Raw genomic sequence first — 72,089 nt, forward strand, 5'->3', positions numbered from 1 at the left:
GGTGAAGGAAGGATGGGAGTTACCTCTCAAAAAGCCTAAGCAAGACATAGTGGACTATGTACTTGGTCTCCGCTCCAGGATGGCTGAGTATATGGAGAAGGCATCCAAAAACCTTGAGGCAAGCCAGGCCTTACAGAAAGCTTGGCATGACCAAAAGGCTGTCTTGGTTGAGTTTCAGCCAGGACAGAAGGTATGGGTGTTGGAGCCAGTGGCCCCAGCAGCACTCCAAGACAAATGGTCTGGACCCCATACAATCCTGGAAAAGAAGGGAGAGGTCACCTACTTGGTGGACCTAGGAACTCCCAGGAGTCCCCACAGGGTACTCCATGTTAACAGGCTTAAAGCATATGTTGACAGGGCAGACATGGGCTTGCTCATGGCTACAGATGAGGGACAGGAGGAAGAGAGTGACCCTCTCCCAGACCTGTTGTCTCAGAACCCTGAAGATGGCTCAGTTGAAGGAGTGACCCTTGGAGGCAACCTCACTGCCCATCAGCAGACTGAATGTAGACAGGTTCTACAATCATTTTCACATATGTTTTCCTTGATACCTAGTCAAACTGACTGGTGTACCCATGTGGTGGACACTGGTGACAGTCTGCCTGTAAAGAACAAGCTTTACAGACAACCTGACCACGTCAGGGACTGTATAAAGGCTGAGGTACATAAAATGCTGGAATTAGGTGTCATTGAACCCTCAGAGAGCCCCTGGGCTAGCCCAGTGGTTCTGGTCCCCAAACCTCACACCAAAGATGGCAAGAGAGAGATGAGGTTCTGTGTGGATTACAGAGGACTCAATGCTGTCACCAGGACAGATGCACACCCTATTCCAAGGGCAGATGAGCTCATAGACAAACTAGCTTCTGCAAAGTTTTTGAGCACATTTGACTTAACAGCTGGCTATTGGCAAATCAGATTAGCTGAGGAGTCTAAGGCCAAAACAGCATTCTCAACCCCAGGTGGGCACTACCAGTTTGTGGTGATGCCCTTTGGTCTGAAGAATGCACCTGCCACCTTCCAAAGGCTGGTGAACCAAGTCCTTACTGGGTTGGATGACTTTTGCGCAGCATATCTTGATGACATTGCTGTCCTTAGCTCCACCTGGGAGGATCACCTGATCCACCTGAAGAAGGCTCTTGAGGCTCTGCAAAGGGCAGGCCTCACTATCAAGGCTACTAAGTGCCAGATAGGGCAGAGTAAGGTTGTATATTTGGGCCACCTTGTAGGTGGAGGCCAAGTTCAACCACTGGAGAGTAAGATACAATCCATCAAGGACTGGTCTCCTCCAACCACCCAGACTCAAGTTCGAGCTTTCTTGGGCTTGACTGGGTACTACAGGAAGTTTGTTAAGAACTATGGGTCCATTGTGACTCCTCTTAATGATCTGACATCCAAGAAGATGCCCAAAAAGGTTCAGTGGACAGTAAGCTGTCAAAAGGCATTTGATGACCTGAAGGAGGCCATGTGCTCTGCACCTATCCTGAAAAGTCCTGACTACTCCAAAGAGTTTATTGTCCAAACAGATGCTTCTGAGTTGGGTGTGGGAGCTGTGCTGTCACAACTTAATATAGATGGTCAAGACCAACCCATTGCTTTTATTGGCAGAAGGTTGACCCCCAGAGAGAAGAATTGGTCAGCTATTGAGAGGGAGGCCTTTGCTGTGGTGTGGGCCCTGAAGAAGCTGAGGCCATACTTGTTTGGCACTCACTTCAAGATTCAGACCGACCATAAGCCCCTCTTGTGGCTAAATCAGATGAAGGGTGAAAAACCCAAACTGCTTAGGTGGTCCATTTCCCTACAGGGGATGGACTTTACAGTGGAGCACCGGCCAGGTACTGACCATGGGAATGCAGATGGTCTCTCCAGGTACTTCCACTTAGGACATGAAGACGAGACTGGTCAAGGCTAGTTTAATGTCCCAGCGTTTGGGGGGGGGGTTGTGTAGGAGAGTAGGGTCTGCTATCCTATGGTCACCCCAAATGTTTGCTTTTTGCTTCACTGGTTTTTGACATATTGAGGCTGTGGGCCTGCCAATCAGACCCCCAGCCTGCTGTTCTCTCTACTAAATTTAAACTATGCACCCTAGGTGCATAACCAATTGGAAGTGGATCACCCTGTCAGCCCCTGTACCAGTGTACACTAGGTACCCAGGGCATTTGTGTACCCAAGGCCTGCCAGGGGCTGAAGCATGTATTATGCCACCCCAGGCTTGGCCTAACAATTTGACACAACTGGCTGATCACTCAGCTGGGGTAAGTTGGTGTAATCACCTCTTACTTAGGTGTAGTATACCTATACCTAACCTTAAATGGGACACCTGGTAACCTATAAGTCACTCCTATGGCAGGCCTTAACAATCCTGAAGGCAGAGTGCTTGGTTCCATGTGAGATGGTGCTCTGGCATGAGCTGAGCCTGTCTGCAGTGGTCGGAACAACTTCCTTCTACTGTTTCCAGATATCGTCATACCATATACTCTTAAGTGCATTATGAACCTCGCGGTTAAATGCTATCTTTGGTTTGGCTTTATCAAAACATGTCGAGTAAGGTGTCATACGAATTGGAATACTAACCCCTCGCCAATTCTGGCGACGGGGTTAGCATTCCACCCTTCTAGAGGGACACGACATGTACAGTACCTGAAACCCGGGTAAAATCAGACATAGCCTCAGCTCCACAAAATGGATGCTGCCACCACAGACACAAGTCTGCCCTCCTGCTGCTGGGAGTCCTTTCAGCTTGGGAGGTGTGGACAAAGGGTTTCCTGCCAGGGGAGGTGCATGCACCACCCCAGACAGGATTTTGTGTATTGGTCAGGTAGGGCTTGAAAGAAACCAGACATGCCTGTGGCTCACAAGGAGCCTCGGTGCATATGCCAGTTCAAACCGGTCCTGGGGCACACCAGTCCCGGGCCTGGGGCGAGCTGGACAAAGGATTGGGGGTGTAACCACCCCCCTTCCTGGTCCCACCCATAGGGAGGGACCTAGCAGGTAGTCCGGCCCCTAGAATCCGCTTAAAGGTAGGAGCTGTGTCCTAAGACTTCAGACATCCTGGAATCAACTTGAAACTAAGAAGAAGACGGGAACTTCGACATTCTGCTGCACAGAAGACTGAAGGAAATCTCCCCTGTGGTCAGGGAGTGACCACCTTGCTAACGCAAGCACCATCCAGCGAATTAACGTCTGCTTTGCCGCCGCCTCCCGCCGGAGCCCAAGCCCAGAGACTGACAAGACCTGGACCTCCAGACCTCTCACCGCCCGATCCACAGTCCCTGAAAAGAGGAGACCTGTGGAGGCACCGAGACACGTGGAGCCAGCCATCTTGGAACGACGACGACAAGCTGCAAGCGCAAGAACCGAGGCTCCCTCCAAGTTGTGCTTTGGGATCTGAGAAGCCCAACCCTCGAGCAGCATCTGCACTAAAGGTGAGCCCCCCCAGCATCTCCACGATCTGCGTGGGGCCCTTCTGCATTTTGCCACTCGACGCGCCTAACCGGTTGCTGGCCCGCTGGCTAGTAGCCATCTTGGCGACGAACTTTACGAAATACACCGCTGGTCTGGTTGCTCCAGACTGGCCCTTGCTCCCCTCCAAAGGAGCAGTCCCTCTGACCTTGCTGGTCAGAACCATCAGCTTATTTCATCTCCTACAACAATTGCTTTTGCCAAGGCTTGTTTGCTTCGATCAAGTCGCCGACAGCGAGAGCCTGCGTGGGACAGCTCGTGAACCGACTCCTGGACGTCGTCGACCTCCAGGGACCACGTGGCTGCAGAGACAAGCTACACCTTTCTTCCTGTTTGCACCCGACATTGCCTGGTACCCACCTGGTGCCACGCTGGTCACTGGCTAGTGACTGTGAACACTGTCCCCTCTGCTTACAGGTCTTCAACATCTCCGATCCACTCTTGGATCCACCGCATCTCTCCCGGACCGACCGCCTGCAGCATCTTTGTCTTCAGGCTCCATGGAACAGATAGAAGAAACCCGACGCACTTCGAGGCCTATGCACCCGCTTCCTGTGGGTGAGGTAAAGCTGGCACTCCTGTGCCCAAGTGTAGTATTACATCTCTAGTGCCTGTGTTCCAAATCTTGAGTTCCTAGTCCATCCGGAAGATCCTCTTTGCAGTAACTTTGTACTTTTTACGCACCCATTGAAACCTATGGGAGCACGCGTGTGACTATTTGCTCTGCACACGCCACCCGTGGACCTCCTGGTCACTAACTGAAGTTAGCTCCTTGTAGGCCCAGTGATTCTAGAGGCCCTAGGCCTTTTCCCTTTTCTGTTCGTGGTACTTATACCACTATTTTAGTATATGGTTCGAGCGGCCACCAGGGCCTATCCATATAAAGTGCAACTTCTGTGTATTCTACTGTAATCTTGTTTGACGATTTGTGCTCCTGTGCTCATAAAGAGACTAGGGGTTACTTTGAGAAATAAATACATATATATTTTGAATATATATCTGTGTGGTGTCCTTTCATTGGTATAAAAGGGGGTTGCATTTGGTAAAACAGCTGGCTTAACACGCTTCACGAGTTTAGCCTCAAAGACTGCTTAGCCTACGCTACCACTAGGGCAGCTAGTCCGAAAAGGTTGACTTACAACCACACCATAAGGGTTGCTTGGCATGGTACAAGGTGATCACTTTAACTAGTGAGCATCATATACCAGGCCAACTTCTCACAGATACATTGGAGAAAAGAGAAAAGCAGTGAAGAGATAATCAAAGAAAACGTTGATAAGGAAGTTTTTGATGGAAAACAGAGAGAAATTACACCTGAAATAACAAAAGTAGATGGACAGGTCCCAGATACAGAAAGTGAGGGAAAGATTCTTGCGGAAGACCCCCGAGGAGTTGTAGGGAATTCGAACACCCAGTTAGAAGAAGGGATAGTTAGTCAGCAAGAAGATTGTGTGCAAGAACCACGAGGAGGGACAGAAGTAGGGAAAATTAAAGTGGTGGAAAAGAAAACAGCTGAAAGCAAAAAGCAAGTTGTAACAGAATCAGAGGATAGTGATGAAGAAGTACCAGAAGGTTGAGTCTTAAGAAAAAGAGCATGGAGAGCTAAAAAGAATAATAAAGGAAATCATTCGAAAAGATCAGCAAAAGATGAAATTTGGCCAAACAAAATAAAGAGACTGGGATACCGACTGAATTCACCAAGAGCAGAACAAGTGAATGAAGTATCTAGTCAAGAAAAATCGAAAAATGAGGAAATAACTGCAGTGGAGGAAAACAAAAGAACGAGAAAACCTAACCAGAAGTATAAGTCGCCGGAATGGTCGTATGTGGCCCTGCCTGAATTTAAAGAAGAGGCAGACAGCCAAGAAAACCCAGAGGTGACTGTACTAGAAGTGGTTGAGGAAGACGAAGAATCGGAAATCCTGAGAGATATCTTGTCCGATATTGGGGAAGAAACGGATATTCAGGGAGTTCTGTATCAAGATTATGAGAGAAAAGTGAAAGACGATCAAATGCCAAACTGAATAAGACAAAAAAAAATGCTGTTAATGGAAAAACTATAAAATACGGAGAAAGACATAACTGATAGAACCAAGTAGGTGCTTAGAGCCTTGGGTTAGACAAAACTAGTTGTGAAGTAGAAGAGGCTAAGTCAAAAGACACAGATCATTTTACGAAAATGGCAAACACAGAAAATAGAAAAGCTAAATGTACGTTTCTTAGAAGGTGGTTTAAAATGTGTTGTTGTTGTACAGGATTACTGATGCTTTTATGGAGTGTATTAGCGTTGATGATCTCATTTAAAGTTACACTAGAAACAATAGAAGGATATAGTGAAAATAAAATTAATATAGAAAAGATTCAAAAGGCATAACTGACAAAGATAGATAGAAACTATCTTCATAAAGACAGGTCTATAAATGATTTCCCTAACAATGTATTTTCGAAACTATTGTATGAATATGTAAAAACCATGGATGTGAGGGATTGTTATGTCTGTATGCAGTTACCTGCATCTGTATCGGAGGGAGTGACTTACCATCACCTCCCAGTAACGTATGGAATAACATGTAGTGTAATAGCAAGTTTGTTTTATAAAATAGGGAAATTAGAATATTATTTTTCAGATGTAGATAACATATTTTCACAAGTGCCTGTAATTAACAAATTGAATAAAGTAAAACCTGCAAAGGTATTAGGTGAATTTTTCTTAGAAACCAAAGAATTAACATTAGAATCTATATTTAGGAATAATCTAACTTGTAGTTTAAAGAAGGAGGAGAAAGTGTTCTTGGATATGGTTGAAGAAAGGAGATTAAAACTGCAAAAGAAAATACCTGAGGAAAGAGAGGAAAAGACAGTATGGGATGTTGAAAAGGAGAAGCATTTGAGAGAAGAAGCTAGTCCAACAATGGCTTTAGATTCGCCTCAAAAAGGAAAATTGTGTATTAGAAGGAATCAAACTGCATATGATAATTACTTTGTAGGTAACAGTGATTGCCATGATACATATCGAATCATGGGTGGATGGGGATTTAAAGGCGGAAATGATCCAGTTTTTCCTGGATTACATTTTATCTGCCAGAACAAGGCATATTATCGGTTGCCAGATCATTGGTATGGCACATGTTATGTAGGTTTGGTTTTTCCAAAGATATTCCACATGGGAAGAGGAGAAGATGGTGTACATAAGTTAGGAAGTCTACTAACGCGTAGAAAAAGAGAATCTTGGTCAGAAATTGTAGGAGACATTTTTGGAGCATTGATACCAGCAGTGGGAATATCTCTGAATGCACGCAAAATTTGAAAATTATCAACAGTAGTGGATCGCTTGTCAACAAGCACCGCTGGAGGATTCTTATTGGTAAATACTGAAATGGTTGCCATGCGTGCCTTGGTAATGCAAAATCGACTTGCCCTTGATATAATATTGGCAAAAGAGGGTAGAGTCTGTGGAATGCTGAAAGTTCAACATTGTTGCACTTACATTCCGGACGAAAGTAAAGATCTGAAGATCTACATCAAAAATATAACTGAATTGCATGAGGAAATTGCAAAACTGGAGGTTGAAAGTGTTTGGGAAAAGATTAGAAAGAAACTTTCTTCCATTAAAGATTTCTTATTTAATTTAGGTGGTTCTTTTATAGGTAGGATTCTTATTTCCATTAACATGTGTGATTTTTCTAGTATTAATTTTAAGACTAGGATGTTTATGTTATAAAAGAAAGAAAATACAGAAAAAGTTAAAAAGAGAAAATTTGAAAAGAAGACAAAATAAGAGAAAGGGAGGGAATATGAAGAAGTAGAATTAGAAGAAATGAAAGATATGTTTAAAACAGCAAGAAGAGAAGAAATTGGGGAAACAGAAATGTGAACTAAACTAAAGAATTCATTTCGCCTTTATGACAAATTGATACAAAATTTTATGGTGTGGTGATAAAATCACCAAAGGGGGTATTGATTGAGCGGGTAGTACAACATTTTGTATACCTCCCCTATTCTGCATGAAAATACTAATTGGATAATCTATTAACTATAATATTATTAAACGAGTTTGCATGTTTATTAATCAACATTATTAATATTCAAATTACACGTGGGATTTGCATGGCTAAAATAACCTTTATGACTAAAATCTGTACGCATATTAACAGTAGTGTATGTGGTAATTAGAAACTGCATGATATATGTTGCTTTTGTGTGTTGCCCAAGAGGAGGACCGGAAAGGTGAATATAATGGCTTTCAATGTTGCTATATGCTAGATAAATACAAGCACATAAAGGGATTAGTAAGGGGTTAACATAAGATTTATTTTTTTGTTATATTAATTACTCTTTTGTGTTTGTTTCACTTAAATTAGCATTTGTGCCTAAATCCAAGATGGCCGCTGACACCACGCGACGAAGTGGCCACTGTTCCACGAGGCGCGGAGTGAGCTGCGCAGGCGCAAAGAAATCTCCCAAACCTCGTAATAACCCTTGTACTGAATGTCCCTGGTCAAGGATGTAGCATGGGATAACTGCCAAAACAGAGAACAATCAACCTTACAATAATCCGGAACAAGCTGATTTTGGATTAACATATGACCTCACCCCTCGAACTGAACTAAAACTTTAAAACTGACATCGGACGATCTCAACCAGCCAATCACGACTGTCCTAAAATATTAAATTGTATCATCTTTGCTTCTTTTGCATTATAAAAAGAGGGTAATAGAATAGAGAGGAGACTCACGAACTTTTCTTCTATTTGTCGCATCGCCATTTTGCTTTCTATTTTGCGCTACGTTCCGGATGCTGCCTGATCATCTGATGACTGCAAACTTTTCCTAAATCTACGAGCGATGACAGATGCCTGCACATCTCTGGTCCTTTGCTGATCTTTGGGACTGTAACGTGCTGAGCAAAGAACTTTGAGCTTTGGCTTGCTTTCGGATGATCTATGACAAAGACTATGCAGAGCCAATGAATTAGAGGACTCCAAATAGTAAGATTAGGTAATATGAAGTTCTGCGATTTACTGAAATTTTGATATAAAACTTTCTAAATTTTGACGAAACAAATGCGTACTAAAATCCTTATGAAATTTAGATAAATAATTATTGATTAACGAGAATTCATGAGTTGTGAGTTTCATTTAAGAAATAGATTTGAGGTCTTAAAATTTATTTTAGCTGGTTCTAAAATCACCATCAACCAATCCAACTAAATTGGTCCATTGACTGAAGTGGGAGGAGTGCCTTGATGTTTTAAGATTAAGGATCTGTAGGCGAAAGGGCATTAATGTATATTTGTAAATGACTTTTCCTTCCCTATAGGTTATAAGGTGTTTTTCCCACATGTCCGGCGCTTGAATCACTCATCCCTCCTGTGTGTAGACTCTTGAATTGATTGTGTGAGTGTTGGTGTTCTGGGCCCCACCAATGAATGCATGTATGAATGAGTGTGCGTGACGACGGGTCTGTGACGCAGGGAGGATATCGGTCTATGTTGTTCCCCATTTCCTGGTCTCGCGCTGGAGCATTAGCTACCTCAGTGGTATTCATTTTATCGATCTCAGAAGGATAAAAGTCTGGTCGGGCCTGCTGGAATTCAAACATTTTACTTAAGGGACAATCATGGCTCCCTGCACGGAATGCATGAATCCACCCAACCTCACACAAGAATTCAATTGCAGCACACTTATAATACCACCTGCAAAACTTCCACTGACATAAATTGAAGCTGAGTAATAGTGATGCTGCCAAATAGTTTTTTATAGAAGGTATTACCATTTAATATTCTACAGATATCAATGTTATGGCTGTGATGCAAGTTTTGGCATTGATTTTGTGTTATTGTGGCACCTTGGGTCATCACACTTCAAGCTTAGTTCCTGGGTTTCCGGAATGTCTGCGATGTCAACATCTTTGCAAATTTGGGTTCCATTTCAGGTCTTCAGAGTGCCTAAACACCTCATAGAAAGATATTTGATGGCAACTGGAACTCAGGGGTACCATTTAGAATGATGGAAATACAGGTTCAACATTCTGGTGCCGATTACGATCCGGTAAAAAAATTCCCCGTACGACTCGTATCCGGTCTTTTTACTGTACGAATCGTACAAGTGCCGTACAAACTGCCAATTACGATTCGCATGGGAAAAAGTCCATACGAATCGCATTGGGAATTATTCCCCACACGTCCTCGGGTCGGAAAATGTGGCCGACACGTCCACGGACGATTCACCGTACAAATGTGAAAAGTGAAGTCCGACCACGGAATTACGATCCATCCCGTGCGTCCGATGTTACAACCGTATGGAAAAAACACCGTCCGCACCGAACACCCATAGCAACCATGGAGACATGTGCCCGCATACGCGCCGACCCCCCCAGCCCCCGTATGTATGCGCCGACCCCTCCCCAGCCCCCGTATGTATGCGCCGACCCCCCCAGCCCCCGTATGTACGCGCCGACCCCCCCCCAGCCCCCGTATGTACGTGTCGAACCCCCCGTGTATGAATACACCCGTGTACGTTCGAGTCGTACCCCCACCCGTGTATGTACACCCGTGTACGTGTCGTACCCCCCCGTGTATGTACACCCGTGTACGTTCGAGTCGTACCCCCACCCGTGTATGTACACCCGTGTACGTGTCATACCCCCGTGTATGTACACCCGTGTACGTGTCGTACCCCCACCTGTGTATGTACACCCGTCTACGTGTCGTACCCCCCGTGTATGTACACCCGTGTACGTTCGAGTCGTACCCCCACCCGTGTATGTACACCCGTGTACGTGTCGTACCCCCCGTGTATGTACACCCGTGTACGTGTGGTACCCCCGTGTATGTACACCCATGTACGTGTCGTACCCCCCCGTGTATGTACACCCGTGTACATTCGAGTCGTACCCCCACCTGTGTATGTACACCCGTGTACGTGTCGTACCCCCCGTGTATGTACACCCGTGTACGTGTCGTACCCCCCCCGTGTATGTACACCCGTGTACGTTCGAGTCGTACCCCCACCCGTGTATGTACACCCGTGTACGTGTCATACCCCGTGTATGTACACCCGTGTACGTGTCGTACCCCCCGTGTATGTACACCCGTGTACGTTCGAGTCGTACCCCCACCCGTGTATGTACACCAGTGTACGTGTCGTACCCCCGTGTATGTACACCCGTGTATGTGTCGTACCCCCACCCATGTATGTACACCCGTGTACGTGTCGTACCCCCCGTGTATGTACACCCGTGTACGTTCGAGTCGTACCCCCACCCGTGTATGTACACCCGTGTACGTGTCGTACCCCCCGTGTATGTACACCCGTGTATGTGTCGTACCCCCGTGTATGTACACCCGTGTATGTGTCGTACACGGGGGTACGACACGTACGCGGGTGTACATACACGGGTGGGGGTACGACTCGAACGTACACGGGAGTACATACACGGGGGGGTACGACTCGAACGTACACGGGTGTACATACACGGGGGGTACGACACGTACACGGGTGTACATACACGGGGGGGTACGACACGTACACGGGTGTATACATAGATGGGGGGTCGGCGCGTACATACGGGGGCTGGGGGGGGTCGGCGCGTACATACGGGGGCTGGGGGGGTCAGCACGTACATACGGGGGCTGGGGGGGGTCGGCGCGTACATACGGGGGCTGGGGGGGGTCGGCGCGTACATACGGGGGCTGGGGGGGGTACGGCGTGTACTGGGCCACCTACTCTGGTCGTTTCGCACCGTACTTCGCTTTTCCGGCACTTTTTGGGTGCCGTGAAAATATCGCCGTCCGGACTGCTGTTGGTTCGAATCGTACTTCCTGGGTCGTGAAACGCTGCCTGAAAGCGTCCCGACGTCACGTCGCAGTATTCCCGGATCACATTCGTATGTATATTTTCGTCGGTCGGTGTTTTTTACGATTCGTACGGAAATGGTGTTTCCGTGCGAATCGTAATTCCATGTTTGTAAAGTTTTCCAACCGGGTACGAGTCGGACGGAGAAAACTCTCCGACCGACGGTTCGTACCCGGTTTTTACCGGATCGTAATCGGCACCTCTGTGTGTTACAAACCTCGGGCAAGAGGAATTCTTCTCCTTGACTGCAAGAAAGTTGATTCATGTAGCAGGGGCCTGATTTAGAGTTTAGTGGTTCGGGTACTCTGTCGTAAATGTGACAGAGTACCCTCCCACCAAACCCTTGGTCGGCCTGCCTTATTTAAAAACAGGCGCACCTTAAGTATTCAGTCGACGGACCCTCCGTTTGCTGCATCAATGGAATACTTCCTCTGACGGCTCAGCAGAGTAGGACCCGAAATTCCACACCTTACCAGGTCTAATGGCTTAATATGTCACACAATAATAATAATGCTACTAAGATTTCTTTAAGGGAGACCCCTAAGCATTGTTAAGTTGTCTTATGTTGAGATATTGGCTGCATTTCTTTGAGAACAATGACACCCCATATCATGGTATCATGGTATTGTACTGGAAAAGTGAAGGGAGCCCCCACAAGTACTTTTGATTCAACTCTGAAAATGGCTCCACCCCTAATTTTTTAAGTGTTAGTCCCCCCCCTCCCACCGTCCCGAAGTTTGGGTCTGGTTGGGCCCCTTGGTCTCAGCCTTTCAACCATCTCAGATTGATTAAAATAATACAACCGTGTATGCTATTAACAGTATCTGCTGCTGGGCTTCAATAGATAATTTAATTTGTTCAGAATTTGCTATAAAGAGCTCACAGTGTGTAATCATTTCACGACCAGGAATACCAAGTAAATAAAGTGTCCTTAGTGCTCGTGGGGAGAAATGGATCAATTACAAGAAAATAAATTTTTAACTGTTAAATTTAGTGTCGGGCGCTACATGCTGATGTGTAGGCGCTACGGCTAGATATAGAGAATATAATATTATTATCGGCATAAGTGGTACTACTCTAGTATTACTGAGATACAGTGAGAAAGACTGGGCTTTGTACAAGGCTGCACAGCTGTTCCATTTGCAGCCAGGTGTTCGGAAATAGTCGGAAATGTCCTTTCTGTGTACTGTGCTTTGGGTATTACTTCCACCTCTATCTCCTCTCCCTATACTCACATGAAACCTGCATCATGCATTTCTTTATTGTAGGGAGGTGCATACATGAATGTCAATTCACCAAAATGTCTCGGGTAGAGGAAGGGACTTCACATGCCCCTTGACCTTCACTTTCACTCCAACATATATATGCTTATACATACACACGCATTCATACATAACACACACTCACACATACACACTGCCTACACACACATTCACACATACAAACACTCTCTCTTGCATAAACACACTCAAAACTGCAAGCACGCACACAACATACATACATTTAAAAGCATTTTTTTTACTTACCTCACCTGTCAGGGACATTCACCTTCCAGCTAATTGTACTCCATTTTTCAGTAAAGTAATAGCGAATAATGTAATATTATTCACTATTAGTATAGTAAAACATTGACAAGAAACTAGGTGACTAAAACCCCAACCGAGGTACATAAGAATGAGCTGCTTCTGTTCCTGCCACTGATTTTGCCAGTGCTGACACTAGAGGTCTCAAATGCAGTGCTAGGGGTCACAAGGGGCATTCCAGGGTTTGCATTAGAGTCCCCTGGCAACCCCTAAATGGCGTTCAAGGTGCATAGTGCTCAATAACAGAAGCATATTCAAAGATGAATGCCTTGTTTTTCAAGGTGCTTGTGATCTTCAGTCCTTCAGCGAGGCGCTATACCCATTTAATCGCCACCCCTGTGTTCCCATAGTGCCCAGACTGCCATAAGAAGGGAGGAAGGAGGAGTCATGCCTCCTCCTGATTTTATCACTTGTCTTTTATCCCTTGAATCCTGTTTTAGCTGTCAGTGGCCAGAACCAGGCCTCAGGCCATCCAGGGGTTTCTGGTCTCTGAAATCTCTCTGAGTGGGGGGCATTAGTCCCAGGTGCATAGCATCCTTGCTCCACTCTACCTCCCACAAATGCAGGGGTTCTACCCTGCCACTGATCCCCCAGCCCAAGGTCTGCATTCTTAGGCTGGACAGGGGTCAGGGGCAAGGTTCTCCTACCATGCCTTTTGGGGTTCCACACCCTCCTCCTAGGAGTGGTACCCCCAGAATCCAGAACTGTCAGGACTCTGGTGCCAGCCATCCTGCACACTTCTCCCACCAGCTCAGGGGTTCCACCCTGCAACTGGTCTCCCAACCCAGGGCCAGCACCCTCGAGTTGAAATGGGGTGAGTCCTTACTCCCCCTCTTCCAGAGTTCTGCGCCCTCCCACTCAGAGTAGTACCCCCACAAGGTAACACAGTAGGCCCCTCCCACCAGTTCAGGGGTGACACCCTGAATTCTGCCTCCCACCCAGGGACTGCACCCTGCGGCTGAGCATGTGCCTGCAAGCCAGGACTTCCTGGGGAGTACACCTACCTCCTCTACGTGTAACACATTCTTCATGTGTTGTGTGAGAATCTGCCTGGTACTGATCTCCCAATCTCTACCCATCTGATAGTGCACAAAGCCCCCCCCCCCCCAAGACCAAAAGTGGTGTCACCAGAGTCATTCCTATGGGGGCTGTAACCTCAGAGCTGACCCACTGGTTCACCCATTGGGGCTGCCTCCCCTCTCACCCCTCCATATGGCATTCCGCACCCTTCACTCAGAGGTGGTGCTCCCAGACAACAGAACTGGTGGGACACTTGTGATAGAACATGTGCACTCTGACAATCAGATTGAACAGCCCTTCAAAAAATGTGCTGTTCTCCCTTTCACCCATCCCTCCAGTGCTTTGCAACAATCCTCCACAAACTCTCCTCAAGACTGGTGAGACGATTGCCTACTCTCCCTGAACCTAAACCTATACTCTTTAGGGGTGACACCTTCCTCCTGGGAGCTAGGTACCACGCTCTTGGTTCAGTGAATGGAAGTTTCTACACTGGACACAATATTGCTGCTACCAGTGGACTCTATCTGCTCATAGGCCAACCTTTCCACAAGAGCTAGTTTCTCTTTGGCGAAGGCCCTTTCTGCCTCCACCATCCTCCCATTAACTTGCTTCTTGGCATGCTCCATTTTGAGCCTTTCCAACGCCAGCTGGGGCTCACTCTCTACTGACGTCCCTGCCCGGTCATTTTCTCCCTCCTCCTCATACTCTTTATGGCCACTGCCCTTTAAAGGGTCCCCCTCAGGGTCTCCCTTAGAATCACCACCGTCCTGGTTCTCTTTCAAGGCTGCTACCATGCAGTCCCTTTCAAAATAGTACAGGGTCCAGTCAGGCTTATCCCAGAGGCAATGTGTAAAGCGTTTGCTAAACACAAACACACACACACCAGTGACAGAATAAATACACCACAAAATAGACCTCACACAGTAGTATATAAAAAATATCTCATATATTGTATATAATGCAGAGGCCAAAATCTCATACACCAATAATCACTTTGCCAACCAGGCATTTGTCATACCATCACAGTTAGTGCAATAAGCTAAAAACGTTTATGTTGCACATGTCATAAAAAAACACCATCACTGTACATATTATGCAGGTCCTGAAATAACCATAGTTATCCTGTCAATGCCAGGCATAAAAGGACACATATCAGGGCATGAAAACGCAGCAGTTAGATGATAGAGAGAAAACATGAATTACAATACATCACTAGTAGCACCTAACGCCTAGAGTATCGGGCTAAACACATCTGTACAGTACGAGCACTCGGATCCCAGGACACCTACCCCTCCATTAGCAGGATATGGTACTTACTCTGGGCTCACTGACTAAATGTTCTGATAGTACAGAGTGGTGTGCTAAGGCATCTGTGCGCCTACTAGTGATAATGCAGTAATTTAAAGGGCTTCCCCATGACAACAGGTCACCGGGGCCTCCGTCGAGGATCTATCCCATCGAACAAGTGCCCTCAGAACAACAAGATTCAGAGCCACCCAGGTAGGCCCATGGGGATGGGGGGAGCCCACACAATGCGGACTTCCAGCGGGGAGACCTACCTTGGTCCCCTGGGTGCCAGTCAGGGACAGGCAGCTGCCCAAGAAGGAAGTGCGGGACAACCACACAACTCCTCCGAGGCTGTGTCAGTTGCCTTTGCCCAGTAAAGGACCAACGGGGTTACGGTGATCCTTCTCAGCCCTTCGGCTCGCAACTCCACACAGACGACTTTTCCTCTGATACATGTTGAGCTGCGCTGGGATTGGCTCATTACCCTCTGGCAAGTTACCAAGCCGCACTGAGCGGTCTTGGCAAGTAACAGCTGATCCTGGTACGCGGCGATCGGACACAGGATCCGTGCTGCTTTTCTATTGTTTTTAGTCGACACACTGCAGAATGGCGTTTCCTCCCCAGCGGCAGCCGATACTTGGCACCCCCAAACCCAGGACAAGTTATGGCACAGCTGATCGCAGTCTCTCTGCCTCCAAGCAGAGCGCTGGTCTGTAGAATCGGTAAACAGGTGACTCAGCGTGCTGTCTCTCGTCACTTGCAGACAGAGCGCTCAACAAAGGGGGGCCAGAGAGGGAGGTGAAGCACTCCCCAGGCACTATCCTTGTAGAGACCAGGAGCACAACCAGCACCCACCCCGCGCTGGACTTCCTGGGAGAACAACTGGGGCAAACATGCAGCGCTCACCACACAGTAGATCTGCCCACAAAGTAGAGCGCTCACCAGATGCTGGGTTTTCAAATAGCACATGGCAGACCACCAAGCCCTGGGAGATCACTGGGGCACACAGACAGGAATGCAGGGAGGACAGGCACATCCCTATTCAGGTGTCAGTGACAACTCCTTCCACCACTCTACCCCAGGAAGGCTGGGTGATGGGCCATCAGGACATGCAGGGCACATCTCAACTCCCTTTGTGTGTCTGTCTAGAGTGAATGCACAGACAGGCCCCTTCCAGTCTAAACCAGACTTTGATTGGAGTCAGGCTGCAAAGCACAAAGAGTAATGAGCACACATAAATGCCCACTTTCTAAATTTGGCATTTCTAAAATAGCAATGAAAAATCCACTTTCACCAATCAGCAGGATTTATCACCACCATTCCAAATATACCAAACATGGCAACACTACTCCTTTCATGTCAGACATTGCCACTGAACACCTATCAGGGAATTCCCAATGCAAACCTATGAGAGGAGCAGGCCTCACAGCAGTGAGAAACCAAATAGGCTGTTTGTCACTACCAGGGTATGCAACACAACAAAGGCACATGTCCTACCTTTTACCTACACAGCACCCTGCCCATAGGGCTACCAAGGGCCTACCTTAGGGTTTACATATATGTAGTAAAATGGGAGTTTCAGGCTTGGCAAGTAACTTTAGATGCCAAGTTACTGTGGCAGTAAACTGCACACGCAGGCTCGACAGTGGCAGAGGCCTGAGACTGGTTTGAAAGGCTACTTCTGTTGTTGGCATAAGCAGCGCTGCAGGCCCACTAGTAGCATTTCATTTATGCCCTGGGTATCTAGGATACCACTGTGCAAGGGACTTACAGGTAAATTAAATATGCCAAACAGGTGTGAATCAATCATACCAAGTTTAAAGGAGAGAGCACATGCGCTTTAGCACTGATCAGCAATGGGAAGGTACCCAAAGTCCTAAAGCCAACAAAAACAGGTCAGAATAAATACAGGAGGAAGGCTAAAAGTTTGGGGAGAACCCCGAAAAAGGACCAGGTCCAACATCCTGATTTTATCGCTTGACTCGTGCATCTGTCCTGCTATTGCTCCTGATTTCATCATTTCCGTCTAATGCTTGTCTAAGGTGGATGTTGTTTTCCATTCAAAGAAACCAAATTGGGGGTATTTTTCTATCGCTGGTGCACAGAACATGTTTGTACATTTTGGGTGGAAGTCACCAGTAGATAATGGATGGAGCTGGTGTATGTTGTCAGCAAAGGCTCTAGACATCCAGTCACGTTTTCTCCGCGCGAACACGTTGTGTGGTCTCAGGGAGTTTGCTTTCTAGTCCTGGTCCTAGTTCCTTTATGTACAAAATAGATATAGTAGGATATATTTAAGTGCTACATAAAAGGTAGACGTCAACCCCTGGGACTGGATTCGTATTATGAAGATCTTCTCTTGAACTGCAAAATATTTTTATTAAAAAACGAAACTTGATGCGTTCCCTTCGATATGCATGTAGGTCAGTCAATTAAGGGGTGGGTGGTGGTAAACTCCGTCACGTGGCCAGGGCCCGACTGGGAACCAAAAGCAGCCCTGGCAATTTTGGCAACCAGCCACCCGCTGCTTTTTTTTTTTTACTAGGGCCGATATAACAGCACCGCTGCAAAACTGGCCCCCAGTAACAAAAACGTCCCCCACCGCTGCAAAATTGGCTCCCACCGCTCCAGCGTCCCGGGGAAATGCCTGCTGCCCGCTACAGCAGTCCGGGCCTGCGCGTGGCGGTTGAGGAGCCGTGAACTCCGCCTGTGGAGTGGAGTTTGCAACACAAAATGGCAGACAGCACGGGTCGGCATGACCTCGTTCAGTACACAAAGCCCCTTTCTAGGCAGAGACCCCCAACCCCCTGAGCCTAACCTCTGTGCGAGCAAGCTCTCCCGCTGCAAGTCCAAGGCCTGCCTTTGATCCGTGGCGCCAAGGCTCACAGAGGAAAGAGCCAGCCTCAGCTATTTCTCATAATGCCCCATTGAGGTCCGATGATTATTCACCTCGCTGGGCTCCAACAACAATAGGCCGCAGAACAAAATAACACTCTCCCAGGCCGGCTCAGCGCCTCATTAAAATAGATTTCAGTATTGCTGTCTATAAGGTCTCTACAGGACGGCCCAGCGCTCGAGGGCAGCGTGTACACCAGGCCTGCACGGGATGCTTTAGAATTCTAAGCTGGCTTTCAATGGCGCTTTGTGGCATTGGCCTGGTTGCATCAGGGCTTGTGGTTTTGCTGGGAGGCGAAGAGGGTTTTAGATACAGTTGCAGGACTGAGCCAGGATGGACGCTTTGGACATTAACCAAATACCGAACAGTCTGTGCAGTGGCCTCCGAAAAAGCTGGTGGGGTTGGTATGAGTCAGTCACATGCTCCAGGGATGAAATGCAGCCTGACGTCACTTCAACGCTGTCGTCAATTGAAGTGACGTGAGGCTGCATTTCATCCCTGGAGCATGTGATTGGCCAATTAAGAAATACGCGTTGCCGTCAATTGAAGTGACGTCAGGCTGCATTTGACCCCTGAAGAAAACAAAGGGCTGACTGGTCTCAGCCTTCTCTCCTCACAGTCCTCTTACTTCAGGCATAGGGGGTATTGGAAGAGGGAAGCGTGGAAACAAAAGGCTGTTTGGAGCCAGAGGCATATCTGAAAATGGTGCTGCAGGTGCAAAGTGGTACCGGAGCCCAGAGTTGTAAAGAAGCCCACTACACCCCAGTTATGCATGTCTTTTACTGACTGGGTGCATGTTCCTATATTGCAAACGGCCCCGCGGCCTCCTTGCTATGCAAACGTGTGTGGCCCTGCTTGCTTTCAGTCCCTGCGGCTGTCATCATGCCCCTCACAGCAGGGCTCAAGCACACCGCTGGGGGTGCGAAAGGACTAAGAGCCGCTGAGTGACGTCAGTGAAGCACAGAGATTTTCATGCGGGCAAAGCTGTCGCTGGATTGAGGAGGTTCAAGTCCAGAGCTCAAGTATTGTGAGAGTCACCGGGAAGTAAATGGCAAATATTACTATGACTGGTTAAAACCCAAGTATGTTTGGCCAAAGTATTATACAGTACTGGAACGCCGTATTTAGAATAAAGAGTACTTTATTCACAGCGACAGCCGCGGTGCCACATAAGCTGGTCAGACAGGTCTCTCACACCCAGTCTCAACTGACATTCCAACTGTCAATAGAATGTTGGTAAATACCAAGTCACAGGAAGGGCAGGGGAGCAGGGTAAAAGGGAAATGGCAAATGCAAGGAAAGAGGCGGTAAGGTGATAGCATATGATGAAAGCCAAATTATAACATACTCCACAAAGCTGTCTCTTCTGTACCAAGGGCAGTACAAATGATTGTGCCTTTCTATAGTTAAACGTTTGTGGTTGCGATGCCGTAGTTTGGCATCATAAACAGTTTTCAGTCAGTGCCATGGTCAGTGGATGCATCAGCTCCTAACCTGTCCATAATATTAGAATGCTGGTCCAAATATAAACCGTAATCTGGGCAGTGCCTGAAGCAGGCACTGTTGGACAGTGTGATCAAGTGCTGTGGGGCACAATAAGTCACATAACAAGCGAGAGGTGTGGGGCGTTTGCCCTGGGGGTAGGGAGATGATGGGTGGGAAGTTTATGGCTCTGCCCAACAGGGAAGTAGGTTCAGGGGGTGTTTGGGGTGTTAGACACCCCGTAAAAAATTAATATTTTAATAAATAGTTGGATACAGGAGCTTTTAGTCGGGTATGGTAAGGTTTCTGTCGGATTTCACCTGGGATTTTTAAATCCTCACCCTGGCAAAAACAGATACACAAACTCGTCTCTGTTTTGAAGGTCTTAAAACACATTATTTTGTAAAATAACCATGTTTTAAGTACCCCTAACAACACACACTCCTTTCTCTTTCCACAGGCCGTTAGGCCCCCCTTATGTGTTGATTCTCAAATAATGATTAACATTATATGCCAGCGTGATTGTCAGAAAAATCTGAAGTTTACACCCCCCCCCCCCCCCATCCGTACAGACCAAGAGCTGGGCCCCTGATTACCACTGTGAGGAGCTGGCTCTGAGTGGGACCAGCAAGAGAAGAAAATCTCATAGAGAGTGTGAAGAAGAGGAACTGGGACAGTGTGAGGAACCACTGGTGGACAGTGTGCAGATCTGATCGTGAAGGGCGGTTAGTGGTAGCTCACATTGGTCGGCGGTGTCAGGAGATGGCACTGGTTGACTGTGAGGGGAGCTGCCTCTGATGAGCTGCAACAAGCTCATATTTGTAAACGTGTGAAGAGCATGAGCCGGTGGGCAGTGTAAGACATTGGCACTTGTAGCCAGATGTGGAGCTCGCACTGGTAGGCAGGGTGAGAGGCTCAATTTGGTGTCAACATGAGCAGCTGGCAGTGATGGGCAGTCGTTGTAACAAACACTATTGGATAGAGTGAGAATCTGGCATTGCTTGGCAGAAACGGGGCAGACACTGATGACCAATGTGAAGAGATAGGTGCTCACAATGATCTCCACTACTGACACTGGAGAACAGTGGGTGGAGCTTGCAGTGCCTGGCAGTGTCAGGAGCATGGATTATGGGCAATGTGAGAGGCAGCACTTGTTGGCATGGTCAGTGCTGGCACAGGTTGGCAGGGTGCGAAGAGGTCACTGTTGGGCAGTGTGAGATGTCAGCACCAGACGGCAGTAAATAGATGGATACTGGTTGACGGTATGAGTAAATGGGACTAATAGGTGTAAGAAATTAGATTATTATTTGGGCTGGGTGACTGCCCACCTCAAGGAATAATCACAACCATTGCCAGGGTGAAGCCTCAAAGTAACTACATTAAGCTGCGTTCAACCTCTGGGGGCAATGGCACAGAACACACAGATTAACTTAGAGCAATGTGTAAAGTATTTATGCAATGCCAAAACAGCAATAAAGTTGAAACGCAAAACAATAAAAATCCCAAACATAATTAGAAAAATAGAAACAATAGAAATAAAATTATAAACTAAATGACACCAAAAATGACAGAAATCCAGTAAGGGGAACTTAACATTTTTAAATAGGAATAGCGCCAAGAAACATAAAGTGCCAATGATTGTCAATGGCCACAATAGCTCCAAACCTAGGTGCAATTAGACCCTGACTGCGATAGAGGGTTAGTCGCATACACCAACCAGGTTCAGTGTGTTAAAAGATTTTACCTTCTGACTTTACTTCTATAAGCCCCAATAAACCACAGGATTACACATTCAAAGCCCCAAGGACCTGCAGGGGGGGCACTAAAACTCACAAGGTACCAGGCAAATATCAAATAGAAGTGTCCAGTCGAGGTCTAGTTGCCAATAATCAGCTGATTACTTGCAGAAAAGACCTCTTGTAACTTGTGCCCCTATAGCTTTAACAAGAGATCGGCCTTATGACCTTTGCAGTCCACTTCTTTGGCCTGGGTACACGAGGGAGCAGGTCCAACTCTGTAGGGCTCCTCTCAGGTAACAGACAAGAGGTCCAGTCCTCTTTTGTTCTTTCCTTCCTCAGGTCCAGGAGTGTTCTGCAGGGGTTCCCTGAGTTCCAACATGTATGCCTGGCACAAGCTAGTTGGTTAGAATGGCATCTGGGCACTTCAAAACCAATTGAATAAAAGTTCCCAGGGTCAATCCTATCCATTTTGGGCATTTTCAAGATTGTGAAAGTCGTCTGCCACAATAAACCTTGCATCTGAGTTCTGGGGTAGGGTACTGTGGTAATCCCAGTATCCTCCCCTTCTATATCTGACACTAAAATGCAGTTTGGGACAGACACTGTAGAACAAAAGTAAGGTGTTCCAGCAACCAGACACTGGATACACCAGAATTGGCATAATTTGTCTCTTTCTTTCAAGTGTGCCCCCCTGGCTTATATGTAAAACCCAGAGACAGAAGTCTGGTAGAACAAAAGTAGAGTTTTTTAGCAAACAGACTGTGGATAGACAAAAAGTGCATTGGCATCCTGTTTCCCTTCCTTTTAAGTGCGCCCTAAAGTGTTATATGTAACCCAGTTGGCGTGTCAAGATGCATTTGACATCGAAGCAGGATTTGACACTGTAATGTCAAAAAGGATGCTCATAGCCCCACCCTGCATATTCTGTCGGGTTCAGAGGAGTCATCTTTGGCCATTCAAATTAGCCTATTGTTTGCTCCACAAAAGTGTTTCATTGCTTTTTCACACCTATTCAAATTCTAATTACTGGCTGGCCGAAGAGCTAGAGCCAAAGAAAATGTACCCTCCACGAACTTCAGGCAGGGAAAAGGTGACTTTCTAGAAGTTACTTTTTCTAAATATTTCTTAAAAGTCCAACTTTGCCATTGATTGGATTTTTAATAACTATAAAACATAATTGTTTGAGTTTCTTCTAGCTAGTCCCGTTCCCAGGGTGGAGTATTAGGATTCTAAACTGTACTCTTGTTTTCTGCTTAGGACAGCTAGGCCTGCCACAGTGAATAACAGCTTTTGGGTGCTAGTCACTGGAAGGACATTTTTATATTCAATTTCAACATATTCTACTTGTAAATAACATGCACCCTGCCTTGTGGGCAACAAGGCCTACACAGGAGTAAATTATTAATATTGAAAAGGGAGGTTTTGACCTCTTAGAAGTGTTTATTTTAACAGGTTGGTTCACAGTTCTTACACTGCTGTCGCCAGGCCACACAGGGTGCCCTGAAACCATGTGTGCACTGCCACTGTTGTGGCTGGCACAATATGTTCTGCCATCCACTAGTGACATTTACCTATAGTATCTAGGTACATTTTGGGCACTTGTATGTAAGTTAAATATATCAATTAGGAAAATACCAGTTTCATGATGTTGAAAGTAGGAGCACTGGCAATTTACCACTGGGAAGCAGGGTTAAAGTGCACAGAGGTCTAACACCAGGGAAAATATAGGTTCCAGTAAAATGTGAAAAACTTAGGGCGACCACAAAGAAAAGACATATTTACTATACAGACCTCCCCAGGCCAAAAGCAATTGTTAGAGACCGAATTGCAGTTCTTACACTGCTACAGTCGGATTGCATTGGTAGGCCTATAGTCATGTTTGCACTGCCTCCATAGTGGATGGTATTATAGGTGCTGTGGTCCACTAGTGACATTTAACTTACCGGTCCTGGGTACGCAGTGTACCATGAACTAGGGACGTATATGTAAGTTAAATATACCAATTAGGACAATACCAATTTCATCATGTTGAAATGAGGAGCACATGCGCTTTACCACTGGTTAACAGGGTTAAGTTGGATACAGGTCTAACACCAGCAAAAATAATGGTCCAACAAAAGGTGAAAAATATTAGGTGACCATAAAGAAAAGGTTATTTTCTACAGTGAAATGTGAGAGAACAGGGCTCCCGTGACCAGTGAAAGGATATGCAGTGGAAAGTGTGATAATTTGACTTTACTAGGTAGTATGATGACACTGCACTACAAGGCAGAGAAGGGAGCTCACATTCGTGTTAAGGACCTCACACCACACCATGATTTCACAGGCACTAAATGCACTCCTAAAATTCTTGCAAATAATGTGCTGTACAAAACAAGACGATTGGCATAGAGCATAATGTTGAATCAATACATTTCTCTCCTGTGCACATCGTCTACTCGCTAAACGAAAGAAAAAGAGAAGCAGAACATGAGTAGCCTTTGACACCACTGTAGTGTGGACCTTAAAGTTAGTTTTGTATTTTATGATTTGTGACCTTCTGATACTCTCAGTAATATAGTCCCTCTCTCTCCAACTTTTTGTCACATCTCTTCATCCTGTGGCTTGATTAAAAAAATAGCGCAGATCTGCTCTTTTTTAGGTTTATCTGCGTGTCTTATAGTTTTACATCCACAAATGCAGTTTGCCTATGCATTTTTTTATATGTGTAGGGAGATTGATCGCCTTACCTACGGCATCTGGGATGTGGAATTAAACATTGACGCACACATCGTGTTTCTAGTTAAATTAAGCTTCTTCTGTCTTAAGCAGCTCAGACAATACACTTTCTCTGACAAGGAGAATCGCATTTGTCACAGTGTGTACAAACAGCAAAAGGAGGGGCTTATTTATGGGATTTTGGTGTACAGCAGCACAGCAAGGCACCTGGAGGAATAAATTAGGAGAAATAAACATATTTCTCCTTGTTATGCCTTACCTCAGGAGGGGTACAGATTTGGCGCTTCACCAGGTTTACATCACTTTGTGAATCTGAGCCAGCGTCAAATTCCATGGGTGTTGTGTGGGAAAACTAACCGTAACACTCATGGCACGCCTCCTGGGTGCAAAGTAAGGTGACGCAGCGATGTGCACTGGACTGCCTTACTCATGATTTATGAGGCCACTCAAAGCTACGCAGGATGGCTAAATCGAAATTAGAGCCCTGCCTCATGCATGTTCCTCTTTACATGGTGCAAAAGTGATGCAGGGCTCTCACACATAAGCACCTGCCTATTGTAATGCATTTTGGGATGCGGTGATTGGGACCCCCTAGTTGGCAGGCTGCAAGATGTCCAAAAGGCAGCAAACGAGGTATTCGCACTGGATATCGATTAAAAATAAATTTCTCTTAAGATTCTATACTTTATTTTTAAATACATGAACAGCCTAACCACTTTTTACTTTTAGGAGGAAGTTGGTAAGCACCTTTTGGATCTGCCAGCTCAGTATTTCCTTCAATCCCAAGGAACTTTCACGCTGTTAAAGAAGACCATGTATTTTTCCATAACTGGCCCTAAGAAGTCGAATGGTCCTCCTTATTAAAAAAAAAAGCCAAACCTACTGCAGTATCTATAAAAACCAAGGTCAATGGAATTACGCTATTCTACGCCTTAGTATTGTCCACATAATTAAGGATTTGCCGCTTTCACCATATTCTCCAGATTTTAACCCCAAAAAATTCTAGCTCAAATGGATCAAAAGTTCCTGCAAACCCATGAAATGCATTGCCACACAGTAGAAATCCATTTGCAGAGTTTGAATGGTCAGATTTCAGTTGCTTAGTATTGTGATTTTGTGTCAAACTGGTATTAAAGAGGTGAGACCTTTGTTAACCTGTGTACAGGTGACAAAACAGTGAAGTAATATCGACGCAAAAAGTGCTGCATCATGACACATAATTTGCTTTTTATCGCTGCATGATTTGGTCCCCCATTGCTTCATAATTTGCTCCTCTGTTGCCGCATAATACCCGAGGTCCGGGTTAAAACCTACTGCATTTCCAGCTAGGGAGGGCCTATTAGGAGTAGCGCATTTGGGGGAGCTCGAATTACCAGCGTTAGAATAACCAATTCTGGGTGCTAATTCCTTCTGTGTATCATTCCATTCTGAGTTTCACATTGAGAATGAGTAAATAACACATGGGTCCTGCATTCACAGGGACCATTGCTATGTCTTTTTTCGGTGAAGCCTGGGCAGCGCATGCGCTGCTCTGCGAGACATGCTGTATTCAGGTAGGGACTTGAAGCTCCGCCCACTCTCCAGTCATATTTTTAATTGGCTTGTATCATTGTCCACTGCAAACTGTGGCTGTTCATTGGTCTGGGAAACATCCATTACAACGCAGTCATTACAACAACCTACCTTTACAAGGCAACTGTTATAACACAACTGCCTTTACATTGCATGCCATTACAATGCATGCCATTACACCGCATGTCACAACAACGCATACCATTACAACGCATACCATTACAACGCATGCCATTACAATGCATTATAAGATAAGTATTGGAGGTTTTTTTAGTATTAGGGTGGGTATGGGTTTTGGGGTACATGGGAATAGTAATTTTTACCCCTACACTATCCAACACTTTCCCTACGGTTGCACACATTGGAGTGGGAATAGTAATTTTTACCCCTACATCTATGCAACACTTACCCCACTGTTGCCCTAAAAGTATTATGCGTTGTAATGGTATGCATTGTAATGGAATGCGTTGTAATGGTAGTTTAAAAAAATGTGTTGTAATGGCATGCGTTGTAAAATCATGCAATGTTATGGTAGTTGCGATGTAAAGACTGCGTTGTAAAAGCATGTGTTGTAATTGCATGCGTTGTAACATCATATATTCATGGGTCTATAGGCTTAGTAGTCCTTGTCTTATTTTGTTACCTCCCATGGCGACACCCAGTGTTAAGTGTGTTGTTACTCGGTAGGCTTAAATGATTGCCTTCGAGCACTATTTGGTTAAATGTTTTTCTCCTGCCTGGTATTGCAGGCAGGACACGCTCTTCCCCCAACACTTTATTTTTTTTTCATACCACGGCATGCCACGCTGATGCAGTGGTGGCCGTGACATTAGTTTGTTGTTTGAGAGCCAAACCCGGCTGTATGTTTTTTTTTTCTTCTATTTTTTCACTTTTTTTTGGTTCGCTTTGTTTACAAGCTCCCCGTACGGCCTTTTCACTTTAATGGCAGTCACGCCCCTTTCTTTATACGAGCCGCTTTTAAAGAAAGGTGGGCGGCCGTTATTCAGGTGAAAACGCGGCATGGGGCACTTTTACAAAAAAAGCATTTGTTTGTCAACTTGACAAACAAATGCTTTTTTAAAAAACAAAGCGCCCCATACTCGCGCTTTCACTTTAATGGTGACCGCGCCCCTTTCTTTACATGTGGCTCCTCTGAAGAAAGGGGCTGGTTGACATTAATGTAAAAGCGTCGCGTGGACGCTTTTCCAAAAATTGCATTTCCAATGCAATAGGTCTCCCATTTGCGAGAGTTTAAGCAATTGGTGTTGTAATTTATAATGCCAATGGCTCAAACTCTCGTAAATGTATCAGTCTAATCCGATGCAGCATAAAAAGGATGAGCAACTCCAAAAATATTAAACAAGCAATAACTGCTCCAACATCTAAATTAGTCTTCATTAGTGGCTGCAAAAGAAATCCGATAATCTATCCCTACACTATCACTAAAGTGGCATCCCTACTTAGCATCTCCCAGGCAAGATCAAGAAAAGGTGTCAGCTCGTGAAGACTTCCCAAGAAGTACACTCACGTTGTAAGGGTTAGTAGCCAAAGCTACAGAATTTGTTCTAAGTCTCCCTTCTAAGAATCGATCCCTTCCTTCTGAGTCTCTAATGCCTCTCTGCTAACTCATCCCCCGGGAAACTGTCCCTAATACAAGATGCACAATTGGTAGGACACACCCCTGAAACACCTCCTCTGGAAAGGCGCCTCTCGTAGGTAATTTTCCACCAAAACTTGTAATCTGTCCAGCAACGGTTGGTGTGTCCTTGGGTCTCAGGCTTCTTCAGCGAGAAAGAGTATCGGCTCCCAATTATCGACATTCCAGTATACTGTGTAGCGGGCCTCCTCAATACCTAACTCCTAAAACAAAAGGCATCAGTCTACCTAATGAGAGCGGTGTCCTTGCACCTGCAACAGAATCATGAGAACAGAACAACCTTGCACGCATATGAATTTCGCTGACTGCCTCCAAATGAGAGCTTTATCAGGGAAAATGCAAGCACTACATTTCAAACACAATTAAATCACTTCTACGTGTGCAAACTTTAATATAGTGCACGTTTAAATCCAATGCATTACATTACACATAAACTACTTCATTAAGCATTTGCAATGATCATCAAGGATTACATAATTCCATTTAAATGCCATTTTACTTTCTTGAATGGCACAAAATAATTTTCTATCATTTCACTTACACATTTGGTTATTACACTACGTTTCTAATGATCATCTTTTAATACAACACAAGAATACATGCGGGTGTGGACTATCCATGATTATGATGCACCCCTACAATTTTCAGAATATCATGACGCTCTATCACTTCTGAGATTGATAAAATAACTGCCATTTTGCACTAGTACTTTAAGTGCAAACCCTGCAGCATAGTTTGACGATGCAGAGGAGGGATTATCCACTGTTTTCGAAAATTAATCAATTTGGCTTTGTTTAGACCCCAAACCTGTTGGACACAGGGCACTATTTTGCCTCAGATTGAACCCTAAACGGCACATTTAGAGTGTAGTGGCTGGCCTGCCATACTTATAGCTCCCTGCTACTCTGCTGTTGAATTTTCACTGTAAGTGATCCCTTTGACAACACAACACAGGGGAAGCACTTTTAGCAAACATGCAATGCCGGCTGGGTCACAATGACATGGCTGCTCAGTCGCCATTTTGTTTTGTTTTACAGAACGGCTATATCTTTCATACTGGTTGCGAACTGTAAAAAAGACAGCATCGAAAGTCCCTCCTTAAACAGAGTGAGCCTTCGGGTGTTATTTGGTGATCCTAGTAGACTGTTTCCAGATACCTCTAGATACCTCCATAAGTGCGTCCATTTGGTAGCTCAGATGGAGCACGGATCCAGAGGGGTTATTGAATCCTCAGCTTGAGCACACAGTAATGTCCAGAGGAGGAAAGTGGTTCTTGACACCAGAGGAGCAGATATTCACTCCCAATATAGCTTGAACCTCAGAGTGGGAGTGTCATGGGGTTTCTTGCAAAAGAGAAGACCTGTTGAAGGAGAAAAGAAAAGGAAATGGGGTGTACAAGGTCTAATGAACGTGCCAGTGTAAAGTGCAATGAACTAGAAGCACATCTAATACCACTCCCAGACAACCAGCTGTGTGTAGAATTAATGTGCTATCACTCAGACATAAAAAAGCAAGTTTAGCCATGCTCATCATGCCTGCCACATTAATCACACTGCATTAGCCACTCAAGCCACGAGTCGGTATTATTTCAAATAAATCACCTTTTCCAATCCATTGGGGTGTACCTCTTTAAGTCATATTTCCTTGAAAATAAATAGCCACAGGTAAGTTCTTCTCCTGGATATTGTTAGGGTCAAGGTAAACTGAACGATCTCATAACAAGTAAGAGGTGCAGGCTTGTGGTTAACAAACACCAATCAATCACGAGGGACAGAGGCGCGTAGCAGTGTGCACACAGAATGATCACTGAAACATTTACAAGGTGTGCCCCATAAATTTCAAAACCGCAGTATCTCTGAGACACAATATCAAGGCCAGAATATCGAAAATAAAATATTGACAGGTAAGTCTAGATTTTCTATACCTAATTGCATATATGTACCTATGTGGTACATAAATCTTCAAGGTGCGTAGATGTGGAATTAGGAATAGTAAGTCTATACTCCCCTATATGCACCTACCTGGTAATATTTTGCCCTCGGTATTCTTGTACCACATTTTTGTTGGTGTCGATACTCAGTAGTACAGTCATACAGAAGAGGTCCATGGCTTCTCTGATACATGAACACAGGGGGCAGCTGTTGCTAGGCCTCCTTGGAAGCTTCTTGTATGTGCAGAACTGCCTCATGATGGACAGCTGAGTCACAGCCATCCATAGAGAAGGAGCTTTGTTGGCAAGGAAATCAGCTGAGGGCATCTGTTCCTAGCAGCAGCGGAAGGGCACAGAGGATGATATCAGTGGCTGCTTGGGGAACGGAGGTCAAATGTCATCTAGGGTTGTATACAGTGACTTTACTATTGCAAGATAAACACTGAGGTTAGCCTGGTGTCCGTTCACTTCAAGTTTGGGTCTCATATTGGAAGTGCTTGGAGGTGCCATGTTTCATGCTCCAGACCGGCTCTGATTAAAGCATCTGCTTTGGGGTCCCAGGTTTGGCACCCCTTTGTGGTTTAGGCTCTGTTCCCTCTCTGAATCAGTTGTTTTTCAACCAGCTGCTTCTCTGTGTGCTGGGACTAGTACACACCACTAAACAAGTTGTTTTCAATATGCACAGTGCAATTTGAACATAGTCCACAGGCATCTGTTCCAGGAAGTGTGGTATCTCATTAATGTTTTATCTTTATTGAAAACTCTTGAGGACGTTTTGTGCTTGGTGCAAATGATTTTTCAAAAAGCAACCTTAATTAGTATGCAAGTCCGAAAGTAAGCATGTGTTTAACACTGTGTCGTCAACTATATCTAGCTTAATATGTGTCAGAGATTAGTCGAGAGGTTTAAAATGTGTGTTATAAGAATTCCGTGTGGGATCATAGTATGGAAATGCCCCAGCGAGGCTGCTTTCAAGTGTGCTGTTGCTGCAGTTGGACTTTTCTCACTCTTTACAACAGAATGTGAGTGCTCAATGCACTGTAAGATTGTGAAACTGCTTGCAAACCAGAGGGCATAATTGAAAGTTATCTTAATTGCTTTAATCTTTGAAAACTATTACATCTTTAAGTCATGTTCCTGTTAAACTTTCATTCCCAGCTGTTCTTATTTGTGGCTGGCGTTTTCTTTTTGATTCCAAACTTTAAGCATGGTATGTTTGGCTCCCAGCTAATTGTGTTTACATGACACTATGCTGGCATTATTGATACTATGCTGACATTATTGACACCATGCTGATACTATAGGCACTATGCTGAGAATTATAAGATTACAGGACAACCAGACTGTCTTCCTTTTAGTGTCATTTTTTTAAATGAATTCAAGCGGGTATTTGCCATCTTCTGCTAAATCAGTGGTAATCAGTGTTTTTACATTTTGGAGCTACAAGAATTACAGGAGACAATTCTTTACCGGTGTTTACAAAATATTTCCATAGACAACATTTTGATTGCAAAGGACCCTCTCACATGTGAGGTGATGTGCATTGGAGTCTTATTTTTCGTTATAATTAGGGCTCCCGGTTTTATGGTATTTATTTTTAAACATTTCCGTCTGTATTTATCCATATTTAATTTGTGTTTTGCGGATAAATGAAGTTGTAAAACTGTGCATTTACATTTTTATTTAACTGATAAAAGGGCACCCATACTTTGATGCCTGTCTGTTTCAGCTCTTTCAGATGCCAAATATTATATAACAAAACGTCCACTGGTAAATATTAGCATTATACCACAAATGTATGTTGACACATGGCCTTATTTAATGAAATTGCATCCTGTGTTTTTTAATTTCCCATGTTGTCTATCTGCTCTGCTGTTGGCCTATAATTCATGAAAGACAGCACAGAGTTCCTTAAAAGTAGCCCAATTTTCTGTATTTATCCACTTTTAAAAATAAATGCAGCCAGAAAACACATTGTTTTCTGTCTGAATTTACCTGTAAAAATCCGTAAAAATGGAAAACCGGGAGCCTTAGTTATAATTAACATTTGTTGACAATAGATCAGTGGGTTAATCTCGTTCTGAAAGTTCCTTATGTAGCTCGTAGGCGGTATAATACAATCCTGGTAAAAGATGTCGGCAGTACGCACCCGCCACAAACAGCTGCATATGCTGCACAAATGGACACACAGTTTGACAAAGACAAAATACACTTTAAAATCTCACTTTATCGCTTGGTAATTTTCAAGGTGACATTGAGAGTGCACATCTTACTTTGCCATTTTCTGCTGTCCTGTTCTTCAGCAAGGTGCTCTGTTCTATTAGATGAGAAACCCGGGCAAAGCCATTAATTTAGACCTATGATTGATACCACGTCACCATGGCCACAGTAACCTGCTTAGTGGACTATGATAATACTAAGAACTCTAAAGTAACCTGCAGAGTTAGTCAAAGTTGCCAGCTTACTGAAAACCATAAACTGCGTGCCTCTCGCTCACACTTTTCTATTCATCTCACTGCTATGCGCTGCATCCAATTACAGGATAACCACAGCTTGGTGGTCATCAGGCACCACATGGTAACACTTCCAACTTAGGATCCACACTGAGACGACAGCCTTTCAACCACACACCCTACACGGTGTGGCACGTTAAGGAACATCTCTCTGGCAAGTATGAATGAGGGGTTTCATACTAGTGGACAAGGCAGTCGCTTAGTGGAGGTTTAAACATCCTTGTAGTGTAGGGAAGCATTGTACCCAAAGAGCTATAGAGATTTTCCCTTGATAGAGTACAACCCATCCTTCTGGGTTAAGACATTGGATGTTCCCTACATGGGGCTGCACCATCGTCTGGTAGAGACTTCAAGCATCTTACATGGATCCCCACACTGACATGGTGTGAGCTTCAGCTCTGTGGTTCCTACCATGCAGACACAAGTACAGTCCACCGGCATGCATCCTCTGCAGGTCCAGCAGGGTTCTGCTGTGAAAGATGTAGTCCTTACCCTGTGATAGCATATAATGTCCAGTCCACCAGGACGTAGTTCAGTTATCCGACTTAGAATTCTGCAATCCTGTGGGTTATAGGCATGTACTGTCCCTTGAGGAAAATGCATACAGCTCTCCCTCTGGATCCAGAAATGTTGTAGTGTGTGAAGGAGGAGGCCCTTGCCCTGAGAAGTCAATCGCACTCCATGGGCAGAGAATGCATGCATCTCTCCATGAATCCGGCAATGGTCTGGAATGAAATATGAAGTCCTTTTCCAGTGAAGTCATGCACACTCCATGGGCGGAGAATGCACACATCTCTCAATGGATCCCGCAATATTCAGGTGTAAAGGATGAGGTTCTTATCCTGTGAAGGCCTGTAAAGTCCTTTGCAGAGGATGCATACATTCCCTTCTGGATCTCAAAGGCTTTGGTGTGAAAGATGAGGTTCTTGCCCTGTGAAGGTATGTACAGTCCATTGGTAGAGAACACATACATCCCGCTATGTATCCTGCAACATTCAGGTTTGAAGGAAGAGGTCCTTATCCTGTGAAGGCATGTTAAGTCCCCCACAGAAAATGCAAACAACTATTGGCAGAGAATGCATTCAACCCCTCTAAACCACAAAATGTTCTGGTGTAAATGATGATGGACTTGACCAGTGAAGGTGCGTACTGTCCCTCAGCAGAGAATGCATACATACCTCAATGTTCAAGTGTAATGGATGAGATCCGCCCCCTATGAAGGGATGCATAGTTCTTTGGCAGAGAATGCACAGATACCTCTGTGGCTTCTGCAGTGTTCCGGGAAGAAGGATACGGTCCTTGCCATATGAAGGTACATGCAGTCTCTGGGTAGAACATGCATACACCCCTCCCAGGATCCTACATTGTTCAGGTCTGAAGATTGAGGTTTTTGACCTGTGAAAGTAGATGCTCCACATTTACAGTTTTATGTGCTTGTCGTGGACTGGTGTTTGTAAACGTTTAGTATATCACGTGGCTGCCGGGATAGAACCTAGGAATAGTAATTATGGTCTGTGATAATCACAGGATTAGGTAGTTTTCCAGGTCAGGAGTGGTGGAACTTGCCACAAGCAGGGGTAGTGAATGGTTAACTGTGCAATTAAATTATTATGGCATGATTCTGCAGTGAAACAAGGCTAAGATCTACATGGAACAACTTGGTACGATGACCTTACGTCCCTTAGATAAGATGTACCACGGGTGTGGCAGGAACTGAAAAGCATCCTAGTTTATAAACATAAGATTCACAAGCGAATCTAACATCGAAGGTTCATCGACCATGTGAGCAAGAAAAACAAGGGTGTCTCATTTTAACATTGAACCAAACTGGCGGTGTCCCTGAGCAAGGAGGCTCGAACTTGTGAGCGACAATGCTGGTTCTGGGGTAATATATGAAAACTTCTGTTTATTTCGGATCAAGGAGGTGACAAGAGGATGAAGAGGATTGGAAAGGCCAGATGCTTACATTTATTCATGTTTCCCAAGTTTGTCCAAACTTGACTTTCATTTAGGGCTCACAGTAATGGGCGACAGATACTTCTTGGGTAGAAGTGCAGAGTGCGGGGTGGTGGGCGTTTTAAGGGAGGGAGTTTTGGAGATTTAATTAAGACAAGGCAATACAGAACATCTACACATTACTGAGGGCAAAGGTAGAAATGGTCATTTCGGAGGCCATTGAACCCTGGGACCGTATAATGTTGACAGGCATCCTTGATGAGCCCTCCTAAACCACAATGAAAAGATAAAGCATGTGTCTTACAGCAGCTTGTCAAAAGATATAACCCTGGGATACTTGTGCTATAGAAGGGCTTACCAGGGGCGTAGCTTGGTCAATAAGATTGGGGGGTGTGGGCTTTGGATTTCCCTACAATCATCTGGGATATCGTGTTCAACCACATTATATGCATTATATGAGAAGCAGAACATGATGGGGCTTATGGGGCAGTGGAAAGAGAAAGGAGGGTAGATCTAATCAATATGTTTTCAGTCCTTCAAAACAGAGATAGAGAGTGTGGATGTGTTTTTGTCACTGTGGGCACGTAAAAAGCCCAGGGGAAATTCGACAGACACTCCACAATGCCCGACTGAAAGAACTTGTACCCAACTATTTACTACAGAATACATTTTGTATTGGGGTGTAAAACCACAAACACGCCGCCTGAAGCTACACCCGGACGTCTCACCTCCATAGTAGTAAATGCAAATTGATAGGAAGGCTAGGCCTTACTAGAGCATGTCACACATGGTTTTTGAGGGGCTCATGAAGTTTAGCCATAATATTACACAATAATTTCCCAATGTCCATATCACAGGCCCACACAGATAAGATGGGCAGAGTCATCACAGTCTCAGGCTCAAGAGAGGGTCACAGCTGGACAATGGTCAATGTTTAGTCCCCCCTCCCTTTACAAAAGAACCCCTGGGAGAAATCAGCAGGTGGCGGGTACAATGATAATCAGAGGGGATTTCATGTCATTATTTATTTATTTATTTGAAAAGTTTAATAAAGCTCGAACATGACCCTTACGGGTATCAGAGTGCTTTCAAAGTGGCGAAAGCAAGAATAGTACAACACAATGGAACAAGTGAGGTAGTTAAATAAATACACAGTCAAAACCTTGACGGCTATTTAGACACTTGTGGAGCAGGACAATTGCCACCGATTAGAATTTCTTTGCTTTTGACCTGGGCTGACTCATTAAGGTTTTCCAAAGAGTGGAGGAAACGCCACCCTAGACTTAGCATGCACATTCTACTTTGGAGCACACCACACCTTCTCCTGGATAAACTACTTCCGACTCCAGACAACAGACCTACCTTTGTTAAGTGGATAAGGGTATTGCAACCGGATGTGTAAGACCACTCACCACTGCAACCATCTCAGGGCCACATAAACAGCAGGGAAAATTGAATTCGTAGAATGAGTACATGGTAGTTGCTGGATAGCAACTTAGTGACATTCTACCGAGAGGAAGCAAGCAATTATTTTGAACTGAATTCTAGCACAGTTGATAACACAAGAGACACTATAGAAAGCATACAAGGCAGTGATGACAGGGAAGGTGAAGGCAAACTTGAGGGGCTAAGACTCGGACAGAGAGAGGTCGCAAGAGTCGATCTACAAAACAGGATAGTGGGGTTAGAAACTACACTGCGACAACTGCAGATTTCAACCCACAAACTCCAAAACACGGTAATAGAGGCCAGAGTGACTTGACTAGCGTTGCAGACCCAAGTATGTGAAGCAGGCTATAAATGTATTCGCTGGCACATCAAGGTATAGCTACATGAACTATAGCTGAAATAGTTAATGATTCAGGTTGACTTTGATGTGGCAGGGATTGTGTCCATGTTTTCTGATTACTACGACAACTTTATTGGAGGCACCCCAAGCCTGTGAGAGCACAAGAGCAAGCATTATCCAACGAATTGTCAGTCCATGCCCTGACTCATGGATACACCTCTATCTGTGGAAGAGATATTAGATGCTCTAAGTGCCCAGCAAACCTGCAGAACTCCAGTCCAAATGGCCTTTCAGTGGGATTCTTTAAAAAACAGGGGTCATTGTTAACTCTACATCAACTGATAATAGTCAACAATGTGGCCCAAAGTGATACGTGCTCCAGAGACTGTTGGGGGAGCCACTATCTCATGATATGGTGCACAACCGATTGGCCAATCTCAATACTGTGGTCCAAACATTGGTAAAAGATCTTGCAAATAGGCTGGCAGCCATAATAACTTCTTAACTCCAGAAAGACCACAATGCACCCTCTGTGAAACCTGATATTGCTTACATCAAGTTCATATTGCACTGGCACACAGCCAAGAGTTGTCAGGAACTTGCATTTTATTTGTCACAGCTTTGATAAATCATTCAGTTCATTAAGATGGCAATTCCTCCAGCAAATCCTGTCTATAATGAACATTTGCCCTGCTTCAAGGCTTTTTATCGAGAACCTTGGGCACGAGTGAGGACAAATGGATATTCAATGTTAGAGTTGCTTCGAAAATTCATGGCAAACTGGTTTTGTTTGAGGAAGCAGCACTATAGGATTACCTGTATAGAAACTGAATCCCCAGTTCCCCCTGGGAGCTTTTCAAAGCAGTCCTCTGCCTGGATAGAACATTGAAATGGATACGGGCAAACATTGTGAGATCCCCTTGTGGCAAGGCACCATGCTCCCAGAGATGCTGACACTAGAAGGATTCCTCCAATGGGATCTCATTGGTATTTCACAGGTGGGCGACATTTGTGGACCTGCCAACCTCAAGTCTTTCAAGATGCTCTTTCATGAATAAGGACTTCAGCACACAATGTATTTTAGGTATTTGCAGCTGTGACACACAGTCCCTGACTATTAATGCACCGGATTGATTAATTGTGGCAATGCAGGCATGGGAGCAACATATTGGTCCGCTGCAAGACGAGGAACAGGTAGAAAGAGGCTGGGCTGGTACCATACGAAGTTTCTAAATCAGTGCAGCTATGCCTCATTCAGATTAAATACTTAAATAGATGTTACTACTTTCCTAACAGATTTTTAAAAAGGGACCTTATAGATTTCCCTACATGCTAACGATGTGCGGCCAAAATGTCTGAGTGGTTTGATGTGGTCTGAGAGTGTCCAATGAATAATGATTACTGGTAGGGAATAGGTTTGATGCTTACCTGTGTGCCAAACCAACCGATAGACATCCTAACAAAATGTGTCCCTTGGGCTTAATGACCAGGTGGGAGGGCACATTAATATGGATAGACCGCGTGCTGGCAAAAAGACACATCACCAATTTTCAGGACGAAAATAGGCCCTACAGACCAAGCTTTCTGGTTCTATCTCCTGTTGACTAAGTTTGTGATACTGAAAAAGCAGCCACTGCACATGGTGTTTGTAAATGTACTATGTGCCTTTGACAACATTCCTCGCTCCTAATTGGGCTTCTTTATATGACCTGGGTGTACCTTTTTGAATTTTATGTCTACTAATCAATCTCCACAAAGGGAATTTTGCAAAGATACATTAGGGTTCTATTGGAGAAACCACATGCCCATTTTTGATGGTAAGGGGACTGCTCTCTAGCCCCCATACTATTCTCACTTTACATCAATGGAGTGGATGAGTATGTTAAATCCTGCATATGTGATGCTCCAGCATTTGCAGGGACAAAGTTGACAACACCTTTGTTTGCTGACGCCACTCTCTTGGTCTTAAAAAACCTGCTGGTCTTCAGAACTCATTAAGGTGTTTAGGAGAATTTCTTTCCACTTCTAAAACTAAGTTGATGTTCGGCCCCACAAAGCCATCAAGAAGAACTTCACTTAAAGTTTTTCTCACCACGAACAGGTCACGCACTGTCCATACTTGGGAATATACGTTGCACATGACGAGAGATGGAAGCAGCACCTGATTCAATTTAAGAAACCTGATGGCCCAACAAACTGGGAGCAGTCTCTACACTGCTTGCATTACAGACTCCTAAGTGATCCAATCTGCCTTGGAGGTATCTAAAGCCCAAGGTCAAAGCGCATATGGTGCAGAACTGTGAGGTTTCACCAGTCTCTCTAACTTATTAATCTGAGGGGTTTCATTTCTTAAACAACAGCTGAAATGGCACTTAAGTACCCGAAAACCCCAATGCTTCTCGACTTTGGCTTAATAGCCATTGAGTCAACTGCAAGTCTTATTATACTGAATGAGACTGTGGGACAACCATGAGCTGAAGATTTTTAGGGAGACACTTCACGATGTTCCGTCTAGGGGTGGTCGGTAAACTTGCTCCTCTGGTGGAGGTCGCAAAAGTTTCCCATTTGGGGCTCCGCTTGGAGTTTCTTCACGTGCGGCTCACCAGCGTTAAGTTGGTGAGTGAGAAAATCGAGCCCTAGACTGCCATCCGAGCGAGATTTGTCAATGCGGATGGTCACAGAAGGTCGCTACCACTTGCATTGAGAAAGCTGCCGCTCCTGTTGAGAAAGATGCAGCTTGAGTAGAAAATCTACTCGAGTGGCAGAAAGAACCAGCTCTCTCTGGTGCGCTGTGTGATACCGTTCCTGCTGATTTTACAACACAGGACAAGCCCCCGGAGCTAAAAATCATCATAAGTTGTGTAACGTGTCCGTATTCCACCAATTGCAGAATTCTGCTGTATCTTGCTGAGTTTTTCGATAACTATGTGGGAGTGAAACTCTGTGAATTCCACCCACCCCAGTTCTGCCCCTGATCAACTGCAGATTTCTGGACTTGTTCAGGCACATCCAGCAAGAGCTGTCCTCTTTGAGACTGCACGAACAGTGGGGCTTCCCTCAATGTATCACTGTCACAGATTCCCGCATGATTTAATGCAGTTATAAAACTCAATTTTGGGAATCATTGGTCATGAACCCCACAGGTGCTTCATTTAAAGGAAATCAGTCCTCACCTACAAACAATGTCTATATTTAATCCCTTCAATCCTTCAACATCTGCTAGATCTCTCTACCTTAAAATAACATACAGAATTCTCCCGATAAACCATTTGAGCCACTGATTGGCAAGTTCGGACTGGACAGAAAACAGGCCTACGTTCCACAATACAAGTGGCCTCTGTTATTAAATCAGATAGAAAACATTGTCCGGCACTCTGAAAATTGGGTCAGTTTTGAACTTGTAAAGACAAGCTGTGTAAGTGTTTTGCAAGGTATTAAAGACTGAATGGATTTGAGATTGCTGCAGGCAATGTCTGCTTTAATATCAGGGAAATTAATAGTGAAACCCGGACGAACAGACCGTAAAACAGGCCCACAAACAGCCAAAAACAGCCCACACACTGACTTGTCAGACCAGCCCATCAGGCACTGACAGGTTGCCTTACAGGCCAGTCGAACCCTGCCAGCTGAGGTTAGCTATCTTATAAGACTGCCCTGCCTGTTCCACCACCATTGATAAGATGCACTCTCTCTTTTGTTGTTGACACTTCGCCACTCTTCAGTCACACAAGCTCAAACCCCTATTAGGAACCACAAGCACGTGCTAAACTGGAGCAGCCGTAGCACTACTAAAATATGATACTTCACAGTTAGGAGTGTCTGTTGTTAACAAGTTTCTGCAAGACTTTTGGAGACATGGGTCTTTGAAAATCGCGGATAGAGACAATGAGCAATCCTGCTTAAAACATTATAAGTGGCCCTGTCCTAAATGTTCCTACCCTTTGCCCTTTTCGTAGATATCAAGCTGATTTCATAATTTAAATTTTTTGTCTGAGTGTTGTACTTATTTATGTCTAGTGGGTGATTATGTATTTTACCAATTTGGTTTTAGGGGCTTTGTCCTAAAATAAACAGTCCTTGACATCACCAAAAACTGGAAGTCAGAGCAGACCCCAATGATATCTGATTGGACAAGGGGCATGCAGTACTCTGCAGTCACTAAGAAGGCAGTTTTCCAGGTGACAGGGTGTCCAAGAAAAATCATAAAATATGGGGCCCCTATCTGGATTCATTCTGCCTACATACTGGATCAATAAATCAATCAGGGAATTGTGAAGCACGCTACCCACCCGCAAGGGTCTCAAGGTGCTGGTTGAATGCGTCAGTGGACTCAATTCAGGGACTGGACGATTTGTACCTAAAATCAATTTAGAATATACTCTGTCTGCTGCAACTCCTTTCTCTAGGTACTTAGATCTTTGGACTATTGTAGTTTAAGATTTCCTTCTCCCATTCCATGTCACTAGCGCCCCAACCTGACGCTGCTGATATATAGTGCCTTCTTTATCCAGATTGCCGCTATAGACCCGCTTCCCTCAACCCCCGTATGCTCCTCTTCTGACTCTGGACCCCCCATCTGACACAAAAGGTGGCCCATGGGTTAGAGGATGGTTCTTCACTGGTTTCCTCTCCTTCGCTCCTTGTGAGACTCGTATTGTCAGCCGCCCCACACTTGTTGTACAATTGCCTTGTTTTCATTTTGATGTTACCCTCATGGGTGTTTGGCTCCTGATGTTGTATGGCTGTGTCTGAGTTGCTATGATTTGGCTGGCATTCATACCTCGACCCAGACTGTCGCCCCTTCTCCGTTACTGTTACCCAGCTCCAACCCCTCCCTAACCCTTCCCCCTCTCTCCCTCCTCCACAAACCCCCCTTCTCCTACAGTTTCTTTCTTCTTTTGTATTGGTTGAATGGAGCTCGCAGAGTTGTTCTACACGGAATTCCACGGAGTTGCATAAAAACTAAGGGGAAACTACGGAGTTCCGCTGGCGGAGTTGCTCCACTCGCCCACACTTACTTCTGGCTAAATTACTTTGGCTCTACTCTGCTGCCTGGAGCCGGTGCAGAGTTTATTCATAGCACTTCAGTGCGCGGCCGAGGAGGATGGGCGTGCGCTGCTGCCGAGAGCTTTTTTTTTTTTTGGGGCTCCTTCTTTTCTTAATTAGTCAAACACGGGAGGATTTGGTTTCCTTCCTTACTTGTTAACTGCGCTTGGGTGATCGAGTGGCAGGATGCTTTCACTAAGGTCAAACCGTACATGGTGGTATGCTGAAAATGCACTTGAATGGTGCAGCACTGGAATGAAGCTGTACTAGGAAAGTCATGCTGTTGTAATACACAGCGACAATGAGCAAGGCAGCCTGCACCGAACTAAAAGGCTACATGGCAGAAGCTGCACCATCCACAGGGCTGCACTGAAACTGAAAGGCACCACCTAAAGCAGTCACAGACATGAACAGCAGCGACTGAGACAGCACTGGGTTTGGAATACGCAATGAGACTAGGTTAACTAAGGCAGCAGTTCGCAACTCACACCTTATTGAATGTAAACAGCTGCTCCTGCATAAGCCTCTCCCGCTGCCGGTCCACTCCTCCTCATCCTGTGAACTGTGCTCCACTACGCTTGAAGCCAGGGCAGAGAGAACCAGGACACCTGTCAAGCAGTTTATTTTTTTTCGCTACTGATGCATCCCCCAAGATGGTGGCTCCCATGAAACCGTAGGAGGGTGAGGGTGCGAAGGAGTGGGAGGCATCAACCACAATCGTGCATACCCAGGAAAGTTCCTCCGAACCATGGACCTTCTGGCAGCCCCACCTCCTTGTCTTACAAAAAGAAGGACTGAGGGCTAATATTTAACTATGTCCAGCATACATGCCCAAACGCAATATAAACCAGAACAGTATGCTGTTCCTCCTATTCACTACAGGTAGATGTGTGTTTTGAGCAATGTGTATGTCCAGTCAGGTCAGGAGAAAGTAGTCCTCCTTTCGGAAAGTGACCCTCACACACCCAATCAATGAGGTGTTTTGCTTCATCATCGGGTCTGCTCCTCGTCGGGTCGGTGCTGCAATACCCGATCGGCAGCCATGATGGTGCCTTTTAGCGGAGATCTTTTTTCCTAGCCGTTGGGTGTAGTGCGAGTGAGAGCCCTAGGGAGTGTAGATGTGAGAAGTGTGAGGCTAAAACAGGAAATAGTGGTCCACTCACAACTATTTTAATGGAACTGGCCATTATCCTGATTAAAATAAAAGTGAGCGTTCCCCTGTTCTTAAGGTTGCAAGGTATTACGCTATGAAATCAGGCCAACATGTTTCTTGACAAAAGTCTATTGAACTGCAATTCTTCAGGGCCAATATCTGGTCTATCTACACTTTTTGGTGGTGGTCCAGAGATTATGACAATTAGGGACCATCCTTGCAGCACCCTAAAAGGTGATACCTGTAGACCTTGAACATTACCTGTAAAAAGGAAAGAATCATAAAGATTACTGAAACAGTACAGTACCGTATCTGTAACTATAAAATAATCACGCTATCTTTGTAAGAGTGCGAAAAAGCATGCATCACACTCAAGTGTCTGTGACCATGCTCTCGGCGTCTATATACATAGTGACAATAGCAACCACAAGAGAAACACAAAAGGACTCACCCAGATCGGGTCTACATTTTATGGTAACGTGTAACGGCAGGTGCTAACACTGAGTAGTGCAGTGTCCTAGTCAATGGAGAGATGTGGACAGTTGATAAAAATAAGATAAGCGTTAAAAATCCAGTCAGTGAGGCTAATCAAACTAGTGGTTGACCGAGTTGGTGCACTCTTTTGTATAGCCACCAGCCGTCTGAAGCCTGTGTAGACATTAGTAAAACCTGAGCGTTGTCATCCTCAGGGGCTCATGGCGGTCAGGCAGAGTATCCCAGTACCCACACTTGCATCCACTGTATGGTGTGCAGTAGGAACGAGGAAACTTCCGTCAACCACTCACGGGACACTGCTGAAGGATGAAGTTGCACCTGCCTTACAACGTGTACGAGCGCCACTGAGGGTGCTCCAATGCCCAGCTGTCAAAGTGGATCTGAATCTGCCTCCCCCAACCACGATCAGATAAATGGAAAAGGATGATATCCCGCGAGCATTAGTATCGGCGGTCGGGCAGCAGTATAAACCTCGGTCAATTGACATGCTGTGTCACGCGGCACCCCCTCTGTTGCGATTTGCATCACAAATACTCCCGCATCTGTGGAAAAACGAATAGAGTACCACCGTCTATGAGAATGCAACTCGTTTGGTACTCACGTGCAGAACCTTGTCGCTGTGACTGATGACCTAACCCTCAAACTCTGCCGGTCCCGGTAGGTAATGGTACACCTTGGTTTACTCGGTTATACCTCCATTCGACCTGCAGAGGGGGCGGGACTTCTGGTCTCAGCACTCAGGACGCTAGTATGTAGCCCAACTTTGCATATATTCGTCATATTGGAGAAGTCACGCTGCATGTAACCCTTGTGTTCGTATTGGATGGTCATTTAGAGAGGGGGCGGGACTACCGGTCATAGTGTTGAGAGTGTTAGCTCGTAAATCTAATATAGTTATGGTCGCCATGTTAGAATTGCTGCGCTCCGTACATTGCTCATATTATTAAAGAGTGAATATCAGTCTTGGACATGTATGAGGTAGTCGGTTAATCCCTCGTGGTTAATCCAGTGTCACTTGCCATGTTTGCAGGACGGGGACAAATGATCCGGGAGCACATGTCAGTAAAGGTGTTGCTCTGATTCCTCATCTATTGTGTGTAAATTCAACGAGTAATATAGCATAGCCCTTCTCCAAGTAGAATTAACTTCTTTTGGGGGGCAATATGACGCCGGCTGTGTGTTTCAATAATAGATGAAGGTGTTCCATCACGGTGAACTATGTGTTCATGCAGATATTACATGCCAATATCTATACTAGTTAGCTGTATGTATCATCGTGAACAACATAGTTCCATGGTTGTAGCGACTGGCAATTCTAGTGACCCAGACCTATTGTGAATGATCATCTGGTCAACAAACACCATGGAATGTCTTCATTTAAACCCTCCTTGTCAGTGGATAATCTCAATACCCATCTCTGTTCAATGCGGAACAGTGATTTTTTGTCCATACCAGGGTGTGCTTCCAATACACACCAGCGCACTGAGTCGGGTTGGTGTTTGAAGTGATCGAAATGTGTCGTCATCTTTGTGTTTGTTTTGTGGCATCTGAAATTACTCCTATGTTCAGTGATCCGGATTTTAACCGGTCTCGTGGTTATCCCCACATATAGGAGTTCACATGGGCAGATCAACACATAAATGCATTTCGTCGTGTTACAATTGGTGTGTTTCCTAAAATCCCATTTGAACCCATTCCTAAATGTCATCTCTTTAGTTACCTTGGTAAGGAGACAAACTGAACATGACCCACAGGGGTGATGTCCCTTGATTGGTGGTAGATCCCACAGCGTTCTTTGTGCATTAGTCTGTTGGTTTCTGGGTCTAGTATGTATGATCACATCTTTTAGATTATTCATGCGTTTAAACGTAAATCTCGGTAAAGGGAGGTCAAGTGTACCTGTCTTGAGTATACCCCAGTGTGTTCTGATAATATTTCTCACTCGGTTAGAGTCAGGGGTAAACGTGGTTACACAAGTGAGCGAATCCCCAGGATCTTTCTATCTGTTCTCCAACAGTGTTTCTCGATTGTTATTCCTTGCTCTCTTGCGAGAGAGTGAGATGCTCTTTTTGGGGTACTCTCTTTTGCGTAAATCTCCAGCCAGAATCTCAGACTCTTTTTGATAGTCTGACACTGAACTGCAGTTCCTTCTAATACGAAGGAACTGCCCAAAAGGTGAGTTAAGTTTCAATGCTCTTGGGTGTTGGCTGCTGAATAGTAAAAGACTATTTTTATCGGTCGGTTTTCGATGGAGAGTTGTGGTGATCTGTCCCTCATCCAACCGCACCAGTAAGTCTAGAAAGGGTATAATGTTTTCTGAAATAGTATTAGTAAATTTCAATTAAGGGTTCAAGGTACTGATCCATGTACTGAACTCCTCAAATCTCGTACGATCTCCTTTCCATAGTATCAGACTGTCATCGATGAATCTTTCCCATTGAATCACATTCGCCTAGTAAAGGTTATTAGGATTATAAATCTCCTTCTCCTCAAAGGCTGACATGTACATACAGGCCACGCTCGGCGTGAAGGTGCTACCGATTGAGGTGCCCTGCGTTTGGTGGTACAGGTGTTTGTCATACTCTAATAAGTTTTCTGTCAACTCTAGGGTGGCACATTCGAGTATGAAGGCTGCTAGGTTGGGTGAGTCCCAGTCCTGTTGGCTCAGAGCATCCTCTATCACCTCTAGAGTTGCTCGTTGTGGGATGTTAGTTTAGAGGGCCTCAACATCCAGGGTCACTAGAAGGTTGACTTCCACTGGATGCTGGACCCCCTCAAGTAACCGTAGGACATCTGTAGTGTCTTTTACAAATGACGGAGTAGCCCTCACTAGAGGTTGAAGAAAGTGGTCGCAGAACCTGGATAGAGGCTCCAGAATCGACCCGATCCCCGGGACTATTGGTCTACCAGGGACCAGGGTAACCCTCTTATGGATTTTCAGTAATGTGTAAAAATATGGGGTCCTCGGTTCTTTAGTGATGAGGAACTCAGCCTCCTTTCTGGTGATCCACCCCTCAGTCTCAGCTGTGACTACCATGGTGGAGATAATGGTACTGAGTCGTGGAGTAGGGTCCCACCTCCTTCTAAGAAATCAGTTAATCAGAGCTTTCTCTGACTAATGCGGTGGGGGAAAACTGCGCTACTTGGCAGAATCAGAGTTTTTTGCTAAAGTCCGTGCTCGAAGCGATGCATGGAGTTGCAAAATTCCGCAAACTCTGTCCGCTGAGCAGAGTTTTCCACCCACCCCTACACTCACGGGATCTCGTATGTGCTCCTCTCCTGCTTACTGTACAAATCCCATCCTATTTTGCCTCTTCTGTTCTCCCTTTGTATTGCAAAGGTTTCCATGTATTGCTGCTGTATAATGATTGCAATTTCATAAATAACGGTGAAGAATATACCCTGCCAATGTAAAATAATGCAATAATGAAATGTTCATTGTTCTATATTGCTTATAAGTTAAAATCAATGAAGTGCTGAGTGAGGTATGATTGCATATACCCGTTGCATTAATAGAAATTCTTCATTATAGATGAATGCCTTAACTTGCACTGATAAGTTACACAGTCAAGTTTCAATGTTATTCTTACATTAATCCGAAGTGTTCTCATTCCTTAATACGCATTCTATGTTATATGGTAATTCTAGACCCAGAAGCCATTTTATTCTGTGTTGTACAGTTGCACATCTCATAGTAAAGAGTAGGCTCACATCCAGTGGTGGCAATCAAAAGCATGACTTTCAGAAAGCAGTGAGCTCAGCGGTATGATGATGCACCAATGTATGTGTTTTAAGGTCTTCTCACATCCTTCTACTGAGAAGATACTGCCTCCTTCTCAATAGTTAGTTTTGCTGAATTAATAATTTCTATCACTTGTTTATGTTTCCTTTGACTTGTATTGAGAGAAAAGTGTATAAAAATGAGTCTAAAATTTATAGATTTTAGCATAATATACTGCAACTGGCTTTTGAGCAGATATTCTGGCCTGCTGAAATGACAATTATCATGTACTTTGTCCTTGAATATTGGATAATTTAGAATTAAAACACGTTAGACTTTAGGCCTTGATGTGTTTTATTTTACAGTGTTTCATGAAAATAAATTATGGAGAGATTTTCAAATGTGTTTATAGTTTAATCAGTGTTCCAGAGTAAACAGTGTTGGGTAAATGTTTTCACTATCTCAAATAGCTTGTACAGTAATATTGATTATTCTCTTTGGAATACATTCTCTCTGGAAAATATTGTGCAATAACTTTGTATTAGTACATGTGTCTGCCTTCTCAACTATCTCTACTTCTGGCCCCCATTTAGAAAAATAATCCATCAACACCAATATGAATAATGACTTTCCACCTTCCTTCAATACTGGCCCCATCACATCTATACCCAGTGTTTTATGACATTTAATCTGTATTAATGGTGGATTCATTGTCACTTGATTCTTGTCAGAACTGGTGCATTCTAACAGTGGGTGACGTGCATTGAAAAAAGTAGGGGAACTGTTATGCTGCATGATGTGTGGGGCTATGTGAGTGAGCGTGAGAGTGGGGTCAAAGGTGTGGCTAAAAAACATTTCACATATTCTGTCACTTTTTTGGGGTCTTTCACCTTCAGGTAATTACATATAAAATAATGCACAGCTTAAATGAAAAATAAATGCAAGGTAAGTTAATCAGTAGTAAAGGCACTATTGCACATTATGAAATCTCTTTTAGTAGATGGACTGCAGAGGTCTGTCTCTGTAAACAGAGAGCCACAGAAATTAATCCCAGTCGGTGCAGTGGAGAATAGTTACTTCTGTATATTTAGTGCTATAAGATCCCAGTCTGTGACAAAAAGCACTATGAACATGTGAGTCATTATTCTAAACTTCCATTACACACAGTATAAAATAGGCTGCTACAAAAGATCATGTATAAGATAAAAAGAGTGCTTCAAAAATACAGATTTTGGTAATACCCAGTCTGCATTAAGAGCATTGTTTTTATAACTGTCCTTTAAAAGCACACAATTAACTGCTCAGCCTTGCAGTACCACTCAAAAAGAGTAAATATGTGTCATCAGGAAGCTTCTGGGGATTCCATCAATTAAAGCCATTACCGGCTTCCAAGCACCCTTTACACTTGAAGATTAGCCAGTTTTGCACAATTACATTTCTTTCAGAGAAGCAGGTATCCTGGCAAGAAGGATTGTTTAGCTGTTTCCCCCCCTCGATTTCACAGCACAGGAAACTCTCTACTTTACAATTCAGCTAAAGCATTTCAGCTGTTGAAATTAACCATCCCGGAACAGTTGTCTTTTCACAACAAGCATTTGCAATGCAATAGGTCTCGCATTAATTAAGTTTGAGCTATTGGCATTGCTAAATATTGCAACACCAATTGCAACAAAGGTCTATAAATTGTAGGCCAAAAAAATGTGTATTTATTTTTGTAGCAATGGTGGCATGCTGCGCTTTAGATGAATATGTTTAAAAGTAAAGTGCGCCTTACTGCGATTGCTACAATAGTTAATTGTGGATGCGTTAACAATTGATGTGTGCACTGATGGCTGGTGGTGTTAGTGAAAGGATCTGAAAAGAACTGGACACTCACAATGAGGGCCTGGATGTATTACATTTTGTGAATGCCATAAACCACATGTGTGCTGGTGGGTACAAAAGGCACAAGTGGCCTATTATGAACTGGTCTGGAATTCTGGGTGGGTACTGGCATGTACTTGAGAAATATTTTCAAGAAACTAGCCATGATGGTAAATACATCTTAATACGGAGTTTAGTTCTACAGTTTTCTCATTGATAAGCACTTTAAGCAAAAAGTGTTTTTATTAACTAAATCAAGGGTACACAGTCAAAGTATTGACCGTGTAAGTGTGAAAGCCTGAGCTGGCCCCTTCGGATAGAAACTCATTACCTGATAATCACCTGGATATGTCATCAGTGGATGCGTATCACACTGAGCAACCTTGACTTCATGATTCTCTCCTAGCATAGAGCAGAGTGAGTTGACAGCATATGAAATGTGTGGTCACAGCACTAGGCGCTCACCACTGAAAGAAGAATGAACCAGTCTAAAATTACATGGATGGCTCTAGTCGATGGGCAATTGAATCAAACTCGTGTTTTCCAGACAGTAGGAGGCAGGAGTGTTCTTTACTGAACAGATTTTAGAATCAGATCGCGCAGGGTTGTTCGCTTCAATCTAAAAGGAGTAATTGGAGATATCTAAAGCTGAAAATCATGAATAAAATATCCCAGCGTCTATGGCACATCTTGCAGACATTTTTCCTGTCATTGTTGAAAACAGCTTGTTGGCAAAAGACACTTCTCCATTCATTACGTCGCAACGCTGTCACTTTAAATGCCATGTGCTAACTCTGGAAGAGATGAAAAGTTCCATTAAATGTTTTCCTCAGCAAACTTCCACGCTATTGAAGCATTTAGTGATGAGCGAAGGAGGACGCAACCTTTGTTTCAGAAAACTTTTCATGGCAATTAAAGCTAAGACATAGCTTACAAGTAAAGAAAACAAATGTTTAGCTGCTGCAGAAACGTTTTCTTTCAAACGATAACTTTAACTGTCAAGCCTTTCTCGCTGAGCACGGTGGCTGGCAAAGCCAAACAGTGGCTGAATCATTCCTGGCTGACTTGAAATTCATTCAATGGAGTTGAAAGGTTGTGGAAGTGTCGAACGTTATGGAAAGTGAGGGAAAGCTGTTTAGGAGCTATGACGTTTCACTTCTTCAAGGATCTACTATGGAATATCGAAAGTAACAACATCCCGGTAGACAAATATTGAATACAGGATATAACAAGAGGCACTGAAGCTGACGAGGAGGGAGTGGGAGGGGGGAGTGGGGGCGGGCACAGTGGTGCGGGCCCCAGTTGTAAAAGGCAGGGAGAGGGTGAGATTGAGAAAGGGAAAGATAGGGATCAAAGGAAACAAGGACGACACCTAGCTAGACAATAACAAGCAAGAAGGGGGTGGCAAATGGTGTGCACTTTGATGTCCTCAGTGGCCACGCGGCTCACTGAGGACATCAAAGCGGCCGTGAAGTGATCAGGCAGTGCTTTTCAGGCTGCCAAATGGTGCGCGCGCCCAGGGCACATGCACTGTATTTGGAGGCCTGAAAAGCCACTGTTTGCACTTCCAAAACTCGCTTACTATAAGTCTCGCCAGAGCAGCGCTAAAGCGCTGTCTCAGACGAGACCTAAAAAGTAGGGGGAACTGTTTTTCTTAAATTAAAAAAGTTTGGCTACGTCGTTCTCCTCAGATCCCTCCCACTTCGACCACTGCATTCTGTACACTGCCTCATTAGTCTCGCTATATCCTATTTACTCAAGACCAACAATAAAATTCCTTCACCACCTTTTTTTAGGTTTTGCCTGCACAGCACTTGCGCTGTGCTTGTGAAATCTATTGTGTTTCATAAGTCTTAATAGGGGCTTAAATCCCAACCTTACTTTCCATTGGTTTGGGTGCTTGCCACTTACTTTTCCTCCATTTCTATTGGTTGTCGCACACTATTTCCTGTTGTTTCGCATGTTTGCTTTTATCAATGCTGAAGTACTCCTTTTCATCTGCCAAACTTCTTTGCGTGGCTGCTCTCTTGATGCCGACAAAGGCTAGTGTTATAGTGTTATTGCTCGACTGCACAGCACTTCCTGGATGTGCAGCGCCTTGCTCTGCTGGTAACTATTTTTACTCTGCTCAATTGTGTTTACTTGTTTTTCATTACAGACAAATATGTCTACATACTGCACCTGTGTTTCATAAATTTAAGCACTCGCCGCCCAATAAAGGTTGCATGGGAGGCATTCATGTGTATGATTTTACTAAATCACTGGCAGCAGGTACTCTTTTTTATTATTTACATTTCAGCCACGCACCCGTAGATAGTGCATGTCCCTGCAGTCTCTTTCGTTGACCTCCACTAATCCCCTTCCTGCTCTCCGGTGCACAGAGCTTGCACTGTCCTTATTTTTAGTGATTCCAGCACTGAGGCCCCATTTTGGTTCACACACTCTAGTGGTTGGAATCTGGCTTTCCTCCCTGTACGCAAGCTGGCCAGTGCTGTGGAGGCCAGCGCTTCACATATTTAAGCACTCACTGCTTGATAAGTAAAAGTTGTGCAGGAGGCGTTCATATGTATTTTGTCACTGAATTACTGGCTGCAGATCATCTTTACTTGAATTTTAATTTCAGCCTTGTACTTGTACACAGTGCATGACACTGCAGTCTCTTCCGTTGACCTCCGCTGTTGTTTTTAAACCACCCACCCTCCTCCCACCCCTTCCTGCTCGCCGGTTTTTCTTAGCCCCCCCCCACACCCCATCTCCTCCTTGTTTATACATGCTTTCTTTAATTTATATTGCTCAACTCAGTCTTGACCCTGTGCCTCATGGGAACAGTCCAGCCCGAACTGCCAAGCCAGGTCCTCTCTGGACTGGAAACAAGCATCCTAGGACCGGTTTCGGGGTTTCACCCCTCTTCAGCCAGGATAGCTTGATTCCAGTGGCATGGAGAGCACGGGACCCACGTCTGGGCATACCCTCCCACTCAGGGTGACAAATGCAAAAACAACAGTTGATGGACAGAATGTAGAACAATGTCATACATTCACCCCAGTACAGAGATCTGGGCCTAAATCCATTGTTTTTGTGCTCACCATGCTGTTCCAGTTTGATCACAGCCATATGCAAATCAGTCTTGACCCTATGCCTCATGGGAACAGTCCAGCCCGAACTGCCAAGCCAGGTCCTCCCTGGACTGGAAACAAGCATCCTAGGACCGGTTTCGGGGTTTCACCCCTCTTCAGCCAGGATAGCTTGATTCCAGTGGCATGGAGAGCACGGGACCCATGTCTGGGCATACCCTTCCCACTCAGGGTGACAAATGCAAAAACAACAGTTGATGGAAAGAATGCTTGTTTCCGGTCCAGGGAGGACCTGGCTTGGCTGTTCGGTCTGGACTGTTCCCATGGGGCATAGGGTCAAGACTGATTTGCATATGGCTGGGTCCAAACTGGGGTGGCGTGGTGGGCAAAAGAACAATGTATTTAACCCAGACCGTTTGACTGGGGGAGAATGTCTGCATTGTCAGCATTCCGTCCATCATTTGTTTGCTGTAATACTTCATTCAAAACATCATCAATTGCTTCATTTCCATTCTACCGCATCAATGGCATGTTTACAGACGATACTTGACCAAGCTACACACCAGTAGCGGCTGTTACAGGAGAGTAGTGGTAGGGCGGGTGGAGGGCGTAAAAAACAGAAAGGGGGTAAAAAATCAAGAAAAACACACTTATCGTCCTGGCAGCCGGCTCTTCTGTGTCCTCTTTGTCCAGGTCCAGCACATGACACCCATGGGAGCAGGAAGCATCTAGGCTCCCTCTCCTAAGCCAATCACAATGCTGCAATGTAGAGTTGTGATTGTTCTGAATGCCATGGTTCGGCGCTCAGACTGAGAATGGGAGCCTAGGCATGTTTCTCACCAGGCTGTGTAATGCAGCCTGGTGAAGAACATGCAAAGTGCGCATGGCTGTTTGGCCGGTGCAAAATGACGGGCAAACAGTCATGCACACTTTAGAGTGGACTCTTCACGCCTCCCCCTGCTCTGCGGCGGCACAGCCCCGCCCCACCCCACCTTTAAAGCACATGACAATAGTGAAAAATAAAATGATAATAACATTGTTTTTATCATTTTATTTTTCTTGTGGGGCGACGCTCCTTCGCCTTAGCGAAGGAGCCGCCACTGCTACACCCATTTCATCCTCTTATAAGAGAGAGGTGTGGCGTAGCTGCCAGGGCGGCTGACTCCAGTGCGCGGGGCTCATGGTTTGATTGTCGGAAGTAGTTAACCTCAGCACCATGTGAGTGTGGACAATAGCTCGCTTAATCTCCTCGATGGTCCCCGGCGCCTTGAGACACTTAGGGGTGAGTAGTTCGTGCTTTACAAATACCGTATTTAGAATTCTTTTGTGAGCAGGGGCTTCTTGAATAGTGAGTGGCAAATTACTTGAGCTATTCTGGTTCTAATTCCACGAACATTTTGAATCTTGCATTTAAAATCTAATAATCATACAAACGTAGGTGCTATTCTGGCAGTGGCCCCTAACAGAAAGTTCTGTTGCAAAACCTTAGTCAGTGGTTCATCATTTTTTGCAGAGTTTTATAAAGTGCGAACTTGACCCGAATCCAATCAGGTATCAGAGCGCTTTACAAAGCGCCAGTTATGTTACATGAGGACACACATTCATTTTTTGTTAGGCACGGGGAGATTAAGTGATTTGCCCAGAATCACAGGATGTTGAGCGTCATTCCAGAGACGAAAACCCACTTCCGCAGGTCCGAGGTCGAGCACCCTAGCCGTTAGGCCAACTCCTCTCCTCTCTCTATAAATCTTCACTTGTGGTCATAACGTCAGTTCCACACATAACCTGGGAAAGGTGCTTTAAGCCCCACACGACTGCCAATGTCTCCGTCTCTACCACCTCTTGCTCTGGCAGCTAACTATGGAGAGGGTGACCAGACACTGGGTGAGGAGTAAAGGCCTTGCATTTCTCAGCTTGGGACTCCAGACATGACTGGCTTTGGTGGACACTTGAGGGGATGCAAGAGAGTTAACAGGAGCTCCAAGGCCCCACTTTGCCTCACTACTTACTGTTCACTGCTACTAGGAAAAGAGGGAGGCTCTCCAAGGATGTTGTTAGGGAGGGTAGAGGTTGCCCTAATCCGAAAGTGTGTAAGGATGGCATAAGTAAGATACCTCAGTGTATGGAAGAGCGCCAAAGACCACAATGAGTGAGGTTGGATGGAAATCTTCCAGGATTGACTGAGACCCATGTCTTACCGGTGGCCCAGCTTTCTGCCGCACTATGGTGTGCAGTGTAAATAGGTTGGATTTGCTTTACCTATTGAGAAGAGAGACCGCAATATGCCGCCCAGTCAGCTGAATGTGAGTCGCTATTGCAGAATTTTCTGGTATTCGTACGGGCCCAACTTTAGCGCTGGTGGCGCCCGGTGCGACAATCATTTTTCGTGCCCCCCCCCAATGACCTCCTCCTTAGATTCTTTCACTACCACCTGGCAAAAGTGCCCCTCATCTATCCAATCATAAGTTATTAGCTAAACACAGCACACCCCCTGAGGTCAGCGCCCCCCTTCACAGGTCAGCGCCCAGTGCAGCCGCACCGGTCGCAATGCCCTAAAGCCGGCCCTGTATTTGTATATATGATCCCCCAATGCCAGGTGGAGGCAGGAGTACCGAATGAGTTGTGCTATGACGTACATCAGCCATCCTCACAGGCGAATTACAGTGTTTGGAACTTTCCATCTACGTTGCACACTAGGCAACTGAAAGGTCCGTGCGCGCGGCTGCCTTCCACAGGAGAAACCAGGAGTACGTGTACTTCTAGGCACAAAGAAAACATGTGCTATAAAGACGTATCCATGTTTTGAGATAAACATGGATTTTATATTACTTAAAAGTACCCTGTACTTCCTACCTTTAAAGGTAGTTAATGAAACAGTTTACTCGCACTACACTTCCTTATCTGGAGGAGTCAGTCAGCTCAGCAGATTAACCTCAGTAGCTCCTGTGTCTGGAGGCAGCAGGGCGGGGCCAGGTGGGTCCACGGGCCGACGGGGCTGCCCAGCCGGTCTCCTGCACCTGCAGCTCCCGCGAGGCACTGTTTGAATTACTGATTTGTTCGTCATAAAGTAATCTGTCTGATAAGAGCCGATAACGAAGCAGGAGAACAAACAGTGCTTTACAATGACTGCTTGTTAGGAAAAGGTAAACAGCAGCAGGTATTATGAATGTCATCTTTGCACCCTGCCTGCTGCATAAACACGAAGGCCAGAATGCAACGGGAGCGTGCATGAGTCTGTGTGTATCTGCGTGTGCCAAGACTCTGTGGGGGTAAATTAATTGTACAGTACATATCACAATGCAAAGTGACGTGTTTAATAAAAACATAGAAATGACTTAACAATTAAAATTAAGGTGCATTATTCCAACGATCTAAATGGTAAAAACTCTCAAATTCGCCAGTTTTGGTAAACTAGGCAAACAAAACTGTGCGCTCATGAGATTACACATGCTGTCACATATGACACCACCATTGATATCACGTATGACATCACTGGTTGCATCACATACCCTGTAATTGTTTACATCACTGAAGCTGCTCAAGACCACGTTACTCCAGAGGCTTCTAGGCTGAGCCTCGGCCTTTCATCGTGATCAGCAGCTTTGAGTGTTAATTGGGGACTTTGGCCACGTCCTGCACTCCGCACCCCTTCCTCCAGAGCCACAGGGCACAGCTTTTGCCATTTGATTTAGCGATGCCCGGTCAGTTCTGGGCACAGAGTATAATGTTGGGCTATACCACATGCTTTATCATTCTGTTCACAGATCGCACAAGTTAAGGCCTCTTGTTATGCCAAGAAAGTTCTGGCCACAGGGGTGGCATTCTTCCATTCCCGGTACCCGCTCCACCTGCCCCCAGAGTCTGCAGGACATGCCTGGTGCCCAGCGAGCATTGGCCATGGTGTTCAGACATTTGCCGCACCCATAAATCTGCCCCAGTGCCTGCAGGGTACAGCCTTCGGCCTTGCCTAGCATGCCGCTGGCACTGCCACAGCAAGGAGCAACATTTGATGGCGCACAATGAGCTGTGTGTTCAGGATTCTGTCTCATCCCACTTCTCTCTAGAGCCCCAGGCCACATCCTGTGACCTTTGACTGTGCCCATGATCGCAGGGTATAACATGTGCCTTGCTTCTCAGAGCACAGAAGTTCGGATCTCTGGGCATGCCAAGCAAACAATAGCCACAGAAGTGCCATGTTTCCATGCCCTGCACCTGCTTCACCTACCCCCAGAGTCTGCATGACATGTCTTGTGGCCAGAGCACTGGCCACGGTGCTCGGTCATTTGCTGCCCCCATACATCTGCCCCAGAGCTTGCAGGGCACAGCCTCCAGCCTTACCTAGCATGACATGGGCACAGAGCCAGCAAGGAGTAACCTTTGCTCTTGCAAAGCCAGCGCTGTGTTCAGGATGTGCCACATCCCTGTCTCTCCAGAGCCTGCAGGGCGCATGTGGTGCACAGGATGTGGATTCCCTTATACCGGTGCCCCAACTCTACAGCCTTCAGGAACAAATAATGCCCAGTGTGCTTTAGACACCAGGACTGGGCCTGCACCCATCCACCGCACTCAGAGCTCACTGGGCGTGGCCTTCAGCCATGCACAGCAATCTCTGGGAGTAGATGACACCAAAAATGAAACTGTCTCTTGGTTTACCCCTTGCAGCATCGTGAGGCAGTTCCTTCTTAAATCTTTCTAACTTCCGGCTTAGAAATTAGAAAATGAAACTCCATCCCTCAATGGTAAATGTAATCTTACATATTTAGTTTCCTAATGCATCTAAATTAGTAATGGGGCTGTACCACAACTTCTACAAGACTGTCTTTGAAGAGTCAGCACAGGGCTACCGACTCCATAGGGCCACCTAGTCTCTGCCTGTGGTACTGCTTTCTTTTGCTAGTACTGACTCCACAGGTACAAGCGCAACTAGTATTTTACCAGAGCCCATTAATACATCCTTATGTGAAGTTAAAAGCCAGGAAGCCGGAGGCTTCTATTAGATGTGAATCTTCCCTGAGCAGCATTATGCTGACTCTCTAGATACATATGTAATGGCATAGAGTCTGTACTCTACTTTTAGCGTACATGGCAGGCTCACCTTACATAGAGTTTGATTTAGCCCATGCATTGCTGAAGGACAGCTCTGGGATGAGCAGACAGACAGGGTTAGAAACAGTTCACGAAGGGGAGGACAGCTTAAGTAAGATTTTTTTTTAAATATAAAAACAGGTAAAAACAACATAAATGTAAATTAATTTGGATCTGGTAGTCAGACATCAGTTAAAATAATAGTAAAATAAATAATTTTATAATTAAAGTCCATTTTAGCGCCATAAAACAGTTTGGTGAATTAGGTCTCTTCAAGAGCATAACACTAGCATAGCATTTTTATTTTGACCAGGCACCCAGTACAGACTTTTCAATTCAGGGGAGTTCACATGAGCCTTCCTTTTTAGGTCTCGCCTGGCTATCGCGTAAGCGATCGCGCAGCAAGACTTGTGTCGGGGCTTCAGAAAATGCTCCCAAAGGCTTCCCAGGCGGATCGGGTGGCGGTTACGCGCACAACCACGCGCATTCTATTTGCCACCAGCTACTTTCTGCGCATGCGCCGCCTCACGCATTCAGAGAGATTTAGTAAGGGCACAAGACCTTAGGAATGCAGTTTATGGCCAGTGCATGTGAGGCATTCAAGCGCGAAGCTGGCATCTGGCATCGGTCTTGAAAGCAGCAGACTGCTTTCGCCAGCGCGCGCTCGGCCCCACTTCCTGCATCCCCTCTTACAACAATTAACTTTCGTTATAACTCATACACCATATGCTCGTTCCCTCCCACCCTTCCTTTGATGTCCGCTTTTCTTGTTGTTTACAAACCACGCCACACACTGCTGCACGCTGCACACTGCTGCACGCCGCACACTGCTGCACGCCGCGTACACTGCTGCATTACACACTGCTGCATTACACACTGCTGCACGCCGTACACTGCTGCACGCCGCACACTGCTGCACGCCTCACACAGCTACACGAAACACTGCTGCACACCTCACACTGCTGCACGCCTCACACTGCTGTACGCCACACACTGCTGCATGCCGCTGCACGCCACACACTGCTGCACGCCACACACTGCTGCACGCCACACACTACTGCACACCGCACACTGCTGCACGCCGCACACTGCTGCACGCCACACACTGCTACACGAAACACTGCTGCACGCCACACACTTCTGCATGCCACACACTGCTGCATGCCACACACTGCTGCACACCACACACTGCTGCACGCCGCACAATGCTACACGAAACACTGCTGCATGCCACACACTGCTGCACGCCACACACTGCTGCACGCCGCACACTGCTGCACGCCACACACTGCTGCACACTGCTGCATTACTCACTGCTGCATGCTGCACGACACTGCTGCACGCAGCACACTGCTGCACGCCGCACACTGCTGCACACCGCACACTGCTGGACGCCGCTGCACGCCACACAGTGCTGCATGCCTCACACTGCTACACGAAACACTGCTGCACGCCACACACTGCTGCACGCTGCACACTGCTGCACGCCACACACTGCTGCACGCCTCACACTGCTACACGAAACACTGCTGCACGCCTCACACTGCTGCACGCCACACACTGCTGCACGCCACACACTGCTGCACGCCACACACTGCTGCACGCCTCACACTGCTGCACGCCTGACACTTTTGCATGCCGCACACTGCTGCATGCCTCACACTGCTGCACGCCGCACACTGCTGCACGCCGCACACTGCTGCATGCCGCACACTGCTGCACACCACACACTGCTGCATGCCGCTGCACGCCACACACTGCTGCACGCCACACACTGCTGCACGCTACACACTGCTGCACACCGCACACTGCTGCACGCCGCACACTGCTGCATGCCGCACACTGCTGCACGCCGCACACAGCTACAAGAAACACTGCTGCACGCCACACATTGCTGCACGCCACACATTGCTGCACGCCACACACTGCTGCACGCCACACACTGCTGCACGCCACACACTGCTGCACGCTGCACAATGCTACATGAAACACTGCTGCACGCCACACACTGCTGCACGGCACACACTGCTGCATGCCGCTCACTGCTGCATGCCGCACACTGCTGCACGACACACACTGCTGCACGCCACACAGTGCTGCATGCCTCACACTCCTACACGAAACACTGCTGCACGCCGCACACTGCTGCACGCCGCACACTGCTGCACGCCACACACTGCTGCAAGCCTCACACTGCTGCACGCCTCACACTGCTGCACGCCTCACACTGCTGCATGCCACACACTGCTGCACGCCACACACTGCTGCACGCCAAACACACTGCTGCACGCCACACACTGCTGCATGCCTCACACTGCTGCACGCCTCACACTGCTGCACGCCACACACTGCTGCACGCCTCACACTGCTGCACGCTGCACACTGCTGCATGCCGCACACTGCTGCACGCCGCACACTGCTACACGCCACACACTGCTGCACGCCACACACTGCTGCACACCACACACTGCTGCATGCCGCTGCATGCCACACACTGCTGCACACCACACACTACTGCACGCAGCACACTGCTGCACGCCGCACACTGCTGCATGCCGCACACTGCTACACGAAACACTGCTGCATGCCACACACTGCTGCATGCCACACACTGCTGCACGCCACACACTGCTGCACACCGCACAATTCTACACGAAACACTGCTGCACGCCACACACTGCTGCACGCCACACACTGCTGCACGCCACACACTGCTGCACACTGCTGCATTACACACTGCTGCATGCTGCACGACACTGCTGCACGCAGCACACTGCTGCACGCCGCACACTGCTGCACACCGCACACTGCTGCACGCCGCTGCACGCCACACAGTGCTGCATGCCTCACACTGCTACACGAAACACTGCTGCACGCCACACACTGCTGCACGCCGCACACTGCTGCACGCCACACACTGCTGCATGCCACACACTGCTGCACGCCGCACACTGCTGCACACCTCACACTGCTGCACGCCTCACACTGCTGCGTGCCTCACACTGCTGCACGCCACACACTGCTGCACGCCGCACACTGCTGCACGTCACACACTGCTGCACTCCACACACTGCTTTTATGTGAGTTTATGCTACTGACATTGTAAATGACAATGCCTTTTATTTGTTTTAAAACCAAAACATAAATAAAAGGCATTGTAATTTTACAATGCCAATAGCTCAAACTCTTATAAATGCGAGACCTATTGCATTGCAAATGCTTGTTGTTTTAGGGACATTCCCACTGCAATGCTTTAGAGGGCCCAAAACGTTTTCAGGATTATGTGAAGTTTCTGCATGGTGGGCACTACAGTACCTTGGCTAAGCACCACCAACACATGGTACACCACACTAAACGACAGAGCTGCTGTCAGGCTTTATTAGCCATGTGTTTCTTGCAGATGACTTTGCCAATAATGAAGAAGTTAGGAAGTTTGGTTCTGTCCACTAGATACTCAGGAGGAGAGATGTTCGGTTCGTGTTTGTCTTTGTTACAGTGGGAATAGGTGCCTTGACTGAGGGAAGTGTTGTGCATGTTAAGCAGAAGCTGCATTGTTTCACCAGGGATGGACTTCAGTACTGAGAAACAGGGTTGGATTGGGATCAAAAATCGGCCCGGGCACATCAAAAAAAAGTGGCTCATATTTGCGTATTGCCTTTCCACAAAACACTGCCTCAGCGAAATTTGATGAAAATAAAGGGGTGGGGGGGGCATGTTTTATTAACTTCACTTAGAAAAAAAATGCACAGATTAGTTCACGCTGCTGAGCCATACATGAATGCAAGTGAGACCATTTCTGCTCAGGCCCCCTGCCCCCGCTCAATTTGCATACATTAATGGGCCGGGCCGGCGAGAGAAAGGGAGTGACACATCCGCCCATCTGGCTCTAGAAAGGCCACTCAGGCACCCACTGGGCCGCTGGTGGCATCCTAACAGCACAGACAGCCCCCAGGCTGCCCGATAAAGCAGCCCACAGCTCGAACTTGGCTACCAGCCCTTCGGCCATTCCCCGAATGCCCGCGTTACCAATCCGACCCTGCTGAGAAAGAGATGATGTACTGTTCATAGGATGCTACTTTGAGCATTAGAGGAGGTTTGCTAGGGCATCACTGCAGTGAAGGGTGAAGGGTGTACATTGATATTCATTGTGAGGAGCATTTCTTGGGTTAGCTTTCATGTTTTTTTCAGTTTTGTCTGTGCTTTTCCTTCTCTTGTCTATTTTCTCTGAAGAGGCTGTTGGCGGTGTTCAACCCAGCAATGACGACACGTTCTGTTGATGGTTACAGAGTAACGTTGATGCAACTCTAGATGGCCTTGAAGAGCAATCTGTTTCTTTCAGTGGCTGCATTGATTGTGGCCTTTTAGTAGCTATCTTTGCTTTGATGAAGAGTTGTCAAAGCATGGAACAAAGTACTTTCTAGTTGTTGAATTGTAACTGGAGCTATGTGTTTGCAATCTCTTCTGTTACCTATCACCATCATCAAATATCTTTATTCGGTCTAATTAGACCATAAAAGTATAACAAATAATTAATACATAGATAAAAGGCAGAGCAATCATTATACAAAAATCCATTAAATATCCATCTAAAATTCATAAAACATCACATAAAAACAGTAGCCCTCTGCTTAATGGCAAGTTAAATATAAAGCAGCAAAAATGCAAATCTTGATAGAGGGCAAGGTTAACAGGTGAATAAAAGCAGCTCTGCTGTAGCGGACATTTGCCGCCCTGAGAATAGAGAGAGAGAGAGAGACAAACATTGTTTATTTAGACCATAGTCTTTAACCCCTTCAATGCCCATGACGAGCTGGACTTGTCATGGGCTGCGGTGGCGCTGTGCCCATGACGAGTCCAGCTTGTCATGAACTCCGCCCGCTAATGAAAGGCGCGGCACTGGGCGGGGAAAGGGGCGGGCATGCAAGGGGTTAAACAATGCATAAAACACAATTAGGATCCAAATAGTGGGGACAATATGAGATCTATAACAAATAAATAAATAGATTAACATACATTTGAAAAAGAATAACACCCTCAAACAATCATAATTCATTGAACACAGTTTACGAAAACATCTAAACCCATAAAATTCTCATTAATGGAAGAATGCTAAAAACATTTAAGATCAATGCCCCTCCTTTAATTTATCCCTTACAAAGTGTTTTGTTGCTTTCATAAATTTTCCCAATGCAATTGCAATGTCTAGAGATGGCATATCCGTAAGTAGGCAAACTGCTTGGGCACGTGAGCTTAACTTGTTTTTTTAAAAATATTGGACGTAAAAACTGTTTCCGTATGGCTAAAACCAATGTGCAATCGACCAATATGTGCAAAATGTAATTTCTTGTTCCTAGCCAACATTTATAAATACCATCTGTTTGGATCAATGCTGTCTATGTTTTCTTCCGTCTTCCAAGGATTGATACCAACACGGACCCTTAGAATTTCATGTCTTAACCCTTTATTGGGCAGGATATCCAAATATGGGATCCAAGCTTCATTTCCCAATGAGCTTTTTAACCACTGGACCGATTTTTCGCTCTCATATAGTCTAAGGTCCTGCGATCTTGAGTATGACTGCCCTTGGTCTCTAAGCATTCTCTTTGTAAAATCTACTTCCAGGGATGGCTGCAAAAGTCTCACCTTAAGGCGCACTGCTATATTCTGGAGGTGTCTTCTTACATCCTTTGCCCAACTAAGGCTACTTGTTTGAATCTCCTCTCTGCACCCTTGTGAGACCTTCTGCACACCACCTAGGTCCTGGCGTTTCCAGAATCTTACCAAGGACATTTCCAGAATCTTACCAAGGACTGTTACCTATCAGTTGCACTTGCTGTCTGTGAGTTCCTGTGTGTACCAGACCACTGGAGGCTTGGGTTTCACACAGCATGTTGTCATGGGTGCAATAGTGTTCCCTTGCCCTGAACCACGAGTGCAGTGCTGATTCAAGCATTGCTCTCTGTCGAGGGGTCTGAAGTGGCAACTACTGAGATCGGGGCATGTTGGAGAGAGTCACTGAGTAACTTTTCAAAGGAGAGGACTAGCTGCTTTCCTTGGGTTTGACTCACTGGTTTGAGATGGATTGGCATGAAGATGAAGAGCAGTGATGGTTTCTGAATGGTCCTCCTGCTCCCGGGGGAGTGCCAGTAGGCTGTTGAGCAGCGGAGGTGTACATGTACCAGGGGACAAGGCTGAGAGTGCTGCACTTGATGTGATTTTAAAGTGAAATGTTTTATATCATGTCAGGAGTGTGTATAAGGCCAAGAAGTTGCAACTCTAAGAATGTTGAAGTCTCTAAGTAAGATATTGTTTGAGGATTAATACCATGATAATGTGCACTCAGTGATCTAAGTTAATTATAATTCCAATTATCTGATCCCATAATGGAAATCTATTTGTGCAAATATATCTAATCGAGATGTCATCCAAGTTTTAAAAATGATCTCTATTCTTTTTCTGTTCCAAAAATCTCAATGTTCCAAAATTTCATAATCTGCTATATAATTTCATAACTGGCCGACGCGTTTCAGCCCAAATGGGACTTTCTCAAGGCTTAATTGAATAAGTACAATCCTATATTACATATCCTTAGTCTTTGTTTATTTCATTTTAGCCAATATACTCTTGTGAGCTCATATTGGGTTAAATCAACAAACACTAAGGATGTGTAATATAAGATTGTACTTATTCAGTTAACCCTTGAGAAATCTCCGTTTGGAGTATTGAGTATTTCTTATGGACTTATTTGGCATAATCATGTCAACACAAATGTGGATAGCACAAGGGTGTTTAGGCTTCCAGATACCATGATGGGAGAGACCCAGGGAGTGCATCCTTTGACTTTTACATAATTCCTACTGCTTCCAGTTTTTCCAGCTCTTGCTCTACTTGGATGCACTTACAGAACATGATTCTTCAGTGGTGTAGAACTGCGGGCTGGATCGTGGGATCAATATTGAGCTTCACCAACTTCTCATTGAGTCAGCTGATGCCAAACAAAAGTCTGTAAACTTTTCTAACTTTAGCACAATACCATGTTGTTGCACTCCAAATGCAAATACAATGAGTTTCAAGGATTCTTTTGCAGTGTAGCTTATCAGGGTGGTGCCTTTGGCCACAAAGAATTGGGCAGAGATGGACTCTATTTGGTGTACCTCTTTGGGGGTCAGTACACCAGCCAGGTCAAATGGGGTGGAGCTACCATAGGTGTATATTTGTGTAGCTATTCGTTGTAGGACTGGAGAGGAGTGGAGCTTTTTATTCGCAGTAACACCTACAGAAGCTTAAGTAACTATAAGACCCGTCATCGCATGCCCATGAATGTGTAGTTCACACCTCAACTGTGACTTTCTAAGGCTTGTCGACGGCTTAGATCAGGTGAACTTGTTCTAGGTCAGACGCTTTTGGTGTTTGCTTCACTTTTTCCTGGGAGGAAGCCAAGAACCACACCTTCAAGGATACCCTGCTGCTGTGGACCCTGAGAGTGGGAAGGAGAAAGCAGGGGAGCTACGCACTATAGAGTGTGCTCTGCTCTCCTGCAGCGTGGGACTCACCCAGGCAAAGATTGGGCCAAAGGTGGCCCATCTGCACACATCAGCATCTGGTAGCAGCTGAGCTGGGCCACCCCCCTTTTGTCTTAGCTTTCTCACTCAGCACTATCCTGTTCAATGGGGAAGCTTAAGACTCCAGGCCACTCTAGAGTGGTTAATAACAGCCCATCTCACATTACCATCAACTGCTCTCTTTCTGCTTTCTTGAGCCTGCTGTTGGTATAATATCCAATGAAAGTGAATTGGCAGACAGGCATCTATCAGTGGAGGGTCTCCCACATTTTGTCTCTCTCCTTTATGTCCTCCATTGCAACACTTACAACTGCAGAGCCTTTTATTTCTTTGATCATCCACCTTTCTGGCACCCCCCTGACTCGGCGCCACCCACTGAATGAAATGAGGTCAACACTTCCCACTGTGTCAGCCCTGCTGCCAAACATAAGAAAACTCCATCTAACTCACATTCAAAGCACCTATGTACCATTGAAAGATCTTAGATGAGTAACTGTCAGCTCCTATGGTTAAAGCTGTCTTAGACAGCATAATGGTGAAAATTACCTCTATGATTGATTCACGCTTTAAGATAGTTGAAGACAGGCTGTCCTGTATTGAACGTGCCTTAGACATGCTGGTCAGCCATTGTATTTCTAATTTAATTTCTACCAACATTGTCCCACCTAATTCCTCCAATGCCGGTGATGCTTTACTAGGCCCTCATGCGCCTAACACCGGTGCTTCTTTGGCCAGTATTTCTACACCTTTTACTTGCAATTATTTCACCTCTCTTGATATCCAGCCTGTTGAGTCTTCTTGGTATGGCAGCTCACAACCTGCCTTCAATTTTATTACTCCTATCTATTCCTCAACCTTCAAGTATCCATCTTCCTCCGGAAGCTTGTCCTTAGGTCATAAAGTTGACCAACAGTCCCGTTCTCATCCCAATACTCCCAAGACCACCTTTCCATGTAAGACTAAGGTTATGCACTGGTTGTTCACTAAAATCAATGTAAACTTTGCTGTCTAGGATAGGGTTTTACTTGTGAATGGATTTGCTCAGGTCGGCCCATCTCCTAAACACTACCCGTTGGGACTGTATTGTTGTTAACTTAAAATATACTGTTGACGCTACAGATATTCTCCTTACATTTAGCTTTAGTGACACTCTTAGTGATTCAGTTAAGCTTTACCATTGGACTTTTCTTTTACAAACCCTACTCTACACCTTATGTGCCTAACTCTTGGACTATATCTAACCGTTTTTCTCAGTCTATTGCTCTCTCATTATTTTCTCCTGTACCTACTCAAAACTGCTTTGCAGCTCTTGATTGCTTAGATCTTAATGTCCGACTTTCAGGTATTTGCAGTGACATCTGTTCTGTTTCCAGTATGGATTACTGAGCCGTTTCCATTACGTTTAATGATCTCACACATGGTATTCTCCATTGTCCTCATTTTTCTGTCAGATCCACTGGCCGGCGCATCTGTTAGTTGGAACCTAACTGATAAGCCTCTAAGCTGAGTTTGGACAGCTGGTTGACCTATATTGACGACTTTGACATTGTCATGTTTCAAGAAACATTGGTCATATCGGATGTTGTTTGTGAGGAGATTGTCTGTTTCTCCTTACCCACTTCTCTATGAGCTTCTGGCTGCTCTAAGGGGGACTCCGTACCTAATATAAGGCACCTCTGCCATTCTCTGCCAGTGTTCTTAGCACCTGCCATGTAGCCATTCAACAATTTATTGGGAAGATGGTTGACTTTCACTAGGTGATTTCAATATTTTTTATATGGTGGACAACTTGCCTATGTCTCTTGTTCACCGCACCTCTCCAGCCATTTATATGATCTTGGGTAGCCATTTCAGTGCTAAGATTGGCTCTAATTAACTCGTCCTAATCCTTTCTCATTGCATGATAATGAGGATGTTTTCCTCCCCTGTTGATTTACGGGGAGGGTTATTGTATGGCCTTATAATTGAATTTGATCTTGTTAATGTGCATGAGTTGTTTCATTCTGATTAGGTGAGCATTCCAACATTTACAGGTAGAGGCTGGTCTTCTATTATAGATTGCATTGTTGTATCTAGGAGTCTGGCCAACTTTGTTACTGATTATTCTGTACATGTGAGCTGTTATAGCACCCATACTCCTCTCCTTATTTCCATGCATTTATCTGGCATGAGGTTCATTTTCCCACCCCTGTGATCCAAAGTGAAAATGGTGAGGATGGTGGATTACGAATCAACTGACGTCTCATTGATTCCATTAGCTTTTCAACCATTTTGTTGAGGTCTACTTTTTATCTTTTTGATATTTCTGTGATCTTGTTTAAGTCACAATTCTGTTCTAAGTTCTTTTCAGTCATTTTGTGACATGTCATCCTAAAGTTGTTAATTAGACATGCAAGTTTTACCCAGCAGCAAACCCCAGAATGGTTTGACTCCAATTGTTCTGCAGCCAAGAGGCATCTTCGGGCTGCCATTTCTAGACTTCCTAGATGTAAAGTTGAAATCACTTCTTGCAGAGACGATTATAAGTCTGCCCTAAAACGGAGAAGGGGTATTATCAGATCTGATCCTTGGATGGAGCTGGAACAGGCTAGGAGATTGGAAGATGTTTCCCTTTTTATGGAAAGTTCTAGGTCTGCATTTTCTCTTTGACCTGAAACATTAGCACTTGCATTAGCTTTGATAATGAGGATGAGGTAGCTGCCATCTCAAAAAGTCAATTTTATAAAACCCCTAGACCAGACGGCGTTCCTATGGACCTCTTTAAATGTAACATTCAGATTTTGGCCCTCTTTTCACCAATATCTTGAAGACTGTCAGTCATTCGAGATTACAGTGTTCCTGGACCAATTCAATTATTGTCCCTGTATTCAAGGAGGGCAATCATAGTGATCCAAAATGCAATAGGCCCATCTTGTTAATTGATTCCGTTGTTAAAGTTGCAAGGAGGATAATTTAGAAAAAAAACTATTTAGCTTGGTTCTCTAATGTCAATGTTCTTGCCAAGTTCCAATATGGCCTTAAGGAGACCCTAGGGACCATGGGGCAGAGCTTTAGTCTGCATCTAATCATCAGTAAGAACACTGTGTTAAAACGGGTAAGTATTCATACAGCTTTTATAAATTTAATCAGTGTTTTAGATTGCATTACTAGCTCAAAGTTATGGCAGATTGTATTCTCTATGAGTTATGACATATCACTTATTAACCTTTTCACTGTCTACATACCAACTTATCTGCTAGATCTGGAGATTGTGAAGAATGCTCCAAATCTTTTAGATTAAATAAGGTGTTCGAAAGGGCTGCACTTTGGACTAAATTTTACTCATTTTGTACATCAATAATATGAATCCTTATTTATTCTCACAGGAACAAGATACGCCTCACATTGGTCATAAGGGTATCCCAGCGCTTCTTTATGTCAATGACACTGTTTTACTCTTGCTGTTACTACTAGCAGCCTGAAAAAACATGTAGATGCCTTTATTGTCTTCATGAATAACCTAGATCTGGACAGTAATCTTTCTAAATTCTATGTGACGATTTGTGGGCTAAAAACAACTAAGACCAGGACACTATGTGTCAAAACCAAATCCAATGCTAGAGTTTTTCATTATCATGGAGCTGTTTTTACTTCCACCCAGGAGAGGGACTGCATGTCCCAGAGTTTCTGCTGTGTGTGGAGGGACTGAAGGAGGAGGGCCCCTACTTCTGGACATCATGCCACACAAGTGCCAGCTGCTCTCTGCTAAGCCAGATGCACGTAGGTGCATCCGGGCACGGTACAGGCCATGTGAGGGCCCTTCTGCGCCCGTCAGAGACTGGAGGAGGTGATTGCATGATTGTTCAGCTCCGCAATGGGTAAGCGTAAGCCAGCTTCAGCTATGGTTCCCCTCGCAGCATTGCCACCACTGACAGCATTTTGGAGAGAGCTGTACCAGTGGTTGCCAAAGAAACTGCTCTCACAAAACAGAGACTTTTGCTAGATAATGACACTTTACTTGTAGAAACTGCGAACCTAATCATGTTGGGAATGCAGCACCAGACTCTAGCTCATCTACCTCGGCGCAGGGCGGGCCCGCACCTACTCGCCAGACCTCCCAGGCGGGTAAATGGAAAAGAAGGGTTGCTGATTCAACACAGTAGGACACTGTGACAGTGTTCATACCTACAGCTGCATGGGATAGTATTGACTTTTTGTTGCTAGATGAATGTTGTGCCAGGTGTAGCCGGATTTTAAAAGAGCGATTGCTGCCAATTAAGGAATGATTAGAGATTATTGAGTTTCATTTGCTCTCCAGATCTGACATTAACATCAGAATCCTATGGTTGTGCATCGGAATTGAAGTACAATTCTTTGCTATGCTCAGCAGCCCCTAGTGATCAGACTTATGTTATTATGCAAGGTAGTCCATAACTACCACCAGGTGCTCCCAGCCAGGGCCTGACAACTCGGGTGGTTCCCTCTCCTCAACCGCGTAAAATCCTCCAGGCTAGCTCAACTAGGACTCCAGCATCATCGGTCAGGAAGTTACCATAAAGAGAGATGTTTGGGGCACAGACCAGGCTCTATCCAGGGATGTACCCCAAGAAGCCTGCCATAGTGGTGCCACTCTTAATTTGCTGCCATCGGCTTGGCCCTATGTCCCTGAGTTGAGAAGCAATCATGGGGAAACAGGGAACAACTTACATATAAAGTGGTGCACTGGCTCTCTGCAAACAGGGGCTTTATTAACACAACTAATGGGAATCAGATTATCATGTCTAGAAAGGTGGGCAGCTTGGGACCCTCTTGGAAAAATATACCTGGTGACTGTATTGTTATAAACTTTAAGAATCTTATCTATGTAAGGAATCTACTGGCTTTGTGTGTCAAAGTTGCTTCGCAGAGTGCCATCACTACTCTACAGGTTTTTTTTCAAGCCTCCAGCCCAGGTTGCTTGTAGTAGGCCCCAACCGCTTCTTCCTGTCTTGCCAAGATCTGCACTTGAACATTGCACCAGGGCGCACAAGAGCGTAACATTACAGAATAGTTATGATACACACTCCAATGTAATGCTCAATGATTGACTCATACCAGATCCCGGAAACAATAGTGCCACAATCACTGGTAAGATTCTACGACCTGGTGTAAGAGTATCAGAGTTAGCTACCCCGGGGATCAATGTCTCACCCACATTCACCATCATGAGCTGGAACGTTGCGAGCATTAAGTCTAAGATGGAACAACCTGTATGGCTAGATTTGGCAAACAAATATGATATACTCCTTATCAGGACACATGGGCAATTTCTCCTCTAATTTGTAATGGGGTTGCATGCTATTCTGTGCCTGCCACCCCCGCTAAATCTGGGTGTGCTAAGGATGGATTGTCGACATTGGTTCGGTTGTCTCTGAAGGTATCAACAACTGTGTTAGAAAAGGGTAGTGATGCAATTCAGATTGTGTATATAAAGGAACAGCACGATTTTCATTTCTATTAGTTTAATTTCTATAACAAAGAACTTGCGCCTGCCAATAATGCACCTTTTTACTCACTGTTTAATTTTGTGGAGCACATAAGGAGTAAAAATAGTGAGGCCTTTACAGACCCTAATATTAGTCCGTAGGCAGACTTCAATGCCAAAGTACTGGTTAACACTTCGCATCCTGGCTTACAAGATATGGACACTATGGGTATGCAGGGATCATAAGGGCAAGGAATTGAGTTGGCATAGCACTGCACATGATTTAATCAACATGTTTCAGTTTGTGAAATGTGATGGAAGAGTCCCGACTTTCCATGGGAGAGGCTGCGCCTCAGTAATTGATTACATTTTTCTGTCACGGGTCGACTTAAATATTTTAAACATGGGGGCATTTTGTATGTGAACCACAGGTACCATGATCCCTTGGTGGTCACGTTTTCCTTCCCAACATTGACTCTGAACCGTGCGACACAAACTTTGGCCCAGACCAAACCACATAGCAATGGGCTTAGACTTGTTTGGAATTTGGCCAGCCCTAGCATGTTTCTGGCTACTATAGCCCAAGGCAATTTTGATTGTTTTTAGCGTGCCTTATGGAAGGAACCACCACGCCTCACATGGTTAATGCACTTGTAAACATTTGTGATAGCACTCATTTAGGCTTATTAAAATCCATGCCCAAAGCAGTTGCCAAACCACGTGGGTTTGACACAGCGTGCTCCAAAGCATTGTCTTCTAGTCCAAGGGATGGTGCAGAGGTAGCAACCACAGGTTCCCAGTAGAAACAAGAGGTAAAAAGATGGAAAATGGAGATCAAGAATGTGAACTGGGAATGTCTGCGGCTTGCACCCTACAAGAGAGGTCAAACGGTGTTCTGGTGCACACTTATCGCCGTTAAATTGAACACCTCTACTAGGACCCATTGACGTTGCCACTTCACAGTCAATGAGTAGGTGGTACATTTTAAGGCTAATTATTGTGCTCTCTCTGAATGGATCTACCAAGCACTTTTTGTAATGGTCCTGGCACAAACAATAAGCTAATATTTGAACTATCGGACGTATCTGATGCAGTGACCCACGTTTAGATCAACTTCTTTCAAGGTGCTGATATTTAAAAAGAGGATCACTCTGACCCAAAGTGCTATCGACCAATTCCCTTTATAGACACTACAGCAAAAATAATTGGTAGAATAATTCATAATAGATTACAGAAGTGTGCAAGGGCGAATAACATCATAAATTGCTGTCAGTATGGATTCAGAGAAAAGCTAGGTACAGTGGAGTAATGCTTAAATCTAAATTTAATTAATGGGAAATTTGTTGTCCTTTGAGTCCCAGGTTACGGCCGTACACCTGTTGCTCTGCATACTTTGAGGCCCAGTGCACAAACGAATGCCCCACGATCCATGTGACCGTCTTGGCCCCCGGGCCACCCACGCAACCTACGGTGAGAAAAAGGCATTAATAACACATCCTGAAACGCTTCACCCCAACCTCCCCCACCCCGGCAAACAACACGCCAGGCCAAGCACCTTTATTAACCGACATATCGCTCACAGCACCTAGATTTCCACCTCCCAATCTGCCGAATCCTATCCCAAGACGAACGCAGCCGTGCTGCCGCCGTCGCCGCCCCAATATGAAAAGAATGCATCTCAAAGCCCGCCGGGTTCAGACCCAACCTCTTCAATGCCATGCGCAGAACCGCCAACAACTGTGCCGCCGTCACCCTTGCCCCAGACGCATGACAAAAGATCTCCCCACTCGTGGCCCTTGTGTTCAATAGAGAGTTCTGCTATTCAGCCACCGGGCACACACCCCCCCAACCAGTCTCACACAACCAAACCCACTTTCCTCTCCCCAACTGCCCCAGCCAAATCCCCAGGTGACCCGCATCCAATCTGATCTCCTCGTACCTCCTGCCACACACTGTCTTCGTCCCCAACAACTCAGAGACCCGAAAGGCCCCAAAAAACATCCATACCATGCATAACCGGAAAACCCGAACCTCAAAACCGTCGTAACAACACAGCGGCAAAGCCTCAACCAATCTTACCAACAAGTAATGGCATCCCTCAACACCCCTCCCCCCCTTCTCTCCCTGCCCCAACCCCTGAGTACCCGACCCAGAATCACATCTTTCGTAGGGTCAAATCCAAAAAAAAACCAACAATAAAAGACACTCCCGCCAATTTCCCCGCAATCGTCGTGGAAGACAGCCCTTTGTCAATGCACCTTAATACAAACTGCAACACTCCTTGTTCCACAGTTGAGTGGTCTCCAAACGCAGAATCCCCACTCCATCCCATAAAGGATCCAAACTCTGCCCATGCCAGTCTGTAGGTCCATCTTGTGGTATCGGCTATAGAGTTCTTCACCAGGCCTATCACCCTCACTCTCCCAAGGCCCAGATGCCGTCCAGCAGCTCGGTCTTGAACTGATCCGCTCCTGGTGCCAACCACCAGAACCGCTGCCACTGCGAATGAGACAAAGCATCCGCAATGTAATTATTCGCCCCAGGGGCATGCTTGGCTCAGAAAACCACATTCAATCTCAGACACTTCAGCATGAAACTCCGCAACAAGCGCAACACTCTCAGATCTCTTGCCCTTTGTCGGTTGACCACGGTCATGTTGTCCACATGGAACAGTACTGACCTGTTCTGAAATTCAGACCCCCACACCTCCAGTGCCACCAACAAAGGAAAAAATTCCAGAAATGCAATGCTCCTCCCTTACCTCACCCAATGAACCGGCCAGTCCTCAGCGCACCACCTGCCATCCCAGAAGATCACAAAACCTGCTGCCCCAGCTGCATCAGAGTAAATTTGCACTTGCCAAACCATCCGTTCATCCTCAAAATCCAGTGACACCCCATTGAAATTAGTCAAGAAAGTCAGCCATGTCCTCAAGTCAGCCCGGACCCCCATGGGAAATCCTGACCCTGTGGTGCAGTAATACTGCCCCCGACATGACCATGCCGAGCCGTCTGCAGATCATCCGTCCAGCCCTCACCACTCTGCATGAGAAGTTCAGGAAACCCAGCAGTTGTTGCACCGCCCTCAATGCGATCCGCTTTTCCCCAATTGCCCACAAGAGGCAAGCCTGTATTTACGATACCTTCGTGTCAGGGAGTCGAGCTATCCATTGAATGGAGACCACCTCAATA

This window comes from Triturus cristatus, chromosome 12, assembly GCF_964204655.1.
Source record: "Triturus cristatus chromosome 12, aTriCri1.1, whole genome shotgun sequence".
Lineage (NCBI taxonomy): Eukaryota > Metazoa > Chordata > Amphibia > Caudata > Salamandridae > Triturus > Triturus cristatus.